A 60,201-nucleotide genomic window follows, 5' to 3' on the forward strand; every position below is an offset into this window, starting at 1 on the left:
TCTATTGATATAGACCTTCTACAGCATCACAATCTACTCATTGATACACGTAAACAGGGGCTAGTAGACGGAAACATCAATTTATCTGTTTGCGTAACTTCCCTTTCCGGTTGCAGATTATCTTCGGTCACAATTAAGCACACGATGAACTTGATCTGTCAACCACTACTCGGTGAGTATCCTGGGATACACTAAACGCAACCGAAATTTCCGTGTGTAACCAGCAACGTTACACATCACATCACGATCACAGGACCACCTGTATTCTCGAAAGCACACCGACTGGCTCCCGAAAAGCTGAGGTTGGCCATAAACGAATTTGACCACATGATAGACTTGGATATCATAAGACCGTCAAATAGCCCATGGACATCTCCGTTGCACATGGTCCCTAAAAAGGACAGCAACGATTGGCGTCCAACTGGTGACTATCGGCGCTTGAACGCGAAAACCATTTACGATCGTTATCCGTTGCCTCACATTCACGATTTGACAGCTACCTTGAAAGGTACAACTGTCTTTTCGAAAATCGACTTGGTTAAAGCGTATAACCAAATCCCTATGGCTGCAGACGATATACCGAAAACCGCCATCATTACTCCTTTTGGACTCTACGAGTTTTTGCGAATTCCTTTCGGTCTAGGAAACGCTGCACAAGACTTCCAAAGATTCATAGACGACGTTTTTCGAGGTCTCAACTTCGTACATGCGTATGTTGACGACTGCCTAATCGCGAGTCTGGACAGAGAATCACATCTCAAGCATTATTATTATTCTTATTATTGTTAGAAGCTTTATTCAACATTATAGTTTTGGTACAACATAGAATTCTCAGCATAAAGTATTTCAACAAGTTTTCTTTTTTATACCTTGATCTATTGTGGTTGCTAACCTCCAGCGTTTCCGCCAGTCGTCTACCATGTTGAGTTCATGTTGGATTGTTTGCATAGTACTACGTACATCGCGAATGTCAGTTTTATAGATTACTTTTAAGGCATCAGCGTAGAGGTAAGTCTTACCTGTGCCAAAGCACTTGCATATATTGTTGACGTAATCTATGACAAACAAAGAATCCAAGACACTACCCTACACAACACCACTGGTTATTAGTCGAGGTGTAGATGTTGTAGAGTTAATCTTGGTTATCTGGTATCTGTTCGTAAGAAAAGACTTGATCCATTGGAAAAGAAGATTTATAATTCCAACTGACTTGCGTCTGCTGATTAGAAGAATATGAAGTACTTTATCAGAGCCTTTCTTGATATCGAAATATAGTTTCTTCTGGTCACGTATGTAAGCAACGTTGGTAAAGAAGTCTATCAGACACTACCTTGTTCTAATGAAGCCGTATTGTTACGGATCTATTAGATCTTCCTTAAGTAGGTGATCAGATGGTTCGTTTTGTATTCTTTTTCCATTATTGTGAATGTGAATGTGAACAGTAATTGAAACTGTATGCGAACATGAATGAATTTGTTGTCTGTGAAATAAATGATAAGTGATTATTAGGACGGACGCAGTGAAAATGGCATAATCAAATTCATAAACAGGTTACGTAGGATGAAAATGAGAAATTAAAGAGTTAAAGAAATTGAAGTTCCGTGAGTTTTGTAAGGGAAGAAACAGAAAAGATTAGAAACAAATAATATTATTTAAATACAATGTCAGGGTAGATTCAGAGATTATATGAACACTTTTAGAGTACAAACATAGAATTTATTTACGTGTCTTCGTATGGAATCTACTGTATATAAGAGTCGACTTCTGAGATCAAAGGGTAGATTCTGTTGGCCTAACGTGATCTGGTACACCAAATCACAAACTGTGAGTCTGTTTCATTTTAAGATTCTAAATATCATTGCCTTATCTTAATTTTTATTCATTGTGATGTTTTTTGTGCTTTTTGAATATAAATATATATTTTTCCCACGTTCATTCTCGTACTTCATATTTCATCATGACTTAACGGACACCCAAAGTACTTAAGCTTAAGACTATATCCCCACCTTCGTTTCAACTGATGCCCTTCTGGCCAGACAACATCGAAGCCTGGTTTTGCTACACAGAAGCCGACTTCTCTGGGAACGGCGTGATTGACACATGTGCACAATTCCTCGCAGTAGTAAGGGCACTACCGCGCCAATTCAACAGGTGCGGAACACCTAGTATGTTTACTAGTGATGTCTCGGATCCTTGTGAAACGCTGAAACGTTCTATTCCTAAACGCGGGGACCTAACCGATAGACAAAGGTTAAACCAACTCCTCAATAACATCAACCTGCAACACGGTTCTGCGACGGACATATCGCAACGAATGAGAGAGGTTATCGGCCAAAGAACTTTCGATGATGGCCTATTCAAACACCTTTTCTTGTCCAAACTTTCTCAACAAGTGCAGGCTGTGCTTGTCTCGTTTCATAATAACGCCTTAAACGAGCTGGCTGCATCTGTCGACTGCATTTCAAAAATCACCAAATCTTCTTATACCAAGGTTTTTCCAGTCAAAGAATAACCTCAAACGACCAAGAATGACGTGACAGAGTTGTGTCATACACTTGCGCGTTGTCTGAAATTTTGTAACGACCGTAAGCGGTCACACACCCTACGTAGAAGCATTTCACGTAGGCGATCTGTCTCTAGAACACGAGAGACGGATAATCCCGACTGGTGCTGGAAAGACTCCCAGAAATCGCAAAACATCCTGCAATTTTCCCAACTCGAAACGGACCGATACGAAAAGCAACTCGGGAGACGTCCAAGCTGGCACGCGTTAACGGCAACCGTAGCCGGCGAACATAGCCGTCTGTTGTACGTTACAGATGTGACAACACAAGTTCGCTACCTCGTCGATACTGGCGCAGAATTTAGCGTTCTCCCAGCGAATCCCAACGACCGGCTTCACGAATCGGCTTTAACCTTACAGGCAGCAAACGGAAAGCCTATCGCTACGTATGGCGAAAGGTACGTTTATCTTAACGTGGGTTTACGCAAACTCGCTCACTGGATTTTCGTTGTTGCAGATGTTTCTATTGATATAGACCTTCTACAGCATCACAATCTACTCATTGATACACGTAAACAGGGGCTAGTAGACGGAAACATCAATTTATCTGTTTGCGTAACTTCCCTTTCCGGTTGCAGATTATCTTCGGTCACAATTAAGCACACGATGAACTTGATCTGTCAACCACTACTCGGTGAGTATCCTGGGATACACTAAACGCAACCGAAATTTCCGTGTGTAACCAGCAACGTTACACATCACATCACGATCACAGGACCACCTGTATTCTCGAAAGCACACCGACTGGCTCCCGAAAAGCTGAGGTTGGCCATAAACGAATTTGACCACATGATAGACTTGGATATCATAAGACCGTCAAATAGCCCATGGACATCTCCGTTGCACATGGTCCCTAAAAAGGACAGCAACGATTGGCGTCCAACTGGTGACTATCGGCGCTTGAACGCGAAAACCATTTACGATCGTTATCCGTTGCCTCACATTCACGATTTGACAGCTACCTTGAAAGGTACAACTGTCTTTTCGAAAATCGACTTGGTTAAAGCGTATAACCAAATCCCTATGGCTGCAGACGATATACCGAAAACCGCCATCATTACTCCTTTTGGACTCTACGAGTTTTTGCGAATTCCTTTCGGTCTAGGAAACGCTGCACAAGACTTCCAAAGATTCATAGACGACGTTTTCGAGGTCTCAACTTCGTACATGCGTATGTTGACGACTGCCTAATCGCGAGTCTGGACAGAGAATCACATCTCAAGCATTATTATTATTCTTATTATTGTTAGAAGCTTTATTCAACATTATAGTTTTGGTACAACATAGAATTCTCAGCATAAAGTATTTCAACAAGTTTTCTTTTTTTATACCTTGATCTATTGTGACGATAAATTTTGAATGATGACGAGTTAGATGTTAGGAGTTCGGTAATCCACATTTGATTAATGTTCATTCGTTTCAATGCATATTGCCAGCCACCATGATGTCGCTGATTGTACCTTTTTGGATCACTTATAGCGAAAGGTTGTAAACTTTTCATAAACGCGCCTGAATAAATTGTGCGCACAATAGACACAACGATGTGCTAAAACAAACAACAAAACAGATAACTTGATGAAATATCTAGATCGGAGGAACAGGTAGCCCAGATATTCAAGCAGGCCGCCAATATCTTGTTTTCGAACGACTACAAAAACATGGCATTACTGTAAACAAAGATGGATAGTGGCTAGCAGTGGGATCCAGGACGCGCGTTTCGTCTTGCTTGGGACTCGTCAGCTGGATGTACCTGCATCTCAGAGTTGATGTTCACTCTGAGACTCGAACTCAGCACTATTCGCTCCAAACGCCATCGCGTTATCCACTTAGCTACTGAGTCCTGATAGCCACTTGCTTGTGCAAAGGGTTGAAGTTTGATTCCTTTGGTATTGTTTTACTTGAATCTTCCCATGTTTTAGGACTGACATTGATCACATAACTTCCTTGAACAGTTTATAAAGAATTGATCTTCTTAAAGTCGCCGAGCTTCAAAACGAAGACACTGATCTTCAGCACGAGTTATCGTCTATAACCCTCAAACTACGCATCAAACAGATGGGAACAGGTAAGGAAACCTTACTTTGTGACACATCTACAGGTAGGGATCGCCCAATCGTGCCGAAACGTTATCGACGCAATGTCTTCAATACGTTGCACAAACTTTCTCATCCAGGCGTTCGTGCAACCATCGAGCTTATAGGAGAACGGTTTTGCTGGCCTGGTATGAATAAAGATGCGAGTGAGTGAGCACGCTCCAGCGTAAGCGGTCAAAAATCTAAGGTTATCAGACACAATAGATGTCCCTCAGGCTCACTTAAAACTCCCGATTCTCGTTTCCACCATGTTTATCTGGATTTGGAAGGAGCTTTACCAGATTCAAATGGATACTCTTATCTCTCAACCTGCGTTGACCGTTTAACTCGATGGCCAGAAGCAGTACCTATCAAAGACATCACTGCTGAAACAGTGGCCTACACCTTCGTCGAACGGTGGGAAGCAAACTTCGGCTGCCCTTCAACCATCACGACAGACCACGGACGTCAGTTTGAATCTGAACTTTTTGTCGTCTGATCACACTTCTAGGAATCACTCGCCTCCGAACGATCGCCTACCACTCACAAGCAAACGGCTTGGTAGAACGCTTTCATCGACAACTAAAAGCTTCACTGTCAGCTGCAAACGTTTCACAGTGGACCGACGCTCTTCCACTCGTCTAACTAGGTTTCGCAATGCACTGACAACTGACATTGGATACGCTGCGGCTCGACTCGTTTATGGAACGACGCTTCGACTTCCAGGAGAATTCATGGGTCCTTCATCCTCTTCAATGAACATGGATCTAACCTCCTACACGAACAGGCTTACAAACGCAATACGTTCAATTAAACCTGCTTCTACTCGGCCTCAATCAACCGATGTTTTCGTTCAACCTGACTTACGATACAGTACACACGTTTTCGTTCGTCGAGACTCGAATCGACGACCCTTCGAATCAGCATACGAAGGACCTTTCAAAGTTCTTCAACGTGAATCTAAGTACTGTATAATCGATATGAACGGAACCAACGATAGCATCAGCATCAATCGCTTAAAAGCAGAGTATTTGGAAGGAAATCTTATTTACGTCGATTTCCCTTCGGTACAATTGCGCAACACGACTCCTTCACTTATAGTTCCTCAACAGTCAACCAACACACGCGATGATACTCCGCATGTATCTGAAAATAAACTTAAAACGACGCGTTCTGGAAAAAAGTAAGATTTCCAGAACATTTAAACGACTATTGCACGTAAGGCACTACTTGACATTTTATATTATTTCGATTTTTTTATCACATGTAATATTTTTTTAAAAATAACAATATTAATATGCTTATAAAAATCCTTTTTTTAACTATATTACGTGTACGAGAGTTTACTTTCCACTTTTTTCGCCGGCATTGTGTTTGTACGTGCGTACGAGTGTACTTTTACATGCGCTTACATTTTCTTCTTTCTTTTCCAGGACGGCTGGAAAAGAACGATGATTTTTACGAGGAGCCGAAATCTCCGTTGTACCTTTTCTTTTTTACTATACTGTACTTCGTGGTCCTATATGGTAAGGAAAGACGACCAGATTCTACTAAACCTGGCAAACTATCATGAGAGTGTTTAGCAACGATAAAACTCGTTCGGTTTAAACTTCTGTCTGGCCACGTCTTAAGGTCATCACTACCCCACTAGGCGGGGAGTGATCTGTGGCGGTAAATAAATCCCCAAAATAAATAGCTCTGTAAGTTTTCGACAACGGATGCTGATCACATGTTTTAGTGGACTCACCTAGCTGAAGGCGTTCGGTCATGCATCCGCACCAGATCACGTGTGGGAACGCTGTGTTCAACATCTACTGCAATCGCTAGCCAGACTAGATCAGACAATTCCGATATATTGGCAATCTTGAAATACAAATTCTGATCTCCTCAATTCTGTCTTTTGATTCCTCTTGGTGGGTACGAGATATATTAGAAGGTGTTACTGGTTAAAGCGTTGTCAAACACTGAATACCTGTGACATCTTCACCCGCAATACCTTATCACAAAGAATGGCCACAGGTTTCAGACCCGATGTTGTTAATACTAATATCTAAAGATTGATTTGGATTTTTGGAAGCAATTAGTTGAATATAACTGCCAAGAAGTTTCAAATGTGTTTGAACTAACCAAAGTTTGGTATTGCATTGTATATTAGAAGGTTGTTTTGAAAGCTTGAGGTCACCTGGTGGTCTTGTGGATTTCAATTCCCATCTGCATATAAGAGATGAAAGTAAGCATTTGTAGTTCTTAATTACTGTCAGGTATTTGTTCGGGAGTGTAAAACTGACAAACTACTTCTTACATGGGAGAATGTACGTTCCTTTTAAAAATCAATCTTGCACTATATACATAGGTCTCAAATGATGCAACGATTCTCGACCTTAAAAATAGGATTTATCTGGAAAGTAACACATTTTTTGTGGTTAACCAAAGTTTCAGAAAAGAAGCCTCAATTAATCCGACAGAGTATTCGTCTTGATCCTCGTAAGTTTTGGGACTATCCCACTATCAATTGTAAACAGTACCTCACCACAATTAGTTTTTTACCAATAAATGTGAGCAGATGTTTCTGGAACACAAAGTGTGTATGAGAAACTTTCAATTGGTTTCCCAAGGCACTTATTCTGTTTTATCATCAATTTTCTGATGAAGGAAACGTAATTAGTCTTCCGAGTATCCTATATCCATGGCCATTTAGTTGGCAATATTCGTGATCATTCAATACTTGACTTGCAATTTAGTCTCCATTAGGTCATACCACCGATAATCTCATTTGTCCTATTTTGGATAGCGATTCGACTTATCACGTGATTTCTTCATTATTCCTAACAAACTAGTCATAATACAGCATTTGCGACATAAAATACCTGCCATCATAGTTCTGTCTTACATCTTTTTTCAATGCAGCTAATAAAGAAATTTCACTGACCACTATCCAGCCAAACCTGTCATTGAAAGGTGTACCTCAAAAGTACACAAACCTTTTGAGGGCTGTACACGAACACTGCCATTCGAGTCAGAGAATATGGCGAACTGTCTTCTGATTTCGCAACCTTAAATAGTATTCGGCAAGACTGTCAGCTATCTCCGTTTTTGTTCAATTTCATCATAGACCTACTGCTGGAAATTACGCTCACGTCGACTGAATTTCCTGGCATTGATCTCCTACAAGGAGGTCCACTTATCGACTTAGAATGTGCAAATGATGTAGTCCTGTTTGGTAAGACGCTGATAAAATACAGAGTCTTATGGTAGCACTGAGTAGCAATCCCATGGTGTTTGGAATGCATCTCTCCCCCCTCTAAATGCAAATTGTTGGTTCAGGACTGGCTTGCGTTAACACCTGAACTAAGTATAGGGAGTGAAGTAGTCGAACGCATCGACAACTCCACTTATTTTTCTGATCAGCCCTAATAGGTTGGTTTCTGGTGAAATCTCAGCACGGATTTGAAAAAAGTCGTTTGACTTTTGCCAAATGGTGTCACCTATGGCAAAGCCAATTAAGGAACGAGTATAGTGCGCAGCGGTTTGTTCCGTTCTACTTTACGGCTGTGAAACGTGGCCATTAAGAGTAGAAGTTATTTGTTAACTACTAGTATTGGACCGCAGATGCCTCAGAAATATTGCTCGCATATGCTGGGATCACCAGGTAAGTAATAGTGAGGTTAGATGTAGGGTATTAGGCAATGATTATAAATCGGTTGATGAGGTTGTAAATCTTTACCTACTGAGACAATTGGGCCACATGTTACTTATGCTTGAACACCGATTACCACGACGCGCAATGCTGACTAGTGTTGGGAATGGTAAGAAAAAAGTCTAGGGCGGCCAAATCATAACGTGCCATCACTCTTTGGAGTCACTAACTTTTGGTCTGAGCCGTGTTGGTAGATACAGACTACTTGGTTGGGGTCTGCGTGACTATCGTAACCTATAGTCGGAGACTCTAGGTGATGGCCTAGAGTCCATCACAACGGCGTAGTTGTATACGCTTTCTGTCTTCCCTTAAATTATGAGATTAAAATCGCTTCATATCTTTCTACCATCTAATTCTTTCTTTCCGTATTATATCCTTATATGCAACTTTCCTTTTATATATTATCACCATTAAATTCACTACTATGAATTTGGTGTTCATCTTGTTGTTCTAATGAGTTGTGACAACTTCACTCGTTTATTTATTTATTTAAACATAAATATAGGTACAAGAAGGCAACAAATAGATATGCGCCGCATAAATCATTCGATTTGTATGAGGGCTAGAATACTGCCCGGGCGCCTAAACCGAAGCAGGTGGTTTTCTTAGCGGCCACACCTTGAGCCTTTGACCTGGAGGTCTAATCCTCAAGGCAGTGAAGCAACACAAGAAGGTGCAGTCCCATGCTAGCCGGTGACCACCGATTGGTTCATTCGCCATTTGTTCCTTCAGGATGCTGGAGCCTATGTACACCATTGGTTTGGAATTGTGGTTTTCCAACTCTAGGTGGACTCCGTATCCACCAACTTGGACCGATGCATATATGTGCATGGTCTTACTTTGTAGCTAACTGACTGACTGATGTGACGAAATTCAAAAGAACTGGTTTTGCAATTAAAGTAATGCAAATGGACTACCAAAATAAATTAATCCCAACACTGTATCGACTTTCTGGTTGCTGATACGAATTAATTCAGCTCTGCTCTTGATGGAAATAATTCAAGGTTTTCAAACAAAATATATTTAAATCTACGTAGCTGAAAACTTTTCATTTTTATTACATACCGTAAATGTTCGTTCAAGTTTTTTTCGGAATACCTTTCTTGAGACTGCATAGTAATTCCTATGAGATTTTTCAAATATGCTTGTAAGCTCCCTACTACTAAGAATACTTTTTTGTCCAATTTCTTAAAGGTGGAAAGTCAATAGATGATAACAAACGAATATCTGAGTTTGAAAACACGGACAAATCTGGGTGTGTTAATTTATATTTAAGGGATATTGGACCACAAATTGGTTGGCGTACGGTGTTTTTATTAGAGTACACAGGACCACTAATCATATATGCAGTCGTTTGGCTTCTTCGACAACCTTCTTTAAAAAATATCATGCTTCCTCCTATGTCATCTGACTTCTATTTAAGAAAAGTTGCTTTAGCTTGTTGGTCTGGCCACTACATTAAACGTCTACTGGAAACCGTGTTTGTCCATCGGTTTTCTCATGCTACAATGCCATTGCGTAATCTGTTCGTCAATTGTTCATATTATTTTGGATTCGCTTTGTTCATAAGCTATTTTACAAATCATCATTTATACACACCACCTAGTAAGTTTGATTAACAGTTGATCAAGTGTTTTTTTTCAGTTTGTATGTTAATTAGGTAGGTGAACTGCTGTATGTTTTAAGTTGGTCTTTTAATATTCTGTGTCAAAACCACATATTTGTTGAAAAGTAGTATCTATCTTCGAAATGAAACAGATTATAAGTATCAGGTTTCTAACCATTTTGTATTAAATACGTCTAGCTAAACTCATATTTCTAAAGTATGTACTTTCCTAAACCCTGAAAATTAATCAAGTAATGGTGCATCCCACATTTACTATAAATATATGGTTACTGAGTATGAAGGTGTCAGATACGAAGAATGTGACAGATTTACTACCTGAAATCTTACCAAGGATCCCAAACCCAATGAAACTGTTGAGATTAAGGGAATACAAACGTACATCTGATTTATTTAGAATTGCCCCCAAATACCCTGGTACGGCTGAGAGCGTGGAAAGTCCGCTCTGCCTCTCCAAATGCTCTCACATGGCCACGCGTATATAGCCTCTGCCAGGGAAGTCTTACTCACTGCCTTCTCGTGGCGGGGGTGTTGTTTACGGAGATGAGAGGACGAAAAGCGAATGTCCGGCTCTTTAACCGGATCCCAAACCAATGGTGCAGTCAGTCAGTCACAACATAGAACTTCGTACGTACGTACATCAGTTCGAGTTGCCACACCACATTAGCACAGAGATGCAGTGGTCGATTCAAATCCCGTAGTGGTAGAGGTAGCAAGAGTATAAGCAGTAATCGGGAAGATTAGGGTTTGGAGATGTTATTTAAAGAGTATAATCCAGTGAAATAAATTTGGAAAGAGGAAAAAAGGGACATGAATAATTCAGAAGATTAGAATTTGGGAGAACACAAAGAGTGGATGCACCTGCACCATTACAAACGATTTTGAACCATGTCATTTAGGGTCTCTAACCATCGGTTGCTATCATCTTGCGGTCCCCAACCAGGTGGTCTACACCTACCAACATGACTCAGTTCACTTGTCAGTGACTTCATGGACTTGTGCCATGTTTTGGTTTGGCCGCCCCTAGCTTTCTTCCAACCTACTCCTATACCACTGAACATAGCACGTCGAGGCAGTCGGTCGTTGGGCATACGTAACACGTGTCCCAGCCATCTCAACTGATGAAGCTTCACTACGTCATCAATTGATTTGCCATCCTTACCTAGTACCCGTTTCCTAACAACTGTGTTACTTACTCGATGGTCCCATGATATACGAGCAATGTTTCGAAGACACCTATGATCGAATACTAGTAACCTACGGATATCCTCTACTCTTACCGGCCATGTTTCACTGCCATAAAGTAGGACGGAACGAACTGCTGCACAGCAAACACGTCCTTTGGTTGATAGACGGATATCTCGCCTATGCCATAAATGACGCAAGTTGGCAAAAGCTAGTCGAGCCTTCTGTATCCGTGCTGAGATTTCGTCACACACCAAACCACAAAGGCTGATGAGACTTCCAAGATAAGTGAAGCGGTCGACACACTCAACTACTTCACTCCCTATCACTAGTTCGGGTGTCGATGCAACCCAATCCTGAAGCAACATTTTGCATTTCGAGGGAGAGAATCGCATCCCGAACATGCTTGCATTGTTGTTTAGAGTGGTCAGAAGACTGCATTTTGTCAGCGTCTTCACCAAATAAAACTATGTCATCAGCATATTCTGAGTCAACAAGTGAACCTCCTGGTAGAAGTTCAACCCCTGTAAATTTAGATGAGGAGAGTGTTATCTCTAAAAGTACGTCAATGACAAAGTTGAACAAGAATGGGGAGAGTGGACAGCCCTACAGAACACCACTTGAGGTAATCAATTCTGATGACAGTTCGCCATAAGCTCTCACTCTACCAGTTGTGTTCGAGTAGAGAGCATTTATAAGGTTAATGTACTTCTTTGGTACTCCTTTCAGTGACAAACACTGCCATAGAACCTCACGATCAACGGAGTCGAATGCCGCCTTAAGGTCGAGAAATACTACCATTGTGGGGCGTCTGAATGTGTGTCTCTGTTCTAGAACCTGACGTAGTGTGAATATCTGATCTATACAACCACGTCCAGGTCGAAAAGCAGCCTGGTTTTCTCTAATCTCCCCTCACGAGCTTTGTTTAGGCGTCGAAGTATTATTGAGGCTAATATTTTAGACACTATATTAGTCAAACTGATTCCTCTGTGATTGTCACAAGAGGACTTTTGTCCTTTCTTAAAAACTGGCACAATCAGTGATTGAGACCAGTCAGATGGGATAACGTCCAGTTCCCAAATTCTACCTAAGACCTCGGTTAATCTCATTTCTAATACTGGACCACCATCTTAAAAATCTCAGGAGTAAACCTGTTAGGGCCTGCTGCTCTCCCTCGTTTCAGATTTCCTATGGCTTTTTCAACTTCGTAAAGGGACGGTGGACCTACATTACCTTGCCATTCAGGTTGACTGGAGATCGTGGGAAACCGAAGTGTGGCTGAAGGCCAGTTGAACTGATCTTTAAAGTGTTCTGCCCATCGATCCAATCTCCTGGATTGAGAATGAATAATATGTCCATCTTTCTCTGAGATTGTTTCGCTAACGGTCGGGTTCCTAATTCCGGTTTCCTTAACGAGTCTAAACAATTGTCTGCTATTACCTATTGCCGCTGCCTTTTCCATCTCTCTTGCTTTCGCTACCCACCACTGTTCGCGATCATTACGTAGACTTCTTGTCAGCTTGCGCTTAAGCTGACTCCGCTCTTCATTATGTTCAGAGCCAGGTGGAATGAGTTTTCGAGCATCTATCAGTGCGATAGATGCTGCTGAGATCCAGTGTTGCTCCCTAACTTTACGGTTTACCTTACTAGCAGATATCACTGCTGTTTCCACAGCTTTTCGGATATCGTTCCATGCTGCCTCGGGGTGGGCATCACATACATGGCTGCCTAACTGTTTTCCTAGTTGTTCCTGAAATATATTCTTAGCTTGACTATCATTAAGTAGGGCCCTAAGAGGTTTCCTTGCAGGATCTTTCCTACGTCCAGTAAGACGCAAGCAAATACGCGCTCGCACTAGAGCATGATCTGAATCTAGGCATGTGCTCCAGAATGAGCGACAGTCTTCTATCGAGCCCCTCCATCGGTGGCTGATAGCGATGTGATCTATTTGGGTCCAACGTTGGGACGAATTAGGGGTCGCCATGTTAAAAGATGTTTTTGCTTATACTTAAAGTTAGTATTTGCAAGGAACAGGCGGTTATCTGAGCATAGCTGCAACAGACGGTCGCCATTATCTGTTCTTTGAGCCACGACACCATAGGATCCACCTAGGTGTCTTTCCTTATCGCTGAGTTTACCTACTTGAGCATTAAAGTCACCGGCCACTATTACTACATCAGAGCGCTTAGCTTTTCGGAGAAGGTCGGAGAGCTTTCTGTAAAACTCATCTTTTACATCATCTGAGCTGCAGTCAGTGGGAGAATAGGCAGAGACGACGAAGAGGCAACGACGAGTGTCCCTATCTTTCCGGATTCTTACTGTTCCGTTCAGTCGGACAGCGCGCAAACGACTGTTTACTGGGATCCACTCTAAGAGAGCTAGTTCTGCCCTAGGACTCAATGCTATACCTACGCCGATGAGGCCACGGGAAGCAGAATCAGGGCTTCCAGATACACGAAGCGTAAATCGAGTCGGTTCTTTATTTTGGCATGGTGAGGTCAAATGAATGACGCTACTCGGATCCTGTATGCGCGTTTCGGAGACTCAGCACACATCGATGGCGCGGGATTCTAAAGTCCTAGCTAAGGAAGCCTGCTGTCCTATTTGGCACAGTGTTCGGACGTTAAAAGCTCCTACGTGTAGTTTAGAGCGTGGTTTCAGGACACCAGGAATAGCGTTCCGCGTACTCGAATCGTTTGCCCTAGCGGTGCGAGGTGATAAAGAGACGTGAGGAGGGATAACCATGGAGATAAGAGAGGTATTAGGAAGTGTAGGAAGGGTTTGAATGTAATCAACTTGGTCTCGTGTGCTGTTACGGGTATGGGGGCTGATGTCACTTCTCGGCTGCCCACACCGTGGAAGGGTATTTCTTAAGGAACCTGAAAAGGAAATTGGATTAGTACTGGTCTTGACGACCCGGGAGCGTGATTATTTATTTATTTATTTATTTGAACACATAAATATTGGTACAAGAGAGCGCCAATATATATGCGCCACACAAAACAACGGGAATTCGAAGAGAAGTAGAAAGAAAAAAAAACTAAGGAACGCAAAAGAAAAAGAGAGTAATGACGAAGAGGTACAATCAGAAGAAATCTTTCAGGTAAAGGAGACACAACCACTTTTTATGAAGAAAGTAAAAGAAGGTTACAGCAGGATCGCCACTGGCTTCTATTCTGAGCCATATCTGATAACGTCTCTAGCCACTGTGTAGCACCATCTCTCGGACCCCAGCCAGGGAGTCGTGAAGGACCAACACAAGCCAGTCCTTTGCAGCTTTCTTTCATGCCACGACACCATGTCATGCACTGACCACCTCTCCGCTTCTTCCAACCAGTCCCAGAGTCGGCAAATAATGCACGACATGGAATTCTCTGGGACGACATTCGGAGAACATTTCCAAGCCACCGAAGTCGGTGTTTCAAGATGGTGACACCAATTGAGTTATCATCTCTGTGCCCGAACACACGATGCCGAACCTCTGCATTACTGACATGGTGTTGCCACTGAATGTCAGCAATCCTTCGGAGACAGCGATGATCGAACACAGAGAGTCGTCTAACGTCCTCAACTCGGAGAGGCCAGGTTTCACAAGCATAGAGCAAAACTGCTCTCACCGACGCGTTGTAGATCCGGCCTTTTACAGCCAGACTAACATCACGAAGGCGCCAAAGGTGGCCCAGATTGGCATAAGCCACTCTGGCTTTCACTATTCGTGCATTGATCTCATCACTCACACCCCCACCAGCACTTATGCAGCTACCCAGATACACGAACTTCTCAACTACGTCTATCTGCTCACCGTCCAGGGTGAGTACAGGATTAGAATCCTGCCAGTCTTGTAGAAGTACTTTGCACTTCGAAGGTGCAAAGCACATACCATACCTACGGACATTGATTGCCAACTGATTAAGTGCGGATTGCATGCCTTGGGCATTATCGCACAGTAAGACAATATCGTCCGCATACTCAAGGTCGAGAAGTCTTTCTCCAGGCAACAGATCCACACCACCATTACTTACATTCATCAGAGCTGTTTCCAGAATGTCATCGATGGCAAAGTTGAAGAGGAATGGTGAGATTGGGCAACCCTGTCTAACCCCACTGCTCGAATGGAACAATGGAGAGAGGTGGTTGTATGCCCTCACTCTGCCTGAGGTGTTTTTATACAGGGCTTTTAGGATGTTAATAAACTTCTCAGGCACACCCTTCTTCAATAGACAATCCCAGAGAACAGTCCTATCCAACGTCAGTCAGTCAGTCAGTAACAACATAGAACTTCGTACGTACGTACATCAGTTCGAGTTGCCACACCACATTAGCACAGAGATGCAGTGGTCGATTCAAATCCCGTAGTGGTAGAGGTAGCAAGAGTATAAGCAGTAATCGGGAAGATTAGGGTTTGGAGATGTTATTTAAAGAGTATAATCCAGTGAAAGAAATTTGGAAAGAGAAAAAGAAACGGACATGAATAATTCAGAAGATTAGAGTTTGGGAGAACACAGAGAGTGGATGCACCTGCGCCATTGCGAACGATTTTGAGCCATGTCATTCAGGGTCTCTAACCATCGGTTGCTGTCATCTCGCGGTCCCCAACCAGGTAGTCTACACCTACCAACATGACTCAGTTCACTTGTCAGTGACTTCATGGACTTGAGCCATGTTTTGGTTTGGCCGCCCCTAGCTTTCTTCCAACCTACTCCTATACCACTGAACATAGCACGTCGAGGCAGTCGGTCGTTGGGCATACGTAACACGTGTCTCAGCCATCTCAACTGATGAAGCTTCACTACGTCATCAATTGATTTGCCATCCTTACCTAGTACCCGTTTCCTAACAACTGTGTTACTTACTCGATGGTCCCATGATATACGAGCAATGTTTCGAAGACACCTATGATCGAATACTAGTAACCTACGGATATCCTCTACTCTTACCGGCCATGTTTCACTGCCATAAAGTAGGACGGAACGAACTGCTGCACAGCAAACACGTCCTTTGGTTGATAGACGGATATCTCGCCTATGCCATAAATGACGCAAGTTGGCAAAAGCTAGTCGAGCCTTCTGTATCCGTGCTGAGATTTCGTCACACACCAAACCACAAAGGCTGATGAGACTTCCAAGATAAGTGAAGCGGTCGACACACTCAACTACTTCACTCCCTATCACTAGTTCGGGTGTCGATGCAACCCAATCCTGAAGCAACATTTTTCATTTCGAGGGAGAGAATCGCATCCCGAACATGCTTGCATTGTTGTTTAGAGTGGTCAGAAGACTGCATTTTGTCAGCGTCTTCACCAAATAAAACTATGTCATCAGCATATTCTGAGTCAACAAGTGAACCTCCTGGTAGAAGTTCAACCCCTGTAAATTTAGATGAGGAGAGTGTTATCTCTAAAAGTACGTCAATGACAAAGTTGAACAAGAATGGGGAGAGTGGACAGCCCTACAGAACACCACTTGAGGTAATCAATTCTGATGACAGTTCGCCATAAGCTCTCACTCTACCAGTTGTGTTCGAGTAGAGAGCATTTATAAGGTTAATGTACTTCTTTGGTACTCCTTTCAGTGACAAACACTGCCATAGAACCTCACGATCAACGGAGTCGAATGCCGCCTTAAGGTCGAGAAATACTACCATTGTGGGGCGTCTGAATGTGTGTCTCTGTTCTAGAACCTGACGTAGTGTGAATATCTGATCTATACAACCACGTCCAGGTCGAAAAGCAGCCTGGTTTTCTCTAATCTCCCTCACGAGCTTTGTTTAGGCGTCGAAGTATTATTGAGGCTAATATTTTAGACACTATATTAGTCAAACTGATTCCTCTGTGATTGTCACAAGAGGACTTTTGTCCTTTCTTAAAAACTGGCACAATCAGTGATTGAGACCAGTCAGATGGGATAACGTCCAGTTCCCAAATTCTACCTAAGACCTCGGTTAATCTCATTTCTAATACTGGACCACCATCTTAAAAATCTCAGGAGTAAACCTGTTAGGGCCTGCTGCTCTCCCTCGTTTCAGATTTCCTATGGCTTTTCAACTTCGTAAAGGGACGGTGGACCTACATTACCTTGCCATTCAGGTTGACTGGAGATCGTGGGAAACCGAAGTGTGGCTGAAGGCCAGTTGAACTGATCTTTAAAGTGTTCTGCCCATCGATCCAATCTCCTGGATTGAGAATGAATAATATGTCCATCTTTCTCTGAGATTGTTTCGCTAACGGTCGGGTTCCTAATTCCGGTTTCCTTAACGAGTCTAAACAATTGTCTGCTATTACCTATTGCCGCTGCCTTTTCCATCTCTCTTGCTTTCGCTACCCACCACTGTTCGCGATCATTACGTAGACTTCTTGTCAGCTTGCGCTTAAGCTGACTCCGCTCTTCATTATGTTCAGAGCCAGGTGGAATGAGTTTTCGAGCATCTATCAGTGCGATAGATGCTGCTGAGATCCAGTGTTGCTCCCTAACTTTACGGTTTACCTTACTAGCAGATATCACTGCTGTTTCCACAGCTTTTCGGATATCGTTCCATGCTGCCTCGGGGTGGGCATCACATACATGGCTGCCTAACTGTTTTCCTAGTTGTTCCTGAAATATATTCTTAGCTTGACTATCATTAAGTAGGGCCCTAAGAGGTTTCCTTGCAGGATCTTTCCTACGTCCAGTAAGACGCAAGCAAATACGCGCTCGCACTAGAGCATGATCTGAATCTAGGCATGTGCTCCAGAATGAGCGACAGTCTTCTATCGAGCCCCTCCATCGGTGGCTGATAGCGATGTGATCTATTTGGGTCCAACGTTGGGACGAATTAGGGGTCGCCATGTTAAAAGATGTTTTTGCTTATACTTAAAGTTAGTATTTGCAAGGAACAGGCGGTTATCTGAGCATAGCTGCAACAGACGGTCGCCATTATCTGTTCTTTGAGCCACGACACCATAGGATCCACCTAGGTGTCTTTCCTTATCGCTGAGTTTACCTACTTGAGCATTAAAGTCACCGGCCACTATTACTACATCAGAGCGCTTAGCTTTTCGGAGAAGGTCGGAGAGCTTTCTGTAAAACTCATCTTTTACATCATCTGAGCTGCAGTCAGTGGGAGAATAGGCAGAGACGACGAAGAGGCAACGACGAGTGTCCCTATCTTTCCGGATTCTTACTGTTCCGTTCAGTCGGACAGCGCGCAAACGACTGTTTACTGGGATCCACTCTAAGAGAGCTAGTTCTGCCCTAGGACTCAATGCTATACCTACGCCGATGAGGCCACGGGAAGCAGAATCAGGGCTTCCAGATACACGAAGCGTAAATCGAGTCGGTTCTTTATTTTGGCATGGTGAGGTCAAATGAATGACGCTACTCGGATCCTGTATGCGCGTTTCGGAGACTCAGCACACATCGATGGCGCGGGATTCTAAAGTCCTAGCTAAGGAAGCCTGCTGTCCTATTTGGCACAGTGTTCGGACGTTAAAAGCTCCTACGTGTAGTTTAGAGCGTGGTTTCAGGACACCAGGAATAGCGTTCCGCGTACTCGAATCGTTTGCCCTAGCGGTGCGAGGTGATAAAGAGACGTGAGGAGGGATAACCATGGAGATAAGAGAGGTATTAGGAAGTGTAGGAAGGGTTTGAATGTAATCAACTTGGTCTCGTGTGCTGTTACGGGTATGGGGGCTGATGTCACTTCTCGGCTGCCCACACCGTGGAAGGGTATTTCTTAAGGAACCTGAAAAGGAAATTGGATTAGTACTGGTCTTGACGACCCGGGAGCGTGATTATTTATTTATTTATTTATTTGAACACATAAATATTGGTACAAGAGAGCGCCAATATATATGCGCCACACAAAACAACGGGAATTCGAAGAGAAGTAGAAAGAAAAAAAAACTAAGGAACGCAAAAAAAAAGAGAGTAATGACGAAGAGGTACAATCAGAAGAAATCTTTCAGGTAAAGGAGACACAACCACTTTTTATGAAGAAAGTAAAAGAAGGTTACAGCAGGATCGCCACTGGCTTCTATTCTGAGCCATATCTGATAACGTCTCTAGCCACTGTGTAGCACCATCTCTCGGACCCCAGCCAGGGAGTCGTGAAGGACCAACACAAGCCAGTCCTTTGCAGCTTTCTTTCATGCCACGACACCATGTCATGCACTGACCACCTCTCCGCTTCTTCCAACCAGTCCCAGAGTCGGCAAATAATGCACGACATGGAATTCTCTGGGACGACATTCGGAGAACATTTCCAAGCCACCGAAGTCGGTGTTTCAAGATGGTGACACCAATTGAGTTATCATCTCTGTGCCCGAACACACGATGCCGAACCTCTGCATTACTGACATGGTGTTGCCACTGAATGTCAGCAATCCTTCGGAGACAGCGATGATCGAACACAGAGAGTCGTCTAACGTCCTCAACTCGGAGAGGCCAGGTTTCACAAGCATAGAGCAAAACTGCTCTCACCGACGCGTTGTAGATCCGGCCTTTTACAGCCAGACTAACATCACGAAGGCGCCAAAGGTGGCCCAGATTGGCATAAGCCACTCTGGCTTTCACTATTCGTGCATTGATCTCATCACTCACACCCCCACCAGCACTTATGCAGCTACCCAGATACACGAACTTCTCAACTACGTCTATCTGCTCACCGTCCAGGGTGAGTACAGGATTAGAATCCTGCCAGTCTTGTAGAAGTACTTTGCACTTCGAAGGTGCAAAGCACATACCATACCTACGGACATTGATTGCCAACTGATTAAGTGCGGATTGCATGCCTTGGGCATTATCGCACAGTAAGACAATATCGTCCGCATACTCAAGGTCGAGAAGTCTTTCTCCAGGCAACAGATCCACACCACCATTACTTACATTCATCAGAGCTGTTTCCAGAATGTCATCGATGGCAAAGTTGAAGAGGAATGGTGAGATTGGGCAACCCTGTCTAACCCCACTGCTCGAATGGAACAATGGAGAGAGGTGGTTGTATGCCCTCACTCTGCCTGAGGTGTTTTTATACAGGGCTTTTAGGATGTTAATAAACTTCTCAGGCACACCCTTCTTCAATAGACAATCCCAGAGAACAGTCCTATCCAACGTCAGTCAGTCAGTCAGTAACAACATAGAACTTCGTACGTACGTACATCAGTTCGAGTTGCCACACCACATTAGCACAGAGATGCAGTGGTCGATTCAAATCCCGTAGTGGTAGAGGTAGCAAGAGTATAAGCAGTAATCGGGAAGATTAGGGTTTGGAGATGTTATTTAAAGAGTATAATCCAGTGAAAGAAATTTGGAAAGAGAAAAAAGAAACGGACATGAATAATTCAGAAGATTAGAGTTTGGGAGAACACAGAGAGTGGATGCACCTGCGCCATTGCGAACGATTTTGAGCCATGTCATTCAGGGTCTCTAACCATCGGTTGCTGTCATCTCGCGGTCCCCAACCAGGTAGTCTACACCTACCAACATGACTCAGTTCACTTGTCAGTGACTTCATGGACTTGAGCCATGTTTTGGTTTGGCCGCCCCTAGCTTTCTTCCAACCTACTCCTATACCACTGAACATAGCACGTCGAGGCAGTCGGTCGTTGGGCATACGTAACACGTGTCTCAGCCATCTCAACTGATGAAGCTTCACTACGTCATCAATTGATTTGCCATCCTTACCTAGTACCCGTTTCCTAACAACTGTGTTACTTACTCGATGGTCCCATGATATACGAGCAATGTTTCGAAGACACCTATGATCGAATACTAGTAACCTACGGATATCCTCTACTCTTACCGGCCATGTTTCACTGCCATAAAGTAGGACGGAACGAACTGCTGCACAGCAAACACGTCCTTTGGTTGATAGACGGATATCTCGCCTATGCCATAAATGACGCAAGTTGGCAAAAGCTAGTCGAGCCTTCTGTATCCGTGCTGAGATTTCGTCACACACCAAACCACAAAGGCTGATGAGACTTCCAAGATAAGTGAAGCGGTCGACACACTCAACTACTTCACTCCCTATCACTAGTTCGGGTGTCGATGCAACCCAATCCTGAAGCAACATTTTGCATTTCGAGGGAGAGAATCGCATCCCGAACATGCTTGCATTGTTGTTTAGAGTGGTCAGAAGACTGCATTTTGTCAGCGTCTTCACCAAATAAAACTATGTCATCAGCATATTCTGAGTCAACAAGTGAACCTCCTGGTAGAAGTTCAACCCCTGTAAATTTAGATGAGGAGAGTGTTATCTATAAAAGTACGTCAATGACAAAGTTGAACAAGAATGGGGAGAGTGGACAGCCCTACAGAACACCACTTGAGGTAATCAATTCTGATGACAGTTCGCCATAAGCTCTCACTCTACCAGTTGTGTTCGAGTAGAGAGCATTTATAAGGTTAATGTACTTCTTTGGTACTCCTTTCAGTGACAAACACTGCCATAGAACCTCACGATCAACGGAGTCGAATGCCGCCTTAAGGTCGAGAAATACTACCATTGTGGGGCGTCTGAATGTGTGTCTCTGTTCTAGAACCTGACGTAGTGTGAATATCTGATCTATACAACCACGTCCAGGTCGAAAAGCAGCCTGGTTTTCTCTAATCTCCCCTCACGAGCTTTGTTTAGGCGTCGAAGTATTATTGAGGCTAATATTTTAGACACTATATTAGTCAAACTGATTCCTCTGTGATTGTCACAAGAGGACTTTTGTCCTTTCTTAAAAACTGGCACAATCAGTGATTGAGACCAGTCAGATGGGATAACGTCCAGTTCCCAAATTCTACCTAAGACCTCGGTTAATCTCATTTCTAATACTGGACCACCATCTTAAAAATCTCAGGAGTAAACCTGTTAGGGCCTGCTGCTCTCCCTCGTTTCAGATTTCCTATGGCTTTTTCAACTTCGTAAAGGGACGGTGGACCTACATTACCTTGCCATTCAGGTTGACTGGAGATCGTGGGAAACCGAAGTGTGGCTGAAGGCCAGTTGAACTGATCTTTAAAGTGTTCTGCCCATCGATCCAATCTCCTGGATTGAGAATGAATAATATGTCCATCTTTCTCTGAGATTGTTTCGCTAACGGTCGGGTTCCTAATTCCGGTTTCCTTAACGAGTCTAAACAATTGTCTGCTATTACCTATTGCCGCTGCCTTTTCCATCTCTCTTGCTTTCGCTACCCACCACTGTTCGCGATCATTACGTAGACTTCTTGTCAGCTTGCGCTTAAGCTGACTCCGCTCTTCATTATGTTCAGAGCCAGGTGGAATGAGTTTTCGAGCATCTATCAGTGCGATAGATGCTGCTGAGATCCAGTGTTGCTCCCTAACTTTACGGTTTACCTTACTAGCAGATATCACTGCTGTTTCCACAGCTTTTCGGATATCGTTCCATGCTGCCTCGGGGTGGGCATCACATACATGGCTGCCTAACTGTTTTCCTAGTTGTTCCTGAAATATATTCTTAGCTTGACTATCATTAAGTAGGGCCCTAAGAGGTTTCCTTGCAGGATCTTTCCTACGTCCAGTAAGACGCAAGCAAATACGCGCTCGCACTAGAGCATGATCTGAATCTAGGCATGTGCTCCAGAATGAGCGACAGTCTTCTATCGAGCCCCTCCATCGGTGGCTGATAGCGATGTGATCTATTTGGGTCCAACGTTGGGACGAATTAGGGGTCGCCATGTTAAAAGATGTTTTTGCTTATACTTAAAGTTAGTATTTGCAAGGAACAGGCGGTTATCTGAGCATAGCTGCAACAGACGGTCGCCATTATCTGTTCTTTGAGCCACGACACCATAGGATCCACCTAGGTGTCTTTCCTTATCGCTGAGTTTACCTACTTGAGCATTAAAGTCACCGGCCACTATTACTACATCAGAGCGCTTAGCTTTTCGGAGAAGGTCGGAGAGCTTTCTGTAAAACTCATCTTTTACATCATCTGAGCTGCAGTCAGTGGGAGAATAGGCAGAGACGACGAAGAGGCAACGACGAGTGTCCCTATCTTTCCGGATTCTTACTGTTCCGTTCAGTCGGACAGCGCGCAAACGACTGTTTACTGGGATCCACTCTAAGAGAGCTAGTTCTGCCCTAGGACTCAATGCTATACCTACGCCGATGAGGCCACGGGAAGCAGAATCAGGGCTTCCAGATACACGAAGCGTAAATCGAGTCGGTTCTTTATTTTGGCATGGTGAGGTCAAATGAATGACGCTACTCGGATCCTGTATGCGCGTTTCGGAGACTCAGCACACATCGATGGCGCGGGATTCTAAAGTCCTAGCTAAGGAAGCCTGCTGTCCTATTTGGCACAGTGTTCGGACGTTAAAAGCTCCTACGTGTAGTTTAGAGCGTGGTTTCAGGACACCAGGAATAGCGTTCCGCGTACTCGAATCGTTTGCCCTAGCGGTGCGAGGTGATAAAGAGACGTGAGGAGGGATAACCATGGAGATAAGAGAGGTATTAGGAAGTGTAGGAAGGGTTTGAATGTAATCAACTTGGTCTCGTGTGCTGTTACGGGTATGGAGGCTGATGTCACTTCTCGGCTGCCCACACCGTGGAAGGGTATTTCTTAAGGAACCTGAAAAGGAAATTGGATTAGTACTGGTCTTGACGACCCGGGAGCGTGACCGCAGAGCCCAAGGGACAACTGCTTGAGGCCGGTCGCGCACGGCCTTTTTGTGGAAGGTTTTTGACGTGTTAGCTCCGTTCTTCAAGGGGCCTTACCGCCGGAGACGGAAATCCGTGGGGTGTGACATTTTTAGGGTCGACATTTTCCAAACCCACCCCTCCTTGTGGGAAGGCAGCATCGCTGTCATGCTGGTTGTCCGAGGGAAACACCTTACTGCTGTCACACCTCTCTACAGTCAGCAGTACGACTTCGCCCTCAGACCTTGAGTTGCTGCTTTTAGTCTTACCGTTCTCCAATCGACCTGCCTGGCATGGTAGAACCTGCAGGAACATATGTTCCAGCCAGTATAGCTCGGTTGGGTCATCACGATAGGCAAGCCCAACCACCGCGTCAAGGTAGCAGCTTCGGTCGGGAAACCAATGGCGCACATGGGCTCCAGTATCGTGAAGGAACAAATGGCGTATGAACCAATCGTTGGTCACCGGCTACCATGGGACTGCATCTCCTCACGATGCCTCACTGCCTTGTGGGTCAGACCTTCAGGTCGAAGGCTCGGGGAGTGGTCCCCTAAGAAAACCACCTGCTTCGGTTTGGGCACCCGGACAGTATCGCAGCTCTTACACATATCGAATGAGATTTGTGTGGCGCATATGTATGCAATGCTATCCGGTACTGGAAATGGTTGGAAGAAAGTTAGGGGCGGCCAAACCAAAACGTGTCATCAGTGCTTGAAGTCACTAACTTCTAGTCTGAGCCATGTTGGTAGATGCAGACTACTTGGTTGGGGTCCGCGTGACTATCGTAACCAATGGCTGGAGACTCTTGGTGACATGGCTCAGAATCGATCATAATGGCGTCGCTGTATATACTCCTTGTCTTCCCTTAAACTAAGAGATTGAAATCGCTTCATATCCTTTTTTCTACCAACCAATTCTTTCTTCTTGTACTATATCTCTATATCCAATCTTCCTCTTGCATATTACTACCTTTGACCTAACCACTGCTATGAATCCGGTGTTCATCTTGTTGTGCTGATGCGGTATGGCAACCTGGACCGATGCACATATATGCCTGGTCCTACGTTGTAGTTGACTGACTGACTGATGTATTTGGTGCCTCCTTGTACCAATGTTTATGTGTTAAAATAAAATAATAAAATATTTAGAATTACAGGTACAAATAATTGTTAATTGAAAGATGCTAATAAGTGCCTCATAATGCGATCGCAAATGGATTCAACGGCAAATCGGATAATTTTACTCTATTAGTATTATTAAAGTAGTTTACCGATGTCATTTGTTACAAAGTATATCCAGATGAATTTCGAAATATTTATCTGCGAAAAGTGATTACTTAAGTTATACATGTTTCATCGTAATAACCACAAAAGCTTATTAATATTTATCATGAGTAAAACTATTTTTGTTCTGAATAATGTTTGTTTTCTTGTTTCACAGCCTTTGGTCACACACAAATAGTTATAGGCTTCATTCTCTTCATAGTAAGTCCCATTTTTGTTTGTTTGTTGTTGAGAAATTCTTATTAACCCACTTTCACATTGATTTAAATCGGGTATTCTTTAAAAGACTGTATAGTGAACAATCAATCAGGTAGTAGTAATTGATATAAGGTGGCATAAATATGCGTTAGTTCAAATTGCCGTATCACATTAACATACCGAGATAAAATTAACCTAATGAATATAAGTAGAATCGAAATAGAATAGCAGTATCAATCGTGGTGAGGAAGCCTTAACTCTAAAACTTTTTAAGTTTCCTGTATTTTCCTCTTGGGATTACATACACCATATTATTATTCAACTAATTGCAAAAAATCTCATTTTCCATTTTTGAAGTTTTTTTTGAAATTCTATCTCAAAGTTGTGCGTTCTTTAGAATCCTTCGGTCCTGTTCCTGCCAGATTAATACCACGAAGGAACCAGTCAATCAACTACAACGTAGGACCAGGCACATATATGCATCGGTCCAAGCTGCCATACCTCATTACTACAGTAAAATGAACACCGAATTCACAGAACAGTTATTTCAATGGTAGTAAGGTATGAAGAGAAAAGATTGGATATAAGGATATAGTACAGAAAGAATTATTTGGTAGAAAGAAAGGTACAAAGCAATTTTAATCTCCAGGCGCTTTCTAGAGATCACTTAACTTGTGATAAAATCTGTCCTTGATTATATCCGGGCTGTAATCAGTCGTGCTCAGTGGTCTAGAGGTTAAGCGTTCGCGCGCGAGTTTCGAGTCCCGCGGATTGGACACTGGGTGCGCACTGCTGGCGAGCCTTATGCTAGAAAGAAACGGACGTCCAGGGCTTCCAGTTTTTGTCCTGGTACGGATGAGGGAGGGGAGAGTCAGCTCTCCCTCTCCAACTGCTCTCACATGGCCACACGTATTTAGCTTCTGCCAGGAAAGTCCTACTCATTGCCTTCTCGTGGCGGGGGTGTTGTTTACGAAATCGACAGTACGAAAAGCGAATGTCTGGAGCTTTAACCAGGTTGGTAGACAAGTAGGGTCCACCTAGAGGAGTTGGAAAACCCTGATTCCAAACCAATGGTGCACATGGGCTCCAGTATCCTGAAGAAACAAATGGCGTGTGAGCTAATAGTTGGTCACCGGCTACCGTGGGACTGCATCTTCCGACGTTGCTCCACTGCATTGTTGATCACACCTTTATGTCGAAGGCTCCGGGTATGGCTCCCTAAGAAAATAACCTGCTTCAGCTTGGACACTGGCAGTATCACAGCTCACACACAAATCAAGTGACTTGTGTGGCGCATATGTATTTAGCGACCCTTTGTACCAATATTCGGTGGTAGCATTTAACTTTCGATCAGTCAGTCACTTGAGATCGTTTTGGTAGGACGGAATTTCCATCGTAGGTGAGCTTCTGTTAAAAAATGATAAAAAAGAATACACATAATAAGAATAAAAAGGAGTAGACAAGTGGTTCAATATGAAATAAGAACAAATATTATAAAATATTTGTGAGTATAATTGGTGAGAATGCTAATTGAAGCGAGATTAATTTTTTCCGTCGTAAACATTCGATTTGTGTGTGGACTAGGATACTGCCAGGTTGCTCAAACCCAAACAGGTGAATTTCCTAGGAGGCCTTTGACCTAGAGGTTTAATTCACAAAGCAGTATAGCAACGTTAGGAGCTGCGGTCCCATAATAGTCGGTGAGCAAGAATATGTTTATACGTTATTTGTTTTTTCAGAATTATCATATACCTTGACTGGTTCACCTAAAATATCTATCAACCAGTGAAGCTCCCATAATACATCACCGTTGATTTTGTGTTGTACAGAAATGTAAAAGTGCGTATACTAAGGTTTATTGAAGCCTTAGGCATACGAAAATTCAAACCATTGTTGGTATTCAAAAAGAGTTTGTTCCCACCTTAAACCTACCCTAGTAATATTGACTTATTATCCAGAGTGATAAGGTATCAAATTGTTTCCACAGAATTTTCTTTATTATCCCTGTTTCCTCTTACCCTCCGTTTCTAGTCTAGTTGACCTTTTATTCTTCAAATATAAATGCTCTTAACAAGTATATGTGTGATCAGATTGTTCGAAATGTATTACGGTAATATTCCACATAGTCCTGATAATCTTCGTCTCCTTATTAAACTATCGAAAAAGAAATACATTATCTTAATCTTTCAGGAACTAAAAACCAGTTTTATCGCAGTTTCACTTATAAAGCTAAAAATTCGTCCACCATGTTGCCGCATTATCAAATACAGTTCCATTTACTCAGTTTCAGGCCACAGAGTTTCAGTATACGAGTTAGTGAAGCTGTTACGGGGATCAAACTTCAAATTGCATCATTGTAACCCTACTGTTTTAACCATTAAACTATCAGTGGGCATAAATGTGTATATAGTAATAAGAACTGAACAGAAAGCATAATAACATTAACTGTATAAATTAGTGTTATTTAATCATTTGTCTAAAGATCCAACTTGTTGTGCCTTAATCTGTCGAACAATGACGTTCAAAGGGTTTCCAAAATGAACTTGACAGATTTGTAACCGAGGGCGACTACGATTTTCAGCTCGTGAAACCACTAAATAATTGTTTTTTTCCCTAAACGTTCGATTTGTGGTCACTAAGTTCCAGCTTCAAACTGTGCTCCACCTACTTTGGTTTATGCAACCGATTAGCGTCATTAGCCTTCACACTTAGAGTGTGTCACTTCTTTAACTGTCTTGTAAATAAGTTAGTTTGAAACATTTCAAATGGAGCTTTTAGTGTTGCATCATTAGTTTATAGTGTTCAACTGTATATATTTGTGCTTATGATGTTAATCACATTTGTGTACATTTTATCGTACTGTAGATTGGCGAATGGGGAAACTTTTCATGTCATTTAGCATTTAAACGACTTCGACCAGCTGGTTCAAAAGTTCGACAGATACCTTATCCAATGGATGGTTGGTTATGTACTCGGATGTTTAATTTAGTGGCATGTCCTAATTACACTTATGAAATTATATCATGGATTGGTTTTACTATTATGACACAAACATTACCAGGTCAGTTGCTAATTTTTTGACTCTCAATATAATGTTAGTCAATCAGATTTATTTTATATTTCCAAATGTATTTGATGATGTGTTTTAAGTTACTTGCTTACGCCTGTTACTCCTCATGGAGGAGCGTAGGCCTTCGACCAGTATTCTCCATCAGACTCTGTCTTGGGCAAGCCTTTCTAGTTGCTATTGATCCTTTTCATATCTGCTTCCAATTCCCGACGCAGTGTGTTCTTCGGCCTTCCTTTTTCCCGTTTCTCTTCAAGATTCCAAGGACTTGAAGAGGAAAATAGGGTACCGATATGCTTGATGGTCTGACTAAGTGGTCACAGTTCAAAAATAACAGGTGCTTAGGATCGGTCAGTCTCTCTGTGAATAATTTTAAAATATCTTAACCTCGTACTCCGAAAGGCCATTCTGTGGGCGGTGGAAATCTGTAGGACATGAGGATATGTTCTAATTTCAGATTCGACCTTTTATAACCCTTTCTGTTATGGGAAGGTAACATCCCTATTGATACTGATTTTCTCATGAACGCAAGTTACTTCCATCTCGCCCCTGTACAATTAGGAATACAAATTTGTTCCTGGATTGAGTTTGTTGTTTTTAATCATACTATCATCCAGCTGACCTACCTGGTATAGTAAGACTTGAAAGAATAGATGTTCCAATCGATATAGTTCGATTGAGTCTTCATGATATCAAGACATTCGATACCTTTGAATCAAACCTTAGTCATCAGTGAATACACAATTATTGTACACTTTGTTTAGTTACTAACAAGGTTTAATCATTCTACATATCAAAATATTTTTGTTGTTGTTGAAGAATCCCCAAACACTTTAAATTGTTAATTTTCTCATTTATTTTAGCTCTTATATTTACTATTTGTGGATTTCGTCAAATGAGTGTATGGGCTATTAATAAATTGAAAGCGTATCGTCTTGAATTTACAGATTTTCCAAAAAATCGAAAAGCAATTGTACCATTTATTCTTTAATTTCTTTATTACATAATCATTCTATGCATCATTAATATCACTATGATTGTTATTTAACTTTTAATATTCATGGTGATCTCTGTTTTTATTTATTTATTTGAACACATAAATATTGGTACAAGAGGGCACAAAATATATATGCACCACACTTTTGTATGTGGGCTGTAATACTGCCCGGGTGCCCAGACCGAAACAGGTGGTCTTCTTAGGGGGCCACACCCCGAGCCTTTGACCTAAAGGAATCCGTTTAAAGCGCCGGACATTTGCTTTTTCGTCCTCTCATTTTCGTAGACAACACCCCCACCACGAGAAGGCAGTGAGTAGGACTTCCCTGACAGAGGCTTTATACGCATGGCCATGTGAGAGCATTTCGAGGGGGAGAGCGGACTCTGCCCACTCTCAGCCGTACCAGGAGATTTGGGGGCCCACAGTTATATAATATACTCTTGTGGGCCAGGGTAATTTTACATTGGTTTTCAGGAAAACCAAACACCATCCGGATTTTCACGTGACAACCCAAACATTACAGCTCAACCCCGTTTAACAGGAGAACCAGGCACCGTATAGGCTTTAACGCTACAATCTGAATAGTACAGCTCAATCCTGTGGCGCAACCACACAGGTACCAAGCACCCTGGTGGACCAGAAAAAAATGAGCACAAATATGTATATGTCATTCTGATGTATATTTTTCTATAAAATGTAAGACAAGGAAATACATTTCGTTTCTATACTTTCACCTAGATTAATCAACGAAAAGAAAACGTATTCGTATGAAAGATTTATTGGGAGTGTTTAACTTTCATAGTGTAATAGATCATGGATTGATTTTAGTTAGACAGCTATATTGAAAACCAGAAAGCATTGAATAGACTGTTCTCTCTTGTTGGTAGTACGTACTTATCCATGACCTCATATTGCTATCTAGCTCTTTCTAGTTTTCAATAGTTGTCTAACTAAACGGCAGTCCATCATGTAGATTCTGGGAAAGTAGTTATAGGGGGTCTCCAATTAGTTGCCAGTGGGAAAGTTAACAAGTAGGTAATGGTATTGTGTCAAAGATTTCGTAAACAGTGAATAACTGGCTAAAAGAAAACTATTGTGGATCATGCTCGGAAAGTGTTAGCTTGAGATATTTTTCGTCAGAAAGGTATGCACCAACTTGACTACTGTTGTCTCTGCTTATCTTTACACGTGGTTTTAAGAAGTTGGTCTACTTCTAATCCACCAATTCACACTCGACTGTAAAGATCAAAAGATATTGTACGACAAATAATCATTCTTCTTGACGTATTTATATATATTCGCCGAACTTCTTCCGCGATAATAAAATTGCTCCCCCCATTAATAACAGGATAAAGACTTCCACTTAAAGGAGAACTCATCGTTGCTAAACTAGCTTATTTCTGTTTCACAAGTAACATGTTATCATCAACTGTCCACACCAATTTGGGTGTACGCGCAAAGACGTATCTCAATAAATTATATGTGAGGAAATTATTCACACTAAGAAATTCAGAAAACAAAACGGTGAATAAATATTCCTCTTCAATCAGCTGCTCTTCATTGTGTTTCTACAATTAAGTGTCCAGTTTATACTATTACAGTAACTTAACATTATCATTAGAAGGCGTAGGTTGAAATTTTTGTCGGTTAAGTTTTATCGAAGTCTCTCTAGAAACTATTGTTATACAGAATCCTGTATCTACTCGCAGCTTAACCGGTTTCCATTAAAGTAAACAGTTACGTGTTTTCTGTTCAACGAGAGTTGAGTACCCTGTTTGGCTAGAACAACATTAGAATTACGTGGAATTTCTAGTGAGATTTTCCTTACGAAGCTCATGCTGAAAGTCAGCAGTTGTTTGCTTAATTTTACTACACACATGGAAGACTTTCTCAATACATCAACTCCTGCATGTGCACAGTTACTCTCTATCAAATGTGTATCGTGCTTCAAATCCACCATCCCCCCAACATTGTACAGTGATACTGGGATCTACATCGTTCCTCTCTGAAATATGTGTTCTGAAATCTATACATAAAAATGGATGATCGTTCCCCAAATATACGTGTCAGGTACTACTGTTTCCATGACGGTTAGGTCACCTGGCTTCTTCGGAAGAATAAAAATTACGAAACTTTTAATGTTCAGAAACCTCACGTTTTCGCAATAATCTGTTCTCAGCCTTCATCCCACTTTTTACAATCATTCATAAATGAATCCTCATGATGCTTAAACCATGCATCAAAAGTTATTCCACCTTCTCGATTAAACATAAATTTACTTATTGAATTTGCAATGGTATCCAAAGTCGTAGTCGAACTGGACACAAAGATCATTGAAGATGTCGACATATTCTTGACCAACAATTCAATCAGATCATTTTACTGTTGCTATAAGGATTGCAGACTATTCATTTTATTGATTAAAAAATCCACTTTAACTAGATAAACGAACGTAGATCCGTCACTAAACAAACAACATACTAAAGTACTTGGGACGAACGACTTATCTACATATACGGCTCACTAGTTATATACTAGATACCAGCCAGGTTTAATATATAAGGAACCCACACAACTCAAATGAAGAACATGCAATACCTCTGACTAGTACGTATATTAGCCAACATTAAAGTAAATATAAGGTGTAGGGGAACATATATGGTACATCAAATATCTGTGAGACTATATACCAATCTGTCTAGGATATTAACCAGTAACTATTTCGTCTCACCCATACAATACAAATCTAAGTCATCAGTATTATCACTGTTCAACAAGAAATCTCACTAATCTATTAGTCTTTCAATTAATATTTGAGTTTAGCAAGTATCAGAAGTGTACTTCTATATTTGTCAAATTAAGAATGACAACTACAACTCTAGTTGACATTTCGACCAGTCAACAACACCAGTGAAATCGTTTTAATGTCATAACATCGTATAATCAACACACCGTGATCAATATATAACCGCCTTTAATAATAAACGATGTGTATTTGCTGAAACATGCACAGAGAAGCTCAGCTACAACGTCGTGTATTTAAAATTTTCGATTTTTACTCTACAGAAAAACATAAAACTGATCAGACGGGTATGTAGAAATCAACTAAGTAGTATAAAGTTACTTAAAGCTTCTGACTTTCATATATTTAGTACATTATTCGGTAAAAGTATGACAAGTTCGAATCCCGAGAGCGGGATCGTGGATACGCATTACTAAGGAGACCCAAACTAGAACGAAACGGCCGTCCAATACTTCCAGATTTTCCATGGTGAAACAGCTTTAAATGATTCATGAATTCAACCAGTAAATTACTATAATATTCATAAAAACCCCTGTCTGATAGATGCATAATATGCTGACGACCTTGGGAGACTTCTCAGACAACTAGGAAACTTTGAATATTTATCAAACAACTAACTATAAATGGCGATAAAATGAGAGTAATGTAACAGTGTTGGTTCAAATAATCAATCAAAAGGAGAAACGTCATTTCCATATATTAAGAGTTCGGATGGTATTTTAACATACAAAACGCCTAAACAGAAGGTATGTCTTGTCGTTTAGGTTAAGAATCATTTTAAATTTACAATTTCGGTTATTGATTCTGGGCATTTCAAGGATTAATTATCGTCATCTTAATAACAGTATACAAGTTATCTATCAGTATACTTTACGATTCAAGCTAAGTATATACGGAGATATCTTTGTTCTATTTGGTTAACTCATAGCTATCAAGATGTTAGAATTTCATTTATCGCATTGACGAACGTTGAACTAAAAGGTGTTGAGACGGCTTCCGAAAACTACAACGAAGTCGAAGAGTTCCCATTTAATCAGAACGTGATGGAGCTTTCTAGGATATCAACGTGGCATGTTACCATTAGCATTACATGCCTCTTCATGGGTTGACTGGATTATGACGTTTTTATAACAAACGCTAATACCTATAAATACGCATGATTTCCCGTACATTTTGATTCTTACCGAACAAACACTTCTCCAGCTTCTGTATTCTGACTTTTTTGCGACTGTAGGTTTCTATACGTTTGAGTGTTGTAGTTATATTACGGTATTCTGTGTTAATCAAGTAACGAACATAGCAAAATGAAGCAGTTTTTCAATTCTCTTTCCTTTCAATGTTATTTCATGATAAGATTAATTCTTACTTACTTACGTCTGTTACCCCCAGTGTAGCATAGGCCACCGACCAGCATTCTCCAACCCCACTCTGTTCTGGGCCTTCCTTTTCAGTTCTATCCAATTTTTCTCATGTCTGTCTCCATTTCTCGACGTAATGTGTTCTATGTTCTTCCTCTTTTCTTTTGACCTTGAAGATTTCATGTGAGGGTTTGCCTTGCAACGCATTTGGGAACTTTCCTCAATGTGTGTCCTAACCCTAACTCTGCCTGGAGCCCCTCTGGAGATACTACCGGTTCCAAGCCCAGATAAAAGAGAGTTGAGTATGGAGTTAGCGACCCCATCCCGTAGAAAACTAACTTGCTAGAAGAAATGCTAACTACAAATTAATTCTATATACAATCAAATGCTTGTATTCATTTATTATATTCATGACCTACATTATCTTAATATATCAGATATTGATTCCATTTAAGAATGTACTAATTACTCTATGCAAAATATTCAGTACTATGCATAGAAATCCATTTATTTAAACAATAAAACAAAAGAAGAATATTTCTATTTGAAATGAATGTAATACACATTATTATAGTGGATAATGAACATTGAAAAGTCAAATATACACAATGTGTTCAATGTACAATGGTCGCATATACAGACACGTACACACACACACACACGCATGCACACAGTTTTTTTTCTCAAAATAAATCTCATTTCAGAATGATAAACTACTGTACACAAACAATAGTGTAATAATAATAAAAGAATAATGTATACATGATGTCAATTATCAACTGTCCTCATCATCATCATCATCATCGGCCTTCTTTAAACTACCAAATACCGCCAATGGAACAGGTTGATTTTCAATATCAATATCTAAATGTATAGTATGATAAATAAATAAATAGTAAATCTTTTTCTTTTTTTGATAATGAATATAACAGTCAGTCAGTCATTAACAACGTAGAACTCCGTATGTACGTACATCAGTCCGAGTTGCCATACCACATTAGCACAGAGATGCAGTGGTCAATTAAAATCGTGTAGTGGTAGAGGTAGTACAGGAAGATTAGGGTTCGGAGATGTTATTTAAAGAGTATAATACAGTGAAATAAATTTGCGAAGAGAAAAGAGACAAGGAGGAATCATTAGATTAAAATTTGGGAGAACACAAAGAGTGTATGCACCTGCGCCATTGCAAACGATTTTGAGCCATGAATGAATGAATATAACAACATGATAATCTTGTTTGAATATTGTTGAGAATGTTAGATCCCCTGGAGAACTCACTTGGCAACTATTTTATTTTTGTAATTTTATTTTAAACATTTGAATCCCCTTGTTTTCATGCCAAAAAAACGCTCATTTTCACCTTCACGTTGTATTACTCACTTGGGAGGATCTTAAATGCTATTGGTTTGTTGTATCTTTTAGTATGTGATTTTATAACACATCTAAGGGACAATTTTATGCTGTATATGTATACATTTGATTTGTGCTTCTGGCTACTTGCGGAATATATTTCCGCATTTCGAATTTGGACTTTACTCTCTATTTAGCGGGGCTGAGGCGCATCAGAATAGGTAGCTTCTTGGTCATTAGTCACAGAGACTTTTTTCTGTTCTCAGACTAGGCGAACTTGTAATCGTTTCAAACATAGCAAATATTTAGTGGTAAATAAACATAAAAATCTATTCGTTGAGTCAGCTACAACGTAGGACCAGGCACATCTTTGCATCGATCCAAGTTGCCATACCTCATTAGCTAGCACAACAAGATGAACACCGGATTCATAGGATTAGTTAAGTCAATGGTGGTAATATACAAAAGAAATATCGCATATAAGCATATAATACAGGAAGAAAGAATTAGTTGGTAGAAAGAAAGATATAAAACAACTTTAATCCCATAGGTTAACGAAAGATAGAGAGTATATACATCTACACCATTGTGATCGATTCTCAGCCATGTCACGCGGACCCCAACCAAGTAGTCTGCATCTCCCAACATGGTTCAGACTAGAATTTAGTGACTTCAATGACTGATGCCACGTTTTGGTTTGACCACCCCTAACTTTCATCCAACCGTCTCTTTCATTAATTGTAATGGAGAAATTTAATAAGCAGTTAGGACCAGTCGACATGAAACCTTTAATTCAGATATAAATAAACAACACAGTTCAGGCATGAAATTCCGTCCATCAGTAGCCACTTCCTTTGTCTAGAAGATAATGAGTGAAATAAGACGTGGGATCTTTTTGGTTAGAGCATGAATTCTACCGAGATTCCGAATATATATATATATATATATATATATATATATATATATATATATATATATATATATATATATATATATATACACGTTAATGAGGAGTGTCAACTAACATGAGATCAATGATTTCTTTGCAATTACTTCTAATAAATTACCACAAATATCTAAAATTCATTTATTCAACAATTGATTTAAATAACGAGCTTACCATCTGGATGATCTTTTCTTCGTCGTTTACTAGATACTCTACATTCAATATTATCTTCATTTATTGTTTCTTTTAATTCTTGTTCTCCCATTGAATCATCATCGGTCTCCTCTTCCTCTTCTCCTTCATCAACATTGATATCAATCTCTTCAATGTTAGCACTAGCTTTTTGTTGTTTATCATCTTTTTCATTCATTAAACCTAATTGTTTTATACCAGCTGATTGAAATTGTACCATAGGACGACCACAAGTTAAACTACTTTTGGTACTTATAATATTAATTTCTGTTTGTGATTTATCTAATTTTTGCATTTCATCTTTTGGTGCTATATACACACAAATATTGATTGATTATTTCAAAAGAAAAAAAAAGAATAATGATAATGGAATGAAAGTCAATAGTTAAGGAATTTTATCAAGATGATCATAACCGGTATGCATTATATGATACTATATGGATAGAATAATGATTATCCTTAAGAAGACAGATTTGAACAGATTGTAATAACAACAGAGAAGATTCACTCAATTCATGACACTCTCTATATTAATGTAGTGAACAAGAACACCAATGAGGACAATCGAATGTATTTAACACAGCATTACAGGACTTATTAATAAAATCTAACAATCAAATAATAAGCACGTAATTTGCAAAATGTTCATCGATTGTCTCAAAATGACTTAGACTTTATTATTCTTGCATTTTCATACAAATTACATTCTGTTTCCATTATTTACTGTTCCATCCTCTTATCTCTGCTCCCAGACCTTCTGTTCACGACTAACATCATATACTACTTATGTCAATATAAGTAGCACATACCACATTAGTTCATCAACAGCTACAAAACAATGCAGCATCTAGTCCGAAAGAATAGTACAATAATACAGAGTAGTGGAAGTCAACAAAAAATGATGAGGAGTATAAAGTATACGGTTCATGTATCTGTTATATCCCGATGAGAGTAATGAATGGTAACTGTGGGAATCTATTTCTGGACCAATAATTATGAGTATATTTTTATTGTATAATTGTTAAGTAACTAAACTATTCATATTCATGTTCTTCTTATTATAAACTTTATTTTGACCTACAGTCTGTTATTATACGATTTACTAGACTTGAGTTATACCCAGTCTATCTATTACTATCTCCCACATTCATAGCCACTTCTGGCTAATTCTTGTACAAACGTTGTTTCCCATTTTATGGTATGATGTGGTCTGTTTGGTTTGTACGTTTAAAATACATGATTCATAGCAGAGTCTGAGATTGATGTTCTGGACTCTAACAGGTAGGGTTAGGCAGGAAGAAGGACCGATAAGAAATCTAAATTACTCGTACGGGTTCATTGACCCAGTTGATAAGTCACTATTCTCTATTTGGCCGTATCACTAGGTTATACATTAACAGGGCACAAAACCACAAGTTAAAACAGTATCTATGACTGATACTTTATTATTATTATTATTAACGGCTTTATTCAGTATAACAATAAGATAGTAGGACAGCATTTCCAAGATATTTGATGATTTCATATTTCTAGTTTATTTATTCCACGAAAGCTAACAAGTTGAACATTAATTTGTTAATATTTCAATACAGAAAAAATTAAGTTAATTCATGAATTGAAATATTCCACAGACATGTACATATATTATAGAGTCATTTTACATGGAGTTTTGTTCTCTCATCTAAAGCGTTTGGTCATGGTGTTTTCATTGTTCTTCCGAACAATATCACCGGTATAAAGCTCCACGATCAACTATCCAGCTTAGAGAACAAAACTCTACTTAAATCATCACACCTGAGCCACTAATCTTCTCCATCATTTCAAATATTGTAAGTAGAAAAACGAATCAATTGAATTATTATTATTATTATTTAAACACATAAACATTGGTACAAGAGGACACCAATTAGATATGCACTACATAAATCATTCGATTTATGTAAGTGCTGTAATACTGCCCGGGCTTCCAGACCGAAGCATGTGGTTTTCTAAGGGGGCCAAACTCGGAGCCTTCGACATAAAGGTCTGATCCACAAGGCAGTGGAGCAACGTAAGGATATGCAATTCCATCGTAGCTAGTGACCAACAATTAGTTCATACGTCATTTCTTCCTTTACGATACTGGAGCCCATGTGTACCATTGGTTTGGAATTGTGGTTTTTCAACTCCCCTAGATGGATCCTCCATATCCACCAACCCGGTTTAAGCCCTCGATATTTGCGTCTCATCCTCTCAATTTCATATACAACACCGGTACCGCGAGAAGGCAGTGAGTAGGACTTCCCTGTCAGTGGTTGTATATGCGTGTCTATGTGAGAACATTTGGAGTGAAAGAGCTGACTCTTCCCACTCTTGGCCGTATCAGGGCATTTGGAGGGATAAAGTATTCATGCATATAGTATTATCTTAATCAGGATTAATAAAATAAACTTATATTCACTATATACAAAGAGTGCAAATATGCAAGTAAGCTGAAGTTTGTATTCTGAAATTATAGGATATAAATTATGCTATTAGAATATTAGATGTGTCAAGTTTACAAAACTAGTAAACTTTATTAGACTTTCTAAAGATCTAAAAAGTGCTCTGTATGATAACAAATACACTAATCTAGTAAACAATAACCAAATAGAGATTTGATTTTAAGCAGATGAAGGTAAACAACAGGAAGCTTTGTAGTAGTAACATCATGCTTCCAGGTTTTTCACGGTGGTCTAGCTATAATTGACTCATAAACTCAACTATAAAATTACCAAAATCTCTACAAAATCCATTTCTAAAAGAACCAATGTATAAGATGTACTGCTGAATTAATCCTCTATGAAATATCTTGAAATAAAAAGAAAACATAAATTATTTACCATTTGTTATTGGATTTTCTTCATTCAATTGTAATTGACTTGCAACAAAACTAACACGTGTATTATAAGTTGCTTGTACACTACGTCGAATTCGTAACATTTCACGTAGAGTATCTTCATTACCATGTGTTACTTCAAATTCTTTCCATATTTGCCAAAATTGTGTTTCAGTCTATATGAAGAAAAATGAGGGAAATAATTATGAGCAACGTGGTAGAAATGTTGATTTATGAATTTCTTTTTTACCAGAGAAGAGGTCAGAGAACATATAAATTGAAAACATGCAGTCATACTCGTAAAGTATCTTTGTGGATAGTATTGACTAAAGCAAATTGATACAGTAACTGTATCATTAAATGGTTTACACAGAAATGATTTATCTGTAAACAGTTTCTATCATAAAATACTCAAATATCTATTCATTACAGGATCCGGAAAATATAAGTTTAACAAGTTTTGTAACTCTTTTCTTTCAGTCTTCCATGAACTGAATCTATTTGTAAACGGGTATTATTGTCTAATTACTTATTTATCTTGATATTCTTCTACACAATAAGACCTATTTACACGATGCCAACATTATTTTAAGATATAACACCATGAATGAAGCGGCTTACACTTCAAACCTCAGTGATCTGAGACTTTCTACTACATTTGACTATTCCATAGACAGTGTTTCATGAAAGTACGTGAGTTTACAGAAATAAATATGTGAATTTAAATAAAAGATATTTCAAATGCTTTAAGAAGTCAAGGTTTAGCATGGCATACATTCATTTATACATCAATCGAAAACATTATTATGTCAGTTTCACAATCGCTTGGTAGTTTCATGAAGAAGAATTGTAGTTACGTACATGTACACTTTTCAAATTGTTAACTTTGTCAACAAAAAGTATCAAAGTCCTCATAATCAAGAAAATAGACCATTAATGCAGTTTTATCATAAAAATAAACAATAAATGGTCTTAAACTACTTATAAAATAATCAGTAGCATGTTAATCATATGAATATTTTGTACTGTATTTACTCGAGGATCACACATTTGTGCACAATAAGCATAAACAGCTCGTGCTCGATCGATTTCACCTAATTTTCTTTCAAGATCAGCAAATCTTAAACACATTTTACGCGAATGTTCTTCAGGTAAACGTTCTATTGCTTGTTCATACGCTGAACGTGTATGCGTAACACCATGAAGATCGGCAATACGTTGAATATAGATATTGAACATCTGTAAAGAATTTTCAAAAGAACAATACAAAAATTATGTTACAACTGTCAAGGAATGCTTGGATTAGAAAAGATACTTTTTAATATGAACTACCACTAACTGAGGAACCACTTAAAACAATGATGTGAAACTACACAGTAGTGAGTAAACAACCGAACCAATTTGGAATTGAAACCAGTGTCGTTTACGATATGAAAATTTATAACAATGTTGGAATTTAATAGTCTATACTTCTAACTTCATGCAACTCACAATATAGCACGATTGTGATCTATATCTTTCAGTGGCAATCGTCTCAATATCTCTTACTTAGTGGAGAAATGGTTGACATTATAGTTCTTGCTTTCGCATTAAAACCTCCGGTTTCACCAGAATCCGTTTAGTTATTCAGTAACTAAGGGCAAAGGTTCACATAGTCAGATTTCAGTCATATATATTTTGTGATTGTTAGTGAAGCGGCGCAGATCCGAGAAAAACCCAGATAAAGTACAGTTTAAGCATGCACTTAAATTTTAACCTTGATGTTAGAGTTGCAAGAACTTGTAGATAAGTAGTCAAATCTTTTGTGCAACCATAGGTAGACATGGTTAGAAAGTCCCAAAATGAAACTGATTGAATTATTTTGACTACTAGTTAGTCTCCAATGAACTATTTAACATCAATTTGTAATGAAAATCATTGACAAAATTTATTAAAATCAATTCGCAATCCCGTAAATTACAAAAGCGGATGTCCGACGCTTTAACCTGATTCCAAACCAATGATGCACATTGGCTCCAGTATCCTAAAGGAACAAATGGTGTATGAACCAATCGTTGGTCACTGGCTACCATGCGACTGCATCTCCTCACGATACTCCACTGCTTTGTGGGTCAGATTTTAAGGTCAAAGGCTCAGGGTGTGGCCTCCTAAGAAAACCACCTGCTTCGGTTCGGGCAACTGGGCAGTATCCCAGCCCTCACACAAATCGAATGATTTATGTGGCGCATATATATTTGGTGCCGCCTTGTCCCAATGTTTATGTGTTTAAATAAATAAATAAATTACAAGATACTGTGATATTTATGATTGACAGTTTCATCACAAAGGGATTCACCTCAAATCTTTCTTCTGGAAGAACAGCTTCTGTAGCTCGTTCATAAATACGAATAGCACGACGTGCAAGTCCATGTTGTTCTTCAAGTCGAGCATACAATAAATGTAACGCTGAAAAACATACATCCATAGATAAATAAATACATTTTTTTTCAAGAAAGTCATCAGACAGAATTATAACCATAGATACAACATATAACCTGAACAAAATATTACCAGTTACTAATGAAAAAATTCAAAAGAATTCCGTCTTATCCATGACTTAATGGTAAGATCGGATCCATCCAATTTTATCCAACACTTATTAACACGCCTTTTACCCGCCGTGTAGGAGTATAGACCGGCCCACCAGTATTATACATTAAAGTCTGTCTTGGGCAATCCTTTCCAGTTGCTATTCATTCTTTTGATGTCTGCTTCCAATCTCCGAAACACTGCGTTCTTTGACCTTTCTTTTTTCCGTTTTCCTCCAGGATTACAAGCTAGCGCTTGCCACATGATGCAACTCGGTGACTTCCACTTCCAGTGTGCAGAGTATCTGCGCTTATGTATATCCTATGAGAGTCAGATCGGTTGGATCTATGTCTTTCTGGTATATACACGACGTATATCTACATAAAAACAGAAACTATTAAGGGGACTGGATTCACGTCTATACATGTGCTTTGGAGTGCATGGTTCCCCTGACCTGCGTGTGTATGTAACGTGTAAAATTCTTCCACTGGGATTTAAATACTAACAAGTAGTAGGTACCGATGAATGGAAATGGAAACCGACTATGCTTGTGTTTATGCCTAATTTTAAAATTTTGCCAAAATGCTCATACATTTTCTAATTTATTCATCACAAATACTAATAGTCATTGGCGAATCTCCCAAGTGTTTTATCATTTTGGCTGATTTCTTAATCACGTTGAGGGATACTTCGGATACACTTTGACCGATACTAAATTGGCTTATTGTATGATATCTAGCATACATGGACATTTTTTGTCAATTTAATGTGCAATAATAGAGGGTAATTTTCATTAAAGATTTGAAATCGATTATCTGAAGCAATATGTAACTATCTGAAATGAATATATCCAGTGTAGTGTAGTGTAGTGTAAACCCAACACCTTGGAAGGTTAGGCTATGAAGTGAAATCGGTAATGAACGGAAATATAGGCCAAAAAGCAAGAAACAACACAATTACTGAACAATGAAAATATTATGGACAACCTCAGTTAACATTATGCTCGAACAACAGTCCCAATCAATCATGAGTTTAATTCACAATGGAGTTATGTACCATTATCTAACAACGAACACTCTGTAATGTCAATTATATTTATTTATTTATTTTATTTTAACACATAGATATTGGTACAAAGAGGCACCAAATACATATGCGCCACAAAAATCTCATTCGATATATGTGAGGGCTGTGATACTGCCCGGATGCCCAAACCGAATCAGGGTCAATTATAAAACTATAATAGTTCATTTTTAAAGACTAGTAGTTTATGCATTAAGTAAACAGAGACAGATTACATATACAATAATAATAATAATAATAATAATAATAATAATAATAATAATAATAATAATAATAATAATAATAATAATAATAATAATAATAATAATATGGATGAAATTTAGAGTTCACTTTCATACCTTTAGCATATTTCGGTGGACATTTCTCTAGACATTGTTCAAATAAATCACGAGCACGTTCCAATTTATTTCCACCCTATATATATATAATGATAATGATGATGAATACAATGATTTAGAGTTATTACCGGTAATTAAATGTGAATAAATGAACAATAAAAAATGTTTATCAATAAGAATTCTGTCATTCTTTTTGCATATTTAAAAGTGTTAGGAAGTCAGTGTCATAGATTAACCTCTGGTCTGAGTCATATTGGTAGATGTAGACTACTTGGTTGGAGACTCTAAGTAACATGGCTCAGAATCGATCACTCTCGCGTAAGTAATATAGACTCGTTGTCTTCCCTTAAACCGTGAGATTAAAATTGCTTTATATCTTTCTTTCTACGAACTAACTCTATCTCCTGGTATCATATCTTTATATGAAATCTCTTTTTTACTACCATTGAAGTAACTGCTTCTGTGAATTCGGTGTTTATCTTGTTGTAATGAGTTATGTCAACTTGAACCAATGCATATATGTACATAGTTCTACGTTGTTGGTGACTGACTGAATGTCATACACAATGTAAAATCTGAAGCAAATATTGTAGAGCATTAGATCAGGACAAGGAGTGAGAAACTTTAAGAAAACACTGACCGAAGCAAGAAATGTTAACAAAAGTCACTAATCATAGCTTACAATGATCTTATAAAAGTTAAGCACAAATTCTGGATCTTAGCACAATATAATTAATATCCTTATAGACTGATATTATTTCTTAATTTTAGTTGTATATACCCCTGTTTTTCTAACCTATTCTAAATCTTTTTATAATGTAATAAAGATAGAATAGAAAGGTGGTTAGAGATAAGTATTGCACGAGTAAAATTGTTTTCAAGTACAGTTCACTTGTGATAGAACTAATAAGTGAGTAATCCTTAAGAAGAGAACAGAACTTTTCAGTACAAACATATAATAAATATCAAACTATGGAAGCTAAGTTTCTTTTTGAAGATAAATGTGTTTATTTTATTATTATTTGAACATATAGATATTGATACAAAGGGGAACCGAATAAATATGCGCCACACAATTTACTTGATTTGTGTGTGGGTGATGATACTACCCAGGTACCCAGACCGGGACAGGTGGTTTTCTTAGGGAGATACACTCGGAGCATTTGACTCAAAGGTCTAATACACAAGGTAGTGGAGCAATGTCAGGAGATGCAGTTACACGGTAGTCGGTGACCAACAATTGGTTCATACGCCATTTATTTCTTCAGGACACTGGAGCCCATGTGCACCAATGATTTGGAGTCTAGGTTTCCCAACTCCCCTAAGTCGACCCTCCATATACAGACCAACTTGAACGTTCACTTTTCATTCTCTCAATTCCGTAAACAACACTATTGCCGCGAGGAGGCAGTGAATAGAAAATTTCTGTCAGTGGTTGTATACACGTGGCTATGTGGGAGCATTTGGAGAGGGAGGATGAACTCTCCCCATCGTCGGCCATACCAGGGCATTTGGTTTTATACTCGTCCATTTGACTGCAGGATTGTTGTTGTTACATATTTCTCTGCCCCCAAAATTATTGTCTACTAATCATTAGCCTCATTATTTTTAATTTGTACTGTTAATGTTTTATTTAGGCATAGTAATAATCAACGACCTCATAGTTCTCTTCAGTGATATTACCCTAATTAGTCTTTCTACATAACAAGGACCTTCCATTTTAATACACATGTTCTTATAATCATCTGAGGATATCAAGATGATTTTCCACAGTAATTTTCATATTAACTAGACAAATTATTATAACCCCTCCCTTTACAAAAGGTCCTAGTTAGTTGTTGTTTAATATGACGATTAACGTGTGAACACTACAAGGAAGTTGCACACTGAAATGAGACATTTTATCCTTGGCTTTTACTAATTCTTTAGTTGTTCATATATATCTACTAAACACAGCAAATACTTTTTACATTATATTGATGTACTAATGCAAAAAACTTACGTAACGTTCAATAAACTTAGACAAATAAGTAGCCCATATATCGTAAACATTTGGCCAACGAAATAATGCAACACCTTTTTCATATGCCTTTAAGAAAACAAAAACATGTAAAAGGAAAACAAACATTGTTTGCATATATAAAATATAACAAAACATAAGTTAAATAGATAGGTTGCATGCTAACAATCGATATATTTCGTCCTATATGGAACTCGTCACTTGGATGTGTACCTTCATCCCAGGTGTTGACAGTTCATATTAAGACTCGAATATCAAGTACCTTTTACTTGTGTAAATTTCAACAAAAACTGATTAGTAATTCTCAATACTGAATATCAACAAACGAAATAACTCAACAACCTTACTAATAATTACAATAGGACAAATCATATCATTATCATTGGTGATGTGATGAACAGAAAACTTCATTTATCATTTATATACCAATAGGTTATTTATCTGACTGGCCATACTTTCATAATTAAATATTTTGTATATAAGTTAAGAGTCTCAGCGTTTTTTCTAGATAATATTTGAGTTCGCTTTCAGCCTTCAAACTTTCTCTTAGTTAGAAGTTAGAGAATACACCAATCCTGACCCTGGGGGGTCATAATTGACCATACGGTTATGACTAAGGTAGAAAGTTTGTATAAATAGTTCAAAGGTATTTTTCATCGTAGATTGAAGTCATTTCAAGAATTACTGATAACGTAGCTACTATGATGACATGGTAGTCAGTTTTCCAAGTCGTCGTGAATCAGACAAGGTATATTGACTGAAAGGCATATTTCTTTGAGTCTTAACATGTTAGCCATGCTAGTTGGAGAGCGGTAAGTCTATAAGTAGCGAACCCATAGTTCAAGGGGAAGGTTATATTACAGACTATACAGGAGTGTGACGGTAATGAGATTTCTCTCAGATAACCGGCACTCGAAGCAATACTTTCTCCCCATATCAGAGGGAAGGAATTAGAAAAGGTCAACCCTGAAAATAGAGTATCTCACTTTGCCCCACGAGTGTCCGTCTCCGATGGTAAGATTTTAAAAGTACAGAACTAACACATCTATAGCTACTGACAAAAATGCCGTGTGTGACCGGCCTCAAGTAGCCGACCTTGGGACACTGTATTCATGCTCTCAAATCATCAAAAACTACCCCCTAACCCAGTTTTTTCAGCTCCATCAAGTATCGTTTAACGCTGTGGGCAACCGGGACGTAACAACCACCTTTATAACCATAACAGCACTTTAACAGTAGACAAGTACCCCCTATTCTAATTGCACTTACCATTACTGCCTACATTCATCGTTCAACCTACCAAATTCTATATGGGATTAAACTCAAGTGCTGGAAGTACAAAGAAGTTCAACCTGAAAGTCAGCGAGAGATATAATATTATTTAAACATTCTTACTGAACAAAAAAATCAACTATGAAGATGTATTATGCAAACAGAGATGGTTTAATTTTAGAACTAATTAAAGTATCCGACTATTCACATCAAAAAATTTGTTGAATAAGGTGTCAAACTATGACCAAATTATCTTAAGTTCAATGCTTTAATCATTAAATTATCAAGTAAATTTGTTATGCAAACATAGTTTAACAATTCGACCTCATAAACCATTTCACCTGCCACGAATTAAAAAGTCAAATAGTATCTAATATCCAGTAGATAAATGTGCAAAACAAGAATACTTGATCACTAGTAAGAGTATACCAATGTGTTAGAAGTTAGAAACCCCTCAACATTTAATTAAATAAATAGAAAACTACAACCTTTCTCACTTCAACTAATTCATTTAAGAAAACCGATAAGTAAGACACAAACTCTCAAACACAGAAAAATGTAGTTTAAATTGGAGTCCACATACAAAGTTTGTATCTATGCTAGATGGATTATTTGTTATTTACCGAATTAAGTAAGTTCATCAGTTTTACGCATGAAACTAAACATACTCAAGTATGTTGGTTTGTTTGAAGCAATCCGTAGAAAGACTTGTTTCACATAGGTTCCATGTTAGCTAGCATTCGTTTGTAGCAAGATGTACCCACAATTTCAAAGAAGTTGATACAGTTCGTGTGATTGAAACCCATTTCGATCAGTTTCACAGCCTGAGATATTATGACTGAGTTATTTAGGCTACAGCTGATCTTCATCATGATTGATACATGCATCAATCAGTCAACAAAAGTACCAATAATAACCAAGTATGCACAATTTAGAAAAACACTATCCAACTATAGTGGAACAATATACCAATCCGACTAATCATAGATATAAACAATGTGGTTAAAAAAAGTGAAACACAAAATCATTATGAATATTTTCAACTAACTTTAAAAGCATCTTCAAAATAATTTAATTCTTCCAGGAATAATGCATAATTCATAATAATTTGAGGAGTTGCTATACGTAGATCAATCATTCGATCATAAGCAGCCTATGAGTATTACAATAAAGAGAACAATTAAATAATGATTATGCTAATTAAATATTCTTCCTATGAAAAAACGGGTTTCATTTGTTGTAGTAAACAGAAATGTTTTTTAAGGCGTTGATTGGATGTAGTCGATGAAAAACCCCGGACCTCGGTTTCACGCCTTTTTGCACTATTCATGTGTATAAAGTCCGAAACGTCCAGAGAGCATCAGTTCCCTCAAGATTACAGGTTTACCTAGATTACGAGTGCTGAATGGTATGAAACCTAGGTTCAGGATTTTCTGACGACTACCTCCAATCAACAACTTATATCTCAACATAATGGATGTAATCCCGAGTCACTTAAACTAGTGGTCAAATTGCAAGTTGACCGATAGGGTTCGATTAGGGCTAAGACGGAGTTGAAATAAATAACATTGGTCACCATTCAATGACTAATCGATTGCAAACAAGCATATATATTTCACAACATCTAATGTTTATTATTTGTGTAATCCAACTCGGATAATATGGAATAGACAGAATTTGGCTGGTAATAGAATCCAAGTTAGGCGTTTCGACCTATTTGGGACTCGTCAGCTGGGTGTATTAGCATCCCAGGGTTGATGTCCACTGCGGGATTCGGACCCAGTAATCATCACTTTACACACTAACGCATGATCAACTTGGTTACTAAGCCAATTCAAATTTATCAAAACTCGATAAAAATCTCAACAACGGAATAATCCAATTCAGATCAACTGGAACGATGTTCTTTATTACATTTGGATAAAATTCAGAATGATGATTTTAACATAAGCTTAGCTTATATTGTAATAAATATATAAGAATAGTTAAATCAGTTTTTCAGAAAGATTAACCTTTAAGGTAGGTAAATATGGGTTTTTTAAGACAAATAAATAAACGAAATCATGAGAACTGTGGATACAATCATGTAACGTAAACCATTCGTTAGAATATACACAACTATTATAATCATAGAGTTAGATGAAACTCAGATATTTTTTATTGTTTAATCAACCGAATAATACCACTAATAGACTTCGAATACACGTATAGTATGACGCGAAGCCATGTACTTGGTGTATTCATCTTTTCGAAACGGTAGTTTATTTATTAAGGCGTATGACTTTTAGTCTCTGAGCAACAGGACCAAACTCAGCTCCATCTATTTTCGTTTTAATCACATGGATAGCATCCCTAGCCCTCACCTTCATAGTGTAGCTCAACACCAAGTACACTAATCTGTACCTGATAAATAAGTTAAATTGAATTCATTGTTAAAGATAACAAGTGAATAACTCCAAGAGTACCAAAGAACTGAATACTACCTCAGTCAGTTAGTTGTGAACTAATTTTCTACAAAACACTTCCGGTATATAAAAAGATCACGTGGAAGCTGTTGTTAGGATAACAACAAGATACTGTTAAAAGTTATTTTTTTACCAAAAAAGGCCATTGTAAATTATAGGATTCTTGAAGTATATTCGATGAATAAGTTGTCAAACATTACTTTAAAAAAGTATATACCTAGAACATCTCAACTTGCTTTAACTTCATTACGGATATTCAGCCATCATTGACTATCCACAGCTACTAATAAAGATAGCATACAAGTGGGATAACAAAACAGGAGCACTGATGGAGGTCAACCTACGAAATAACGGTGGTCTATTAAAATCTTTGCCAGCTAGATCGAGTCTTGTAGAGACTGTGAGAATTTCTGGTTGAGGTTCATACAAGAATTCTAAATGTTTAAACTAACCAAGCTAAAAAGACTCATCTTGAGACAAAAAGTTCTAGGCTACTTATCTCTATTGATTGCATTCCTTAAATCGGTACTTAAATTTACAGTTGTTATAAGTAAACTAACATACTAGTTATTTTAGTTAGATTATTTGTATTATAAAGAAATAGTCGGTATTTACCTTTGTTGTTTCAAATGTACCAAAACTTTCTTCTAAATCCGTATACAACGACCAAAGACGTAAAGATTTATGGAGTCGTGCTTGAACAGGTTCTGAACGATCATAATAATCGACTTTACGTGATGGTGCAGTAGTAGCTTTCCCTAACAAACGAAGTGCTGCTTCAGGTTGACTTATTTTTAAAGGGGAAAAGAGATAATAATCATTGGTTTTATTAATACTACTATGAATAACATATGTAATCAGTAGTAGAAATGAATACAATAAACGTTTTAAATACCAAGAGATTAGAAATGAAATTAGGTGTACGATATTCGACAAGTAATGCCAATTTAACTGATGGTAAAACTTCAAAGCTCTTCGTCATTTAAAGTGATTATGGTCATGAATTATGTATACTTAGTCACAGCCTACCCTAGCTGAGATTGTAGCATCCTTGTATTACTCTACTTATTTATTTATTCTAACACATAGATATTGGTACAAGGAGGCACCAAATACATATGCGCCACACAGATCTCATTTGATATGTGTGTGAGCTGTGATACTGCCTGAGTGCCCAAACCGAAGCTAGTGGTTTTCTTAGGGGCGACACACGGAGCCTTCGACCTAAAGGTCTGATCCACAAGGCAGTGGAGCATCGTAAAGTGATGCAGTCCCATGGTAGCCGGTGATCGAAAATTGGTTCATACGCCATTTGTTCCTTCACGATACTGGAGCCCATGTGAACTATTGGTTTGGAATGAAGGTTTTTCAACTTCCCTAGGTTGACTCTCCATGTCCACCAACCCGGTTAAAGCGCCAGACATTCGCTTTTCATCCTCTCAAATTCGTAAACAAAACCCCCGCCACGAGAAGGCAGCGAGTAGGACTTCCCTAGCAGAGGCTATATACGCGTGGCCATGTGGGCGCATTTCAAGAGGAAGAGCAGACTCTCCCCACTCTCGGCCGTACCAGGGCATTTGGGGGCAAATCTATCTTTGTTTAAACAAGTAAATAGCCTGGTAAACAAGTATATCATAATTGAGATTCTGTTAATTATTTTGTGTTTGTTCAAATGATTATTTGTTAAATTTTGTTCGTGTATATTCCCTCATCTACTATCTATTAAGTTTTTGTATGAACTTATGTAATAATTCACATACTGATTGATTGGTCTGTTAACCCGAAAAAAACACCGCACATTTGACTGTCATTTTACTTCTCGTACACTACAATTTTGACTGTTGGGTTAATCTACATACAACATACGAAGTGATACGTATACGCTACATTTGCTTTCTACCTGAGTGATATATACTCAGTACGTTCCTGTGAAATATATTACTACCAAATACTTCATATTGTGATCTCTTTATTTCATACAAGATAACTGGTATGGCAAGTCGAACTGATGAGCGTACGTACGAAGTTCTACGCTGTTACTGACTGACTGATATTATTATTGATGTATTCATAGAATAATAATAATCTATGTTTGAAAACGTTGGTTAACATTGGTTCAGAATCGGTCACAATAATGCAAAAGCATCCGGCACTTTATCCTGGTCGGTGGACATAGAGAGTCCACATACGGGAGTTGAGTAACCACAATTCCAAACCAATGGTAAACATGGGCTTCAGGATCATAAGGAAACAAATGGCGTATGAACCAATCGTTGATCACCGGCTACCATGGGACTGCATCTCCTGACGTTGCTCCACTGCCTTGTGGATTAAACCTCTAGGTCAAAGGCTTGGGGTGTGGCCCCCTAAGAAAACCCCCGTTTCGGTATGGACACCCGGACAGTATTCCAGCCCTCAGACAAATCGAATGATTTATGTGCCACATATCTGTTAGGCCTCATCGTACCAATGTTTATGTGTTTAAATAAATAAATAAATAAAACATCTGTTACAATTCCTTCCGGATTTTTATACAACTTTGAATAGGATTTAGATCATATATCAATGAAATACAATATAAGGAAGAGAGAAAAAAGAGAACAACACAGCTGATAATTTTGGGACTTACTCATGACGCATTTCCATTTCAGCCCATTCACACCATACAGCTGCTAAATCTTCAACATGCATAAAAGCAACACCAGTTGCTTTTTCAAGTACTACTCGTGCATCATTCAACTGACCATGTTCTTCATATAAACGTGACAGACCAGTCCATAATGATGATGGACGACCTGCTGTTGCCTTAGCTTTAAAACAGTAAATTTTAATTAATGTACAGTATTTTTACAAAAACAAATATTGCACACATGTAGATTTATAACAATAGGTCTTGGTATTTTTCTAACCGATGGTGAAAGTTGAGTTGAGACTATTTTTAATGACATAACAGAAGGAGGCATATAATGTACTCGTGTTAATTGGTGATCATAAAAATATATGAAGCCAACGTGAAGATCCGTTGAACAAAAAAGAAACTAAGAAAGTATGGGACTAATTTCGTTCAATCTACCAGAAGTATCATGTATGGAGGAATAATAGGAATTGAAGAGGAAGGTTGATTATGAATACAGTGGTCTTGAGTGCTGTTAGAGGTATGAGGGCGGTTATCACTTCCCGGTTGCCCACACCGTGGAAGGGTTCTTCTGGAGGTGCCTGAAAAGGAAATTGGATTAGAGGTGGTCTCAGCGACCTGAGAGCGTGACCGCAGTGCCCAAGGGACAACTGCTTGAGGCCGGTCGCGCACGGCCTTTTCGTGGAAGGTTTTTGACATGTTAGCTCCGTTCTTCAAAGGGCCTTATCGCCGGAGACGGAAATCCGTGAGGTAAGGTGAGGCGTGCATTTTTAGGGTCGACCTTTTCTAACCCCACCCCTCCTTGTGGGAAGGCAGCATCGCTGTCATGCTGGTTGTCTGAAGGAAACACCTTACTGCTGTCACACCTCTGTACAGTCAGCAGTACGACTTTGCCTTCGGACCTTCGGTTTGTTGCTTTTAGTCTTACCGCTCTTCAATCGACCTGTCTGACATGGTAGGACCTTGAGGAACGGTTGTTCCAGCCAGTATAGCTCGGTTGCTTCATCACGATAGGCAAGCCCGACCACCACGTCAAGGTAGCAACAACGGTCGGGTATCATGTATAACAACTCCCATTTATTTTAGTGATCTGACCATTAAACAAATACATACCAAGTATGTACCAATATTTTCTGTGAAGCCGATAAAATAATATATACATCTTCATAAAAAGGTATGTATGCATGTTACAACAGATCAGACTTCACTCATTTACCATACGTTTATGCAACAAGGTTGTATAAAGGTAGACGATATGAAGAAATTTTTAAAAACGTTTGACTAGTATTGGGTTTTTGAATGGGACATAAAATAAGTTAGTTTTTCGCTGTATAACTGTAAACTTTGAGTGATGGATGTTTAATTAAATCACTGATATTTTAGCTAGTAGCTAACAGAGTTAAAAGTTGACAACATATACCTAGGGTTTAGGAGACTAGATAATATTACTAGCTTCACCAGATTACATGTTATTAAAAGTTGAGTACACAAAACCTGTACTAAGTAGATGCATCACAACAAGACGTGATTTGAATGTATGCTCAGTAATGATTAATTGGGTAAAATCAACTAAACGATAGGATTAGGGTGTAAACTAAAAATTCCTCACTAAATGTATTTACAACGATATTTTTGTAGCTCTTTTACGGCATGACTAATTGCTACTCACCTGGATCAACCGATGTAATGCCCTCCATGAATGCTGCAATCTGTTCACGTGCTCCTTGACTTTTCAATAATTCAACACGTTTCAACCAATCCGCTACGTTATGAGGATTTTGACGTAACAACACACTATTTAAGAGTAAAGGACGACGATCCATGAGAGATTCAAGACGTGCTAGATACAATTCGACATCCAACTCATCTGCGAAGAAAGCGATTTGTTATAAGAGAAAATGAATGAAGCATTAATGCATTAAATTGAATGACAGAACATATCTATAGTTGATGGTAGTCGATTTATCAATTTCAAAAACGCACTTTAACAAGATTGGGGAAAGGTTGATAACCCAGATATTTATGTCACGTTTTACGTTGATTGTAACTGAGTGTAGCAACTTCAAGTGCTCCAACCTGATTGAATAACGTACATAGATCGACCAGAGTACATCCATTTACAAAAAGCTCTAGGAAAAATATTGTTCACGTTATTAAGTGCCCATACTGTCTAATAACTAACTGCTTAGTAGTGTAATTTACTGAACATATATGGAAATGTCACTATATTTCTCATATAATTATTAAGCCATGAAAAGGAAAGAATATAGAAACAAATTTCAAACTATAATTAATATCCTACCATCTTCCGTAACATCAGATTGTTCCAAAGCAGCCATCTTTGCCTTTGCCATTGATTCTTCAAATTCAGCATAGGCATCAAAAACTTGAGTGAAATCACGAACTGTTGAGACGCTACTCAATGCTTCTGCATAAACATCTCTGGCCCGTGCAAGATTTTCACAACGTATATGATAGTCAGCTAAAGAATTCCACAGAACACCAACCTAAATAACCAAATTTGAATGGTTAAAGTAAACTAAAAAATTCACCTGGTCAGTATAACGATGAATTCCTTGACGAATAATAGGATCTGCTTTCAGCGACGTAATCTTCAAAGGATTTTTAACCAAAAGATTGCATAATTGGTTCCACAATTGGAATTTCGATTTTCCTTCACGACTCATAAAACTATCATCATTGATTATTTCAGATAAGACAACTGCGGCTTCATTGGCATTTCCATGTTGAATAAGAAAATTGACAAAACGTTCCATATCATCTGGAGCAAACTAAATTAATAAAGAACATTATGAATATAGAAAAATTTCTGCACACATACATACCTTTACATATCGTCTGTAGATTCGTACACAGGTCTCGTTAATTTTATGACCGTGTCTATCAGCAAATCTTAAATACAAATTCCATATCCTATCATGTTGGGTGATTGGTAAAGCTTTCAATGCCCTGTCAAAAGCATGTCTTGTTCGAGTAATCAATCCTTGTGACATTAAGAACATTAAATAATCTATCCATATACGAGGCATCTAGAAAGAAAATTTTTTACGGTAAATAAATTAAAGCCATCAAAACCTTGTGCATTGTAACAAGAGCTCTTTCATGGGCATTATTAGTTTCTTCATGCAGAATACTACCAGGACAAAGAGAACGTGAATGCACACGCCGTAGACGTAAATAACGATACCATAATTTATAACTGTTCACAAAACATAGATATTAAACTCATCACTACCTACCTCCCGGGCAATTGTTTTACAGCTCGTTCATATAACATATAAACCACTTTTGGGGGTGACTTCGCTTTCATACTAATGTATCTAAGCCACGATTTAACATTGTGTGGATTACGAATAAGTTCTTCCTCAAACGGCCTATCTTGTTCATCCTGGGTAGAAGGTAGAAATAGTAATATAAAGAATGAGTCATCAAAATAAGAACATACGATAACGATAACTTGGTCTTCATCCATGACTATTTGCAACTTGTTAAGATGAGAAGTTGAAACTTTCTTCCCTGTAACAGTAAAACACAATAGGGAAAAGAAAATTATTAAGTCAATCAGCGATTCATATTCTTTATCTTATATTATTATGATTAGCGGCATTAAAATTATTAAATGAGATATGTTAGGAACGATGAGTACTTTTCTGTTTAGCCAGTCAAAATATAAAGGTAAACTGTAGTTGTAAACACAAAATACATTTTAATAAATGAATATTAGAACATTCAGAAGCCAAGTCATTACCTCAACTAAAAATGAACAAATCATAAAGTTATTTACCAAGTGATCACATCATGTAAGTGTAATACTTTAGAAAATTTCTTTACGTTGTTCATTTATTTGGAAAAACTTAAAACTCAGCATCTAAAACGAATCATTACCAGGTGGATCCTACGCTACCAAGTGTCATATAAGAACAAGACCAGCATATAACACACTGAGCATGAAACAGACATTTCTGTAGCTAACTCAACTACACACACACAAAAATTCATTTCAGGCATTCAATGACAAAAGATAATCAAGATTCGCATTAGAAGACACATTCACAGTTAAGTCCAAAGTGATGGCAAAAAAGAAAGAAGAGTGATTCCATGGGTATAGCTCGAAGTAAATAAGTGGTATTGGGTGTCTAATGTCATGGCAGTCAATTACATGAGGCGACCAAATACATCTCTGGATGGCGATTAAAATATAATGAACCAAAATAATAGTTTACTAGATGTTACTTTCAGTGCGCATAACAGAGTTAATTTGTCATTACACACTGGTGAGCTCAAAAAAAAACAGTACGAAACCTTTTGAAAACGAACACAATAAATCACATAGCGTCTATTCACACATTAAGATTTTAAATGAAGACCGTTGGTCATGTAGGAAAACTCCGGCTAAAACAATCCGTAGTCAAAAACTAGATCATATATGACCACACACCTACTTGTTGCGCAACCCGGGAAACACGCGCCTCAAATTGCCAATACCTACGTTACGTAACGATGTGAATCAAATGATTTTTTAGTCCTCACTTCTTGATGCTATACTCCAGGTATTTGTTAAAGCAGGATAAACATAGTTTATCAATTCTAATGTACAAGTCTCATTGTACAGTCATTCAGTATCCACGTTATAAACATTCTTTACTTACTTTACTTAACTTACGCCTGTTACTCCTAATGGAGCATTCTCCAACCCACTCTGTCCTAGGCCCTCTTTTCTAATGCCATCCAATTCTTGTTCATTTTTTTCACGTCTATCTCCATTTCCCGGCGTAATGTGTTCTTTGGTCTTCCTCTCCTCCTTTGGCCTTGAGGATTCCATGTGAGGGCTTGTCTTGTGACGCAGTTGGGCGCTTTTCTCAATGTGTGTCCTATCCACTTCCAGCGTTTCTTCCTGATTTCTTCCTCCTCTCTAATCTGCTTTGTTCTCTCCCACAGTAGATTGTTGCTGATAGTGTCTGGCCAACGGATCTGAAGTACTTTGCGTAGACAACTGTTAATATTTTGGTGGAGTTTTGTTCTCTGAGCTGGAGAACAAAACTCCACCAAAATCATCCACCTGGGCTACAAATCTTCTCCACCATCTCACAACTGTTAATAAACACCTGTATTTTCTGGATGATGGATTTCATAGTTCTCCAGGTTTCTGCCCCATACAGCAGAACTGTGTTGACATTTTATATGTGAAAATTATATTTCAAATATTCTCAGCGATTGAAATATAACTAATTCCAACGTTTCGTCCAGCTAACTTGTCTGGATTTCTTGTATTGAAAATCCTGACCTTGGTGTTGGTTGACAGTTGCTTTGAGTTCCAGATGTTCCTCAGTTGTAAATATGGTACTCTTGCTTTGCCGATCCGCGCCTTCACATCTGCATCAAATCCACCCTGTTCATCAATGATACTGCCCAGATATGTAAAGGTTTTTACATCTTAAATCTTCTCCGTCAATCGTGATTGGATTGGTGCATACTGTGCTGTATCGGAGAATCCTACTTTTCCCTTTGTGTATATTGAGACCTACTGCTGCTAAGGCTGCTGCCACACTGTTCGTCTTCTCCTGCATTTGTTGTTGCGTTTGGGATGTAAGGGCCAGATCATCTGCGAAGTCTATATCGTCCAACTGCATCCTAGATGTCCATTGTATCCCGCGTTTCCTTTCAGATGTTGATGTCTTCATGATCCAGTCGATCACCGGAAGAAAAAGAAAGGGTGAGAGTAAGCAACCTTGCCTAACACCGGTCTTCACTTCAAAGGGACTTTAACCTTCCTAGAGTCAACTTCGTGGAACACACGTATACTGGAGGTGACAACTCAATTGAAGCTCGGTTCTTCAACCTCATTGATGACTTGGGCTTATATGAAAATGTGAGGTCGGCAACTCGTTGGAGAAACAGTCAGACACCATCGCGGTTAGACTGTGTATTCACAAATGAAGAATTCCTAGTTGACAACCTCTCAATCTTGGCTCCTCTGGGAAAGAACGATCATGCCGTCATAGCCTTCAGTTTTGTCACCAAAACTAAGCTAAGGTATCCCAACAATAACTTGCGTTGGAATTTTAAACGGCTGAATGTGCCAGCTCTACACGACTATTTACAACAGGTGGTTTGGGATGTTCACCCCCAACTCGATGTGGACGGTCACTGGAACTTCTTACTGCACACGCTCTTATGTGCTACAAACCATTCAGTTCCTCAAACGGTTCCCAAAAGCTGTAAGCCACCTACAATAATCAAGAACCGTACCCTTCGCCTGCTAAGCCGTAAAAGACACTGTTGGGCGGAATACAAACGAACTGACAACGAAGGAGCCTATAGGCAATTCAAACATATCAGGAACATATGCACGAAGGCTATAAGAGAAGACAGGCTTCATTATCAGACAAAGCTTATGGACAAATTTGCCTCGAACCCTAGAAGCCTATTCCGTTATGCAGCCTCTCTTCGTCAAGCCAAAACAGGAGTTTCTCAACTGCTAGGTCTTAATGGCCCAACCAACAACGATGGTGACGCCGCAAACCTTCTGGCGGCACACTACTCTCAAACATTTCAGCCGGCTGACATCAACTCTATTGACGACAGTTTCACCTGTAATTCCACAGGGCTTTCCGAAGTGGACCTAAGCGCTGACTTGGTGTTCCGGAAACTGCAGCACTTAAGACTAGATACTTCTCCTGGCCCGGATATGGTTCATTCTGCCATACTGAAGGAGGCAGCCTCAATCCTGGCAACGCCGCTTAGCGTGATGTTTTCACACTCGCTAAGCCAAGGCAAATTACCGGAAAATTGGAAGTTGGCTCACATCACACCAATTTTCAAAGGGGGTCGACGCAATGAACCTTCAAGTTATCGGCCTGTGGCTCTTCTGTCATTACCTTCAAAACTCATGGAGTCTCTGATATGCGATGGTTTAAACGATTATCTACTGTCCTTAAACTTCTTCTCACCCCAACAGTATGGTTTCAGGAAGGGTTACTCTTGTATAACCAACCTGCTGACTGCGGTGGACAGATGGACAAGCATCCTCGATCGCAAGGGAAAGGTTGATATCATATACCTTGACTTCTCAAAAGCTTTTGATAAAGTTAACCACTTGTGTCTTATCAATGAGCTTAAACGACTAGGTATCAAACCACCTCTAATCGATTGGCTTACTTCATACCTAGAAAATCGACACTTTAAGGTTAGGGTTAATTTCACTTTATCTCAGGCTATGGAATGTCCTAGTGGGGTTCCCCAGGGCTCAGTATTAGGGCCTCTCCTCTTCTTGATCTACATAAACGATCTTCCTCAACAGGTAACGTCAGACTTACTACTTTTTGCCGATGACGTGAAACTTTGGAGAGAGATACGCAACCAAGACGATACACAGGCACTTCAGGAGGATCTGACTCGACTTCAAAGTTGGGCAGACGATAACGGACTTACGTTTAACACTTCAAAGTGTAAAGTCGTCCATCTGCGACATGTCGCAAACTACAGTTACAACTTAGGAAACACCTCTCTAGTAGTATCCCAAGTCGAAAAAGATTTAGGAGTCCTGGTGCCCCATGATTTAAAGTCTTACGCTAATTGTGACAAAAATGCCTTCCGAGCTAACCTTGCACTGGTAACATTGAAGCGCATTTTTGGTCAGTTTGACGGAAGAACTTTCCACACAATCTTCAATAGTTTTATCCGTCCCCATTTAGAGTACGGAAATATAGTACTCCCCCCCTCACTCCAAAAGGACAAGATCACTTTGGAGCGTATCCAACGGCGAGCCACGAAATCAGTTCGCGGACTCAAATCTAAGCCTTACGAAGAACGCCTCCATTCACTAGACCTTTACCCATTAGAGTATAGGCGTCTTAGAGGTTATTTATTAATGGCTTATAGTATTCTTAACACTTCTGGACATCCTCTTAAACACCTACTCAAGCTTAGTTCGAATAATAACCTAAGGGGTAACACCCAGAAACTGGAAACTCAATATAGCAAGACGGGATGTAGACACAACTTCTACTCCTTAAGAGTTGTCAAAAGCTGGAATTCGCTGCCCGCTGCCCAGCTAGTCCAAGCGACTTCTCAGGAGTCCTTCAAGAGGCAACTTGACCTATTCTTAAGGACCAAAGACAGTATCATACTATGATTTACCAATTTCTTCTCCTCTTTTATTGTTAACATACCTAGGTTCCTGCCTGGAGGATTTGGTGATCCCCTGCTACTAGACACGGAAGCCTGTTAAGCGAAAGCTTCTTCTATTCCGTCCACAACCATTTGAACCATTTGAACTGTCCTCCATGCACGATTTTGCAGTGTAATACATCATATGAACTCTGTATGATATTGACTATCTTCTGAGGTACACCGTTGTGTCGAAGAAGCTTCCATAGTGTTGTTCTATCCATGCTGTCAAATGCCTTTTCGTAGTCAATGAAGTTGATATAGAGTGATGAATTCCATTCAACTGATTTGGTCTTTATACGATCTATGCTTAAGGAATGCTCCCTTTTGGTCACGAAGTTGGGCGTCTACGCAGTCCTTCATCTTGTTTAACAATACCCTGTTGAAGACTTTTCCTGGTATTGAGAGAAGAGTGATGCTCCTGTAGTTATTTCTTCGGTATTTTGATCAGAAGTCCTTCTTTTCAGTCTTTTGGTACCTGTTCCTCATCCCAAATCTTATTGAAGAGAATGTGGAGTATCCTTGCATTTACTGCTACGCCTGCTTTCAATGCCTCTGCTGGAATGTTGTCTGGTCCTGCTGCTTTGCCACTCTTGATTTGTCTGATGGCCATGCTGATTTCTTCAATTGTTGGTGAGCCGACATTGATTGGGAGGTTGGTGGGTGCTGCTTCGATGTTGGATGGGTTCAGTAGAGCTGGTCGATTCAAGAGTTCTTTGAAGTGTTCTACGCATCTGTTTCGTTGTTCATCAGTGTTAGTGATTACCTCGCCTTCCTAGCTTTTCACTGGTCGTTCTGGTTTGCGGCGA

The 60,201-nt window shown here is 39.3% G+C and overlaps 2 protein-coding genes across 2 annotated transcripts; one reads left to right on the plus strand and one right to left on the minus strand.

The window, feature by feature from the left end:
• The first annotated feature begins 6,702 nt into the window (after positions 1 to 6,702).
• On the plus strand, positions 6,703 to 30,802 carry ART1 (arrestin protein). Its single transcript, XM_051217269.1, has 8 exons — positions 6,703 to 6,865; positions 6,897 to 6,947; positions 6,989 to 7,040; positions 7,075 to 7,119; positions 9,527 to 9,937; positions 25,211 to 25,254; positions 28,117 to 28,312; positions 29,182 to 30,802. Exons 1-8 carry the CDS (start codon positions 6,860 to 6,862, stop codon positions 29,307 to 29,309), a joined length of 933 nt encoding a protein of 310 aa, XP_051064647.1. The 5' UTR covers positions 6,703 to 6,859; the 3' UTR covers positions 29,310 to 30,802.
• A 3,166-nt stretch (positions 30,803 to 33,968) lies between these two features.
• XAB2 (Pre-mRNA-splicing factor SYF1) lies at positions 33,969 to 55,691 on the minus strand. The gene is made up of 18 exons (XM_051217270.1): positions 55,662 to 55,691; positions 54,669 to 54,739; positions 54,463 to 54,611; positions 54,299 to 54,422; positions 54,049 to 54,252; positions 53,755 to 53,994; positions 53,505 to 53,709; positions 52,872 to 53,069; positions 51,197 to 51,377; positions 49,183 to 49,354; positions 47,151 to 47,255; positions 44,813 to 44,899; positions 42,811 to 42,886; positions 41,157 to 41,266; positions 39,857 to 40,060; positions 38,826 to 38,997; positions 35,947 to 36,273; positions 33,969 to 34,340 (listed from the first exon to the last, which is right to left on the minus strand). Exons 5-18 carry the CDS (start codon positions 54,250 to 54,252, stop codon positions 34,252 to 34,254), a joined length of 2,370 nt encoding a protein of 789 aa, XP_051064648.1. The 5' UTR covers positions 54,299 to 54,422; positions 54,463 to 54,611; positions 54,669 to 54,739; positions 55,662 to 55,691; the 3' UTR covers positions 33,969 to 34,251.
• Between the last annotated feature and the right edge of the window lie 4,510 nt (positions 55,692 to 60,201).

This window comes from Schistosoma haematobium, chromosome 5 (assembly GCF_000699445.3).
Source record: "Schistosoma haematobium chromosome 5, whole genome shotgun sequence".
In the NCBI taxonomy this organism is placed as follows: domain Eukaryota; kingdom Metazoa; phylum Platyhelminthes; class Trematoda; order Strigeidida; family Schistosomatidae; genus Schistosoma; species Schistosoma haematobium.

Excerpts from the sequence above, each read along its gene's own strand:
- ART1 (XM_051217269.1), top strand. Across the intron at positions 6,948-6,988 it reads TACTTCTTACATGGGAGAAT|GTCTCAAATGATGCAACGAT; the intron begins GTACGTTCCTTT and ends CTATATACATAG. Across the intron at positions 28,313-29,181 it reads TATGACACAAACATTACCAG|CTCTTATATTTACTATTTGT; the intron begins GTCAGTTGCTAA and ends CATTTATTTTAG.
- XAB2 (XM_051217270.1), bottom strand. The coding sequence starts at position 54,252 with ATGCCTCGTATATGGATAGATTATTTAATGTTCTTAATGTCACAAGGA. Across the intron at positions 53,070-53,504 it reads ATCTGATGTTACGGAAGATG|ATGAGTTGGATGTCGAATTG; the intron begins GTAGGATATTAA and ends CTTTCTTCGCAG. Across the intron at positions 40,061-41,156 it reads TTCCAGAAGAAAGATTTGAG|ATGTTCAATATCTATATTCA; the intron begins GTGAATCCCTTT and ends AATTCTTTACAG.